Consider the following 60,948-nt stretch of genomic DNA (forward strand, 5'->3'; position numbering starts at 1 on the left):
AGAGGTCAAGGCAGGGAAGATAGACTCGCTAAGCCAATTGATGCTTATCACTGGGACGATAATAGGGGAAGGTTTTGTTCATTTGATTTTTCCTTGTAGGATTACAGATTGAACCTAGGACCTTGTACATGCTAGCTAAGAGCTGTGTCACTCAAAAGGGAAGAAGGAAAATAGATATGATCTCCTGTGGCTCATGACGTAGCCCTTTCTAGCCTGGACCTCTGGATGTAGACCATGCTGGCCTCCAGCTCAGAATCCGCAGAGATCTACCTGCCTGTTTCCTGTTGCTGGAATCAAAGGTAGGCGTCCCTTTATCCAGCCTGGCCTTGACTCTTCAACCTGACTCTCGTGCCTCTTGGGAGCTAATATTATAAGTAATGCCTCACTATGTCCAGGTAAGTTTTTACTTTTTTATGTGTTGAGACATGATGTCCCATAAGCCAGGCTGGCCCCAAATTGACTATGTCACCGAGGATGACTTTGAGTTTCTGGTCTTCTTGGGGCTACCTCAGCTGCTACCATGATGACTAAAGTTATGTTCTAAATTTAAGTGACTGTGCTTAAGAGATCTGTAAAACAGAAATGCCTCTAATCTGGAAGCCCCACTTGTCCAAGGACAGAAAACGTCCTGGACTGCCGGGGGTAGAGGATGGGGGGTTGTTGTTCATGTGAGACACAAAGCCTCCTCCCTGTGTCCTCACTTCCATAAACGAGCTTGGTTGCCCCAACTGCACAGCACGGGCTTGGTCACACTTCGGGGAAGGTACCTAGGCAGGAAGTACCACATCGAGACGTACGCTTGTCCCTGATTGGACAAAAACAGAAAGTATGTAACACCTTGTGGGTTTTGCCTTTATGAGCCTCTGACTAAGGTAATTTGCGGCCATGCTCTTGGAATCTTAGGTATGGATCTGCCAGAATCCATCTTCCTGGCCAGTATTTAATAAATCTTACCTCAGATTTGGCTCAACAATAAAATTGTGGTAGTGGTCTTACTCTTCACTGGTGGGATTAACGCGACCTCCTTGGTGCTGAGACCACAGGTGTGAGCCCCCGTGCTTGGTTTGTGTGGAGGAATGGACTTTAGGACTCCATGCCACCAAGTACTCAACCAACTCATCTTATTTGTACGCCCATTTTTCCTGCATGTATGTAAGTGTATTGGATCAGATTTGGTGCCCTGAGTAACGCCTGAGCCGTCCTGCTGGCCTGATGTGTTTTTTTTTTTTTTTTTGAGGGGAAATACCTTATGGTGGAAATGCCTTATTTGTCTCATGGGTCTTGTTTAATAGGTGGGCAGATTCCTTGGTGTCACGAAGGTGCTGTGAGTATGGGGGAGGGGCTGCTCTGTGATAAGTGTTGTTCTGCGTGCGTTGTCTCCTGACTCAGCCGGAATAGGCACCTGTGCAAGGTCTCATTCAGCTCCCTGGAACCCCAACTTGTGCAGCCACTTCACCTGCAACCAATTCTGGTTGTCCAGCCTCTCAGGACCCATGTATGTGCCCACAGCAGGATCAGCGTTGCCATGGTAACAGTGCCCCTGACAGGTCTCCTCAAATTCCCTTTTAAGCCATTTTGTAAGGGAAAAGCGGGGGTGGGTTTTATCAGGTGCTGCTGGGCCCTGCAAACCAGTAAGCCAGGAACAGCCCCACATCCTTTATCCTTCATTCAAGCCTCAGTAGAGCAAGGCAACATCCCTCAGTTCAAATCCCAGCGCCGACAGTCTCTGTCTTCACAAGTCTCTAAACTCAAATGAGACTGTGGGTGTTCGGCGTGCTTATAAATGGGCAGCTCTAGCTTATTCCTGGCCTGTGGTAAAGGTTAGACCATGTCAAATCACCATTGAGGAAGGTTTGATGCAAAGATCCAGAGAGGTCCCCACACAACAGAGAGGCCTGGAAGCTTTGTGGAACATTCTAAAGACCTGGGCCTACAATCGCAGCACTTAGCAGATGGAGGCACCAGGATAAGGAGGTGGAGATCATCCTCAGCTGTACAATTATTTCCACGCTGACCTGGGCTCCATGAAACCAAAAATTCACAGCCCGAGACTGTAACCTTCTTGGCAGGAACGAAGATATTCTAAAGAGACACTCTGGCTATTAGATTGTTAAAGCGGTAGGCCCCGGGGGATTGGAATTTCCCCAGAGAAGGGCAAGGACGAAGCCTGGGGCCAACTACAGGAACCTGTCCCCCAGGAAGGGACTTAACACAGTTCTGACACTTGCTAGGCAGTTTAGAGTAGAAGCTAGAGCTGAGACAAGAACGGGTCGGCAATGGGTGGGACCACACCTTGACCAGGACTGCTTAGTTCTTCAGACCTGTTGCCTTCTGTACAAATCCATACCCTGTATCAGGTGGCCGAGAATCTCTTTAATCTGCCTCCCAGAGTGGCCTCATAGAATGAATCAGCTTTCTCTTTTGAATTGGTCTGCTGAGGACAGGTGACTAAGCCCAGCTTGTTAGGGCTCCTGGAGCCTGGCCTCTGAAACCACACAAAGGTTGTGAGGGACGGAAATGTTTTCTTGGAAAAGGGGTCTTGTTCTGTAGCCCAGGTTCTGTGCTACCTTTGGGGTGACCTCAAACTCTCAGCAACTCTCCTGCCTCAGCCTCCGAAGTAACTGGAATTATGTGTGTGTAATTTATCAAATCACCAAAAGGCAGAACTTTTTAAAAAAATATTTCCAAAGAAATGCAAGAAAATGTCCTTACAATTATTTTTAATATTTTTTAATTTTTATTTATTACTTTATGAGTACACTGCTGCTGTCTTCAGACACACCAGAAGAGGGCATCAATCCCATTACACATGGTTGTGAGCCACCACAGGGTTGCTGGGAATTGAACTCTGAAAGAGCAGTCAGTGCATTTAACTGTTAAGCCATTTCTCCAGCCCCAGAATTCTCATATTCTCTCTCTCTGTGTCTCTGTCTCTGTGTTTGTCTCTGTGTCTGTCTCTGTCTCTCTCTGTCTCTCTGTCTCTTCTCTCTGTCTCCTCTCTCTCTCTCTCTCTCTCTCTCTCTCTCTCTCTCTCTCTCTTTCTCTCTCTCCAGGGTCTCATGTAAAACAGGCTCTCCTCAAACTTAACTGAAATCTGTTTGCTTGTGTGGTACCATGCTTGACAAAGATGAAACCTAGGCCAGCCTGAACTCTCCATTCATGATCTTCCTGCCCCTGCCTCTTCAGTTTATCCAACACCCACCCCCGACTTTCAAAAAGATTGATTTAGCCAGGCAGTGGTGACACACGCCTTTAATCCCAGCACTCAGGAGGCAGAGGCAGGCAACTTTCTGTCAATCTGAGGTCAGCCTGGTGCACAGACCTTTCTTGGTGTAAGGGTTTTGTTTGCAGGAATCTACGTGCATCATGTGCATGCTCCTTGCCTGGAGAGGCTGGGGAAGGGGTCAGTTACAGAGCCACGCCTTGAGTGCTGAGAACAGAACTCAGGTCTCCTGAAGAAGCAGCGAGTGTCTTTCACTAACGAAGCATCTCTCAGGCTCCTCCTCTCAAACTGAACCCACTGAGCTCAGTTACCACTGCCAACTAGAATGCTGACTGATCTCCATGGCTCAATTTTTGTTTGTTTGTTTTGGGTTTTGGTCTTTTGGGACCGGGTTTCTCCGTGTAACTGAGCCCCGGCTGTCCTGGCCTTGCTTTGTAGACCAGGCTGGCATCAAAATCACAGAGATCCGCCTGTCTCTGCCCCCAAGTGCTAAGATGAAGGCGTGTGTCACTCCTCCCGGCCTTGGATGGTTTGCTCTTATACGGGTAACCGTGCAAGGGTGAGTTCGTGAGTTCAACTACCATGTCATGTCCAAAAGAGAGCTTTTCACTACACTCCTCTCCATCCTCTGGGTCCTACACTTTTCTCCTCTTCCAGGATGCAGCCTTAGCTGAGGTAGTGGCGGCAGGGTCGGAGGTGTTGATCAACTGTTACTTATTCTCAGTGCCTTGATCAGTAACTGCTGCCCATCCCCCCCACTTTTTTTTTTTTTTTTTTTGTCCTTAGAACAGATTCTCACAAATTCATTATCCTCCTGCCTCAGCCTCCCATTTGCTGGGAGTTGTTGCTGCATATTTGAAGCCCAAGTTGGCACTAAGAAAAAAAAAAAAAAGACTCCATTGTGGCCCAGGGCCACTTGGTGAGGGCCAGACTTTGACATGAGCTATCATTCTCTATAGCTCTCCACCTTGTTTTTTGAGACAGAGTCGCTCACCTATTCAGCCATATTACCTGACCAGTGAATGACAGAATCTTCTTGCCTCTGGGCTGTGGTTGGGGATCCAACCTTTTCAAGCTTGAACAAATGCTGCCTTATCAAAGGAGCCATTTCCCCAGCCACCTCCACACTTTTTGTTGTTGTTTTCTTTGAAACAGGGTTTCTCTGTGTAGCCCTGGCTGTGCTGGAACTCACTCTGTAGACCAGGCTGGACTTGAACTCAGAGATCTGCGTGTCTCTGCCTCTCAAATGCTGGGATCAAAGGTATTCGCCATCGCTGGCTCTATTACGTTTTTTGTTTTGTTTTCTGTGGGTTTTGTTTGTTTGTTTGTTTTAAGTTTTATTTATTTATTTTATGTATGTGTACTCACTGTTGTTCTCTTCAGACACACCAGAGGATGGCATCAGATCCCAGTACAGATTGTTGTGGACCGCCATGTGGCTGCTGGGACTTGAACTCAGGATTCCTGGAAAAGCAGTCAGTGCTCTTTTTTTTTTTTTTTTTTTTTCTTTTTTCTTTTTTTTTTTTTTTCGGAGCTGGGGACCGAACCCAGGGCCTTGCACTTGCTAGGCAAGCGCTCTACTACTGAGCTAAATCCCCAACCCCGCAGTCAGTGCTCTTAACCGCCGAGCCATCTCTCCAGTACTTCTACTAAGTTATTTTTAAAGATGGAATTTGTATATGCAGGGAATCAGAAGAGTGCTGATCTGGGGACAAATAGTGATCCCTAAAAGTACCTGAGGTTACTCACGGGTGGTGAAGAGCAGGAATTGGAGCATGGCTAAGTTGATGGGCCATCAACTGCTAGAATGTCAGCCCAGACTTCTGTGTGAAGAGTGTTGGAAATATGAGGACACTGGCCCACCACCATTTCTTTTTATATTCATGAATGTATGTGCACGTGCATGCATGTGCGAGTGTGTGCGTGTGTGTGTGTTTCAAAGGTCAACTTCTACCCTGTTTGAAACAAAGTCTCATCCTTAACAGAGGACCCAGGCTGGCTGGTCCTGGAGCTTGGAGGGATTCTCTGACCTCGCCTTGGGAACACCAGAACTGCAGACCTGTGTTGCAAAGTCCACTTTTACTTAGGCTCTGGGGTCCAAATCCTGTCCTTGCCCGTGATGTATGCACTGGGCCACAGCCCTAACCCTCACCCGCCATACTTTTTGTTTTATGTGCCTGGGTGTTTTACCTGCATGTGTATCTGTGCCATGTGCCTGGGTGTCTTTGGAGGCCCAAAGAGGGCACCAGACTCCTCGGACTGCAGTTACAAGTAGTTGTGAGCTGCCATGTGGTTGCTATGAATCGAACCCTGGTCCTCAGGAAGAGAAGCACATACTCTTAACTGCTGGGCCATCTCTCTAGCACCCCTCACGTAGATTTTAAGAGCTTAACAGAGCAGGTTTACAAACCTGTTGTCAATGCCATAATCAGCCTGGAGTTAGTTTTATCCTCCAGTCTGTCCTCTTACTGAAAGTTGTTTGTTTCTTTGGCTTTGTGTGTGGGGAGCCTTCAGGAGCAGACAACAAAATTTCCACCATACATTCACTGACTGGACAGAAAGTCTTCTTCCCTCTGTATAGCTGGGGGAGGAGGGTGGTGGGAGTCATGGACAGAACCTGTGAAGCCTTTAATACTATTTAAATCACTCAAGTTATTTATTGAGATCGTCTTCTTAGGTAGACATGATTGTCCTAGAACTGCCTCTGATTTGCATAGATCTCTTTCCTCTGCCTTCTAAGAGACAGGATTACAAGAAACAGGATACATGAACCCCCATGTCTGCCTTACTTATTGATCCTTGAGGCAGGGTCTTGCCATGGAGTCTTGGCAACCTAAGGTTGAAATTCCCCTGTCATAGTTCCCTGCAGGCTGGTTACAGGTGATCTGTTCTTTTGTTTGTTTGTTTTGCTTTGCTTTATGTGATCTGTCTTTACACTTTATCAAGAAACCTGGTGTGGTGGCACAGGCCTTTAACCTCAGCACCTGAGACAGAGAGGCAGACAGATCCCTGTGAATCTGAGGGCTCCATGGTGACTTCCAGGCAGGCCAGGTCTACACAGTCATACCCTGTCTCAAAAAACAACAATTCTGTAAGCATGAATGAGGGCTCTAGGTTTGATCTTTGGTGCCACAGTGAAGTTAGGGAACAAAACTTCGTACAGAGAAGTGGCTAGAGATCATGGGGTCTGGGCCTGCCAGATGGCTCAGAGGGTAAAGGCATTTGTCTCTAAGCCTGAAGAATTAAATTCAATCCCTGATTTCCACTTGTGAAAGGGGTGAATTCATTCTCATATATTGTCTTCTGATCGCTACGAGATCTACATGATCCCACACCCGTGAACATACCTAAAACAAATAAATAATTAAAATTTACTTGTAAGGAGGTTCTAGTCAGGCAGTGCTGTCACATTCCTGCACACTCAGGATGCAGAGGCAGGTGGATCTCTGTGAGTTCAAGGCCAGCCTGTTCTACAGAGTGAGTGAGTTCTAGGACAGCAAGCAATGTTCAGAGAAACCCTGTCCTGGAGGGGGAGGGGAGAGAAAGGGAGGGAAGGAGAGAGGAGAGAGGGAGGGGGAGGGAGAGAGGGAGGGGAAAGGGAGAATGGGAGAGGGAGAAAATGATTTTCTGGACTCTGACCCACAAGGGGCCTGGACAGGCTGGTTTTTGGCATCTTCCAGCACCCACTTGAGTAGTGTCGTGACTACTGCTCCCAGGGAGGTCAACTCAGGCAGGTGTGGTACCAGAAGTCTCAATTACGTGGGGAAAAAAAAAAAAGAATTAACCGTCTAGATTGAATGGCTTGAAACTATGTCGACGTCTATTACAGCATGCTCACTGTGCCTGTTTTGTTCATTTCCTTCAGAAGCAGGCAGCCCAAGGACTAGGATTTTTTCTGCTGAAGCATTGCAGGTGCCAAGCCCAAGGCTCTATTTAAAAGTGCCACTCCCATTACACGGAACAGGAAACCCAAGCTTCTGGAGGTTACAAGTTGAGGGGCATCAGCCCGGGCGTCCCATAAAGCTAATCACTGAAGCTGGGGGTTGTAAGGGTTGGGAGGAGGGGAACTCTGGAGCCTGGGTTTGGCGGGAGGAATGACTCAACCGCCCCGCCCCATGCGCCCGGGGGTGCTGCAACAGCCATCCTCATCTTCGCTTGAGTACCCCATGTTTTTGCGTCCAGGACCCTGATCTGCAACTGGGTGAGAGGTTAGGGGTTCAGAGCCTGGAACAGCCCCACCCCAAGCCAGCTCACTTAAGCTCCCGGTGCTTTTGCAGTTGGAGCCAATACCTATACCTGTGTCCGGCTAGTGGTTTGGCCTGAGTCGGGACACAGACGCCATTGCTGGAGGCGGCGCATAAAGGGAACGTAGACTCCCGGTGGCTGGGTCCGCGTCTTTGTTGGTGGGTTTTTGTTTTCTTTTTCGTTTGGTTCGGCTGAGTCTTATTCTTAACCATGTTGGTCCGGAACTCATTAATGAAACCCAGGCTGGCCTCGAACTCTAGGCAATCCTCCTGCCTCAGTAAGCGCTGGGATTATAAAGGCTTGAGCCACTACGTTCAGTAACGCACCGAGTTTTAAATGAAAAAGAAAAAATACTTTTGTGTGTTCGTGTGTGTGTGTGTGTGTGTGTGTGTGTGTGTGTGTGTGTGTGTACTCTAAGGGCTTTTACCCCGCCCAAGGCGGGAGCCATAGGGCAGTGCAGCACTCGAGTGTAGGAGCAGCTTGTTAGAAGTAGTAAGGGAGAGAGAGTATCTGACCATCAAGAAAAGACACAAAGGTAAACTAGGACCCAGGAATTTTTATCTATACAGGGGTGACAAACACAAAGGCAGTGGCTCGGGCTACTTCCGCAGAGGAGGGCCATCACCCCGGGGCGCGGGCTAGGTCTAGCCACACCCAAATACCTGGGCAAGCGCCGGTCCTGCCAGGGTAGCGCTGGGGGACCCAGACTCGCCCTTCCTGGCTTGCCAGGGGTGGGTGAGTGGGCAACCATCTCTCACCCTGACCTCTCACAACTGTCTAGGTCCCCCTGCGGCGCACCCAAGTCAGAGAGCTCAGCTCGAACCTGGCGTGCGCGCCGCAGCTCTGATATGAGCCATTGAGCGCACTCGCTCCCTCCAGGGACGCTGGTCACGTGCCCCGGGTGGGGGTTGGGAGGACCGGCAGCGAGAGCCCCGGGGCTGCACGTGCCGGGCTAGATGAGGGCGGAGCTCTAGCGTCAGGAGCTGCGTTCTAACCCCTAGGTTCCCAGCAAGGTGGCCAGGCCGCCTGCCCCCAGCCTGCCGCCGGCTGCTGGGCAACTCTCTGTCCCTACTTGGGACTTAGAAAGGTTTAGCGCTCGGGTCGCACTCCAAAAGAACAGCATGCCCTCTCTAAATTGTTCCTTTTGTACCGAAACCTTATAGTCCGATACAAAGAGTTCCTGTCGGCGGGGAGGGTTGCGACAGAACAGTGGTTCATCTGCGGCTTTCTGTTGACTTGGATTAGGAAGAATTTCGAACATGAACCAAAGTCACGGTCCTAATGCGCCACCACCACCCCACCACCCCACCACCCCCCTGCACATCTCCTAGATAAACAGTCCGCTCCTGACAATCTGGTTTTGTCCACCTCCCGCCCACCCCCACCGCTCCCTTCCCCGGGATTGTGAAACAAATCCCTGACTGTATATTTCAGTTTACGTCCGGAACGATTGCTGTGTTCTGATGAAAGTCTCATTGTTTCTTTAGGAACCTTTCTTTAAAAGCCCGGTAGATTAAACAGCAAAAAAAGTTGAAATAAAGATGGAGGAATAGATTTTTTTAACTCTTTGTCTTGTATATGAACATCGCCGACAGGAATCAAGAAAGACTCAAGGACTATCAGCAAGAGATGTTTTCTGAGCCATGGAATGGCCGGCCGGGTGCTGGAGCCGGTTGTGGACTTCAGAGCTGGTAGAAATGGGCTTAATTAAGACTAGTAGCTGGAGGCTGAAAGTGACCATATTAGGCGAGGGACTGGACTGGGGTCTGGAGAAAATGAGAGCTTTAAGGATGAAAAATTGAGCGGTCGTTTGAATTCTAAAGTGAGATGAGGACACCTGGGAGTGAGCTGCGGGAGAATGTATTTTTTTCTTTTTTTTTCCCTCGGAACTTAAAATAAAAAAAAAAAAATTATCCTCGCGCGCCGGTGTGTGTGTGTGTGTGTGTGTGTGTGTGTGTGTGTGTGTGTGTGTGTGTGTGTGTGTGTGTTTGTGTCTCCGCGCTCGCCATTTGCTTATAGCTGTCTGAAGAAGTCAGAAAAGGGCTTCAGATCCCCTGGAGTTACAGGAGGTTGAATTGCCCAACATGGGTGCTGGGAACTCAGATTCTCTGCAAGGGCAGTAAATGTTTTTAGACACTGAGCCATCTCTCTGGCCTCCGCTTTTTAAGTGCTGTTCTGGAATGTTTATTACATGTCTTTGTGTATGTGTGTGCTCCCCTACAATCCCTCTGAGGTCAGAGGATATCTTTGTCTTTGAGACTGACTGGCCGGCCTGGAAGTCACTACTATGGAGATTCAATGTCTTTCTCTGCTTCCCAAGTACTGGGATTAAAGGAACTGGCCACCGGGCCTGGCTTTTTGTTTTGTTTTGTTAGTTTTTGAGACTTCTTTCAGGAGCTGGTCCTCTCCTATGAAGTCTGTCCCAGAGATCCAACTCTGGTGCATTTTGGAAGCACAGTCAGTCACCTGCTGAGCCAACTCCCCGAGCTTTGGCCATTTTACATATCTTTGTATTTATTTATTGAGAGGGGATCCCAGGTAACAGGCCTTGACCTCTTAATCTTCCTACCACCTTCCTAGTACTGAGATTACAGACTTACCCACTGTCCCTCAGTCAGTCCCTCTGTCTGTCTGCAGGGTCTCCTGTAGCCAGGTTGACCTGGAATTAGAATTTTAAATTTATAAATGTTTCCCTACATGTATGCCTGTGAACCATGTGTATGCATTGCCCTTGGAGACCCGAAAAATGACACTGGATCTCCTAGACTGGAGTTAGAGATGTTGTGAGGCACCTTGTGGGTGCTGAGAAATGAACCTGGGTCTTTTGCAAGGGTAGCCAGTGCTCTTAAACCATTTAGACATCTCTCCAGCCTACACACATTCACACAGACATGGAGCACATGTGTGTACATGCGTGCATGCGTGTGTGTGTGTGTGTGTGTGTGTGTGTGTGTGTGTATTCCTTCTAGGCTCTGCCCCACAGTTACCTGGTAACAGACCGGTATGCCTGACTTACTCTAAAATGGGTTGTTTGCCCCCTCCTCACTCTAGCATTCTCTTACTGTCCTACGCTCTCTGCCTCTTCTCCCTCTCTCTTCAATCTCCCCCCCATGTGTTCCTGTTCAGCCCCTCCCCTGTCCCCCTCTGCCTTTCTCTATCTCTACTCCCTCCTCAATTCCTGAATAAACTCTATTCCATAGTATACCTGTCATGTGACTGGTACCTCAGGGGGAAGGGATGCCTCAGCAGGGGCCCACAGAGGCACCCCATTCCACCTCGCCTCTGCAGAACAAATCCTGGTTCTTTCTCTTTTGTGGTAAAACACAACTGTGTGTGTGTGTGTGTGTGTGTGTGTGTGTGTGTGTGTGTTCTCTCATGTAGCCAGACAGGCCTTGTATTTGCTATGTAGCCAGATTTGCATTGAACTGATCTTCCGGCGCCACCTCCTAGATATTGGGATTTAAGTGTTCGACACTGTCTCGCTAAGATCCTGTGTCCAAAGTAACACCACTAACCAAATCAAGTGGGCAGAACCATGTGGATTCCATCAGTCTCCTTCCCCAGTAGAGTAGAGGCTCTATATGGACCAAACAACAGTAACGAGCCCTGAGGGACTTACACGCTGTCATCCCTAACTATAAAGCTTCCCAACAGCACAGACCAAGACTGGCTTCTCTTACCACCAATATGCCACCATACCACCAACAGCTGTCCCTCTGTTGGTAAACTGGTGACACTGGACCCCTTCCAGCATGGAGGAGGCAGCTAGAATAAACGTGCATCCTGGGTAGCATTTGCCCTCCTGTCTTCTGCTTCTTCTCTGTCCTCTCAGAAAAGCTTGTGCCCTCTCCACTGACTTTTTGGAAACCAGCACAGCAATACATATAGTAAATAAATAAATAAATAAAACCAAACAAACAACCCCCTTCCAAAAAAAACAACATTTTCACAGCAAAAGACTAGCAGCAGGAAAATATATGATATATGCACATAACTCACTATTCCCCTGTGCTGATCACCCAGAAGCAGCTGGCCTGGGAAGGGAAGAATGGAGATTTTGTGCTGCTGTCAGGTTTTAGGAGTTGGGGTGGGAGGCATTGAAAAGGATATCCCGATATATACAACACAGTATAGACTATGACCCAGCCGTCAATATAGCATGCTAGCCCTGGGGATGAAGCTCAGTGGTAGAACGTTTGTTTAGCACCCGCAAGGCCATCGGTTCAGTCTCCCATATTTCCAAGCAAAGCAGTGTACCACCGTGAGGCCGTAGACAGCTTTGGACAGAGGGGCAGCTCCCACGGCGGATAAAGGTTTTAGTTCCCTGCTTCTACAACTTTGAGCTCTGACTAGAATGGGGAAGTGTCGAGTAATATTAAGTGGCAGGAAATGGTTCCATTGGATTGGGATCTGAAGATTTGGTACTCTTCAGTTAGTAAGGACTGGGACAATTTGCACCACTTACCAACTTGAATTGTTACACCACAGGGGCAGAAATCACGGTGGCAATACAGAGAGCTCCGTGTGGCACCTCCTAGAACATTCATGTCCAGCAGAGAATGAGCTGAGCCTCACATGGGGCTGAGGAATGTGGAAGAATGCTCCCCTAACTTGCATGGAGCCCCGGGTTCCATCCTTAGCGTCCTATGACGTGGCCATATTAACCTAGGCTGTAATCCCAGGGCTTAGGAGGTGGAGGCCTGAGTTGAAACAAAACAAAACAAAATGGTGGGAAATCAAAGCAACCGCCACAAGGCAGGACCATTGTGAATTCAGAAACTTTAGAAGTTTCTGAAGAGTGGTAGCACAGGCCTTGGGCCTCTGAGTTCCAGGCCAGCCTGGCTTACAGAGTGAGTTCCAGGACAGCCAGGGATACACAGAGAAACCCTGTCTTGAAAAACAAACAAACAAAAAGGACAGGAAGTTTGATTGACTCGCCTACGTAAAGAACCCTAACTTCTTAAATCACAGCAGATGGTGGATATCCAAAACAGGGATAGAATAGCAGACAAAGATATTTATGAATATTAGCTGATTCCTTGTAAACGTTAACAGACCTGGTACAGGGGACTGTAGTGTGGTACACCTTCACTGAGCCTTTACACTTTCATTCATTCATTCATTCATTCATTCATTCATTCATTCATTATCATTATTATTTTGGTTGGTTGGTTGGTTGGTTGGTTTTTTCCAGACAGGGTTTTCTACGTAGCCTTAGCTGTCCTGAACTGTAGACCAGGCTGGCTTAGAACTCACAGAGAGACCTTCCTACCTCTGCCTCCCAAATGCTGGGATTAAAGTTGTGCCCCACCGTGGTCCAGCTGTATTTAATCATTATGCGTGTAAGCGTGAGCTAAAGAGTGTGGGTAGTCAGGTGCATCCCATTCCATTCAGCCCATGGAAGTTGGAGGACAACTTTCAGGACTCCATTCTTTTCCCACCACCTGGGTTCCAGGTATTGAACGCCCACCACACCTGGCTGGACTCCGGCCTGCACCCTTGGCAGCAGGGCCCTGTATCTGCTGAGTCATTCTATCAGCGTGGAGTCTCACGTTCTGTTAGACACACAGCTTCAAGGGAATGTATGCTTTAGGGTAGACTCAACGTCAAATTAGTTGGACTATATTTATTACTTTGCTAGAGATCAAACTTCCTTGTGCACACTCAAGGGACGCTTGCTATAGCAAAATGACACCCCCACCCATGAGATACATTGTTTTTATGTTTTGCTTTTTTTTTCTTTTTTTAAGAAAGGCTCTCACCACACATCTGACCCTTGCCCAGCCTTGTTGGAAATCTTAAGTAAGCTAAGCAGAACATGAAGCTGCTTGCACACTGTGTCAGAGACTCTGGGAGTCTGGTCATTGAGTTTAGCATTACCTACTTCAGAAGAGGGCCAGCAGGGCCTCAGGAGTAGTATGCTAACATTGTATCTGTTCCACCTGGTGATTAAGTACTTTACACAAATAAAAGATCTTTGGCGGGGGTTGGGGATTTAGCTCAGCGGTAGTGCGCTTGCTTAGCAAGCGCAAGGTCCTGGGTTTGGTCCTCGGCTCCGAAAAAAAAAAAATGCAAAAGAAAAAAAAAAAAGATCTTTGGCTACAAAAAAAAAAAAAAAAAAGAAAGAAAGAAAGAAAGGCTCTCACTTTTGCAGCCCTGGTTAGCTGGAATTTACTATGTAGCCCAGGCTAGGTTCTAACTCATCGAGATCCACCTATATCTGCTTCCCAGTGATGGGCTCAAAAGCAGGTGCTACCAGGTCTAGCTAGGGCGTGTATTACAATAGAAAGCAAGAAAGCCAGTCTTGAGATGAGAATGTGGCCTGCCATGTGTCACAGATGAAAGTAAATTGCTCCAAGTCACCTTGGTAGCTAGATCCAAGTCAGATACCAAGTAGCGGAGGCTATGCTGTTGTGCGAAACACTCCATCTGGCATAGCTGCTGTGACTACAGGAACCACTTGGATACATTATGGCCTACCTGGGTTATACACCAGTCTACCGGTCTCTGCTGGTTTATCTGTGTGTATGATTGATGCTCCCCCACTTCCTCTTCTCATTTGTAATGCTGGGTATGGAACACCCCACACAGGGACCCCCTTTCCTCACAAGCGAGGTGAGAGCTCCACCCTGATCTTCATCTCTAAGTATTGTTAAGTTGCTTCTGATTGACTATGAAGCCGACGAGGGCGCCAACAGCTTGAGAAACTTGGTTTGAGTGTTTGGGGCGAGTTTTGTTTGGAGAAGACGTCTTATAGTCATTGTGATCCTCATGCCTTAGTTTCTCGAGTCCTGAGTTTACACCCATTTGTCAAATTTCCCAACCGTTCTGTTCTGATCACTCAGTCAGAGGTTTGAGAAATGATCAAAGGTCCCCAACTCTATGTTCTGTCCTCACCAGTTTCTACCATGTCCGTTTCCCCAAGGGGGCTGTGAGGGCTGCTGACTTTCCTTGAACTGATATCAATTCAGACTTGCATCCGACAGCAAGGAGTCAGAAATTCTTCCGTCTTGGAGTGAAAAGTAAAGGAGAAATTTAATTAAGGACAAAGAGACCTTTTGGAGAGGTCAGACAATTTCTCTTGTTTTACGTGGTGTGACACTGGTCCTTCTTCTCCAAGAGAACCCAGGCTTTCTTTCGTTCAGTAGGTTTTAGGTATAAGAACTAGCTCATGTCTGCCTAGGAGGTGACATTTTCCCATCAATGACTGACATCAGCCATCAGTTGAGGCTGTCCAAAGATTTGCACAAAGACCACTCTTCCAATTTGCTCCCCCTCACAGTAATTGTGACTACATCCTACATTGCCTCAGGTATCTCAGATATATATATATATATATATATATATATATATATTATATATATATATATAAAATTGGCACTGAGTAGCCCAGATGTGTAGCAGCATTTACCCCCCACCTCCACCCCCTGCATCTGTACCCCGGTGGTGCTCCAGGTTAAACCTAGGGACTCACCTATGCTAGGTGCACTGTATGACTGAGCTATACTCCCAGGGTTGTGTCCTGTGTATGCACGCTGGCCTCTATTAATTGCTTTCAGCAGTGTCATCTAAACTAGCGCATCCTGTGTTGCTGCAGTAGAGGGTTTTTCCAGAGGGCATGGCCAAGTGGCAGGTTTTCCTGATCTACAGAATAATCCATTTGAATATGCTGGGATATCTCAGGTTCATGACTGCCTCCTACCACACTGCCAGAGTAAGTACTCGTGCTGTGCCCTAGGTTTTCAGAGACAGTTCCAACAGGCTGAAAAGTGACTTCTAGAGTCTCTTTCTTTTTCTATCCCTCTCTCTCTCTCTCTCTGATCATTCATTTAATTTTTTAATTTCTAAAATTACACTTATTTGTTTGTTAACATTGTGTGTGTGTGCATGTGTTCCACGGTATGTGCCTACAAGAAGCTGACCTGTGTAACTTTAATTTTTTTTTCAAATGCCTGTTTTTAATGATGGTTCTTACAGATTTTAACCTCCCTGTAGTTCGCCACCCACCAGAGAGAGTGGGAAAAAAAGGATACTGGGGAACTGGACCTGTTTAGAAAGGTTCTTTGCAGCAACTCCTGTGAGCGTTGTCTGGAAATCGGCAGTTCAGTTTCACAGCTCAGCAGCAGCAGCTCAATCCACTCGAAAACACTTCACAGGGCTGGGGAGATGGCTCAGCAGTTAAGAGCACTGACTGCTCTTCCAGAGGTCCTGAGTTCAAATCCCAGCAACCATATGGTGGCTCACAACCATCTGTAATGAGACCTGATGCCCTCTTCTGGTGTGTCTGAAGACAGTGACAGCGTATATAATAAATAAATCTTTTAAAAGAAAGAAAGAAAGAAAGAAAGAAAGAAAGAAAGAAAGAAAGAAAGAAAGAAAACGCTTCACAGATAGACCAGCAGTCCAGTTCAGTAGAGTCAGGATAGCAAACAGGACTCAGAAGTGGTAGTACTATCTAGCAGAGACAGCCATTCCTCTCATTGCTTTAGCAGAACATCCTCTCTCCTGTGTCTGCTTCATCGAACATTCCTTCTTGAATCTGCCTTAGACTTTCACATGTGTCCACTTCAGCTAAACATTCCTTTGAGTGTTTGCCCCAGCAAAGCATCATCCAAATGATTTCCCAAAGAATCCTTAAGCTTCCACTTTAGACCTGTGAGATGTCCTTTTCTCCTTCCCCACGTAGGGTGGGTTTTATCAGGCTTCATGGCATGTGCCTTCACCCACTGAGGAGCCCCAATAACCTTCTAACCTGTCCCCCATCCACTGTTCCAAATATTTAACCCCAGGTATGCCGGATCATACCAGTCAAACGCTAAATCTCTTTTACCATGAATTGGCCTTTGTGTTCGGTTGAGAAGCCTTGAGGTTCAAGCAAAGGCCTTGAGGAAGATGTCTGTTTCTCCTGAGTCCTTTGCACAGTCTACAGGCAATGCCAGCCTGCTGCCCTGGTGCACAGAAATGGTGTGGGTGAATCTGGGCATTAAGGTTTTCAGCTAACATCTACCCACAAGTCATACCCAGCCCAGCTCAGGGCAACCTGCTTGTAATCCCAGAACCTGTAAGGTAGAGGGGCAACATAGCACAGCAAGTTACTGAGTATTTTTAAAAAAAGGAGTTCAGTGAGAGAGTTTGGTAGATAAAGGTATCCACCACCAAACCGAAGCTCACTCAGAGTTCAGTCACTAAGGCCAGCAAGGTAGAAGGGAAGACCCAATTCCCACAGCTTGCCCGCTGATTTGCACATTCACACATGCACACATACATACAGTGCACACATAAAACAAATGACAGGCTGTAATAGTGCCTCTCAGTCCCAGCCTGTGGGCTACTCTACTTGAGGCTTCCTGGGCCTTTCACCTCACACACTTCTGCCTCCCTTCCCAAAGGTGGCAGCTCCTTCCTGCTTCACAGCTGTGCTGGCGTGGATAGCCTTGGATCAGGCTCCCTCCTTTACCCTCCTCTGTCAATGTTATTCAGCAAACATCCTGCTGACTGGACATTGCTCTCCTAATGTTGAGACTGGCTCGAATGTTCCTAGATAGACATCTTAAAAATGTCTGCACATCGAGGCTGGAGAGACGGCACAGTGGTTAGGAACCCACACTGCGGGGTTGGGGATTTAGCTCAGTGGTAGAGCGCTTGCCTAGGAAGCGCAAGGCCCTGGGTTTGGTCCCCAGCTCCGGAAAAAAAGAACCAAAAAAAAAAGAACCCACACTGCTAGAGGACCTAATTTCAATTCCCAGCACCCACACCGTGCGTCTAACAACTGCTGTAATGCCAGCTCCAGAAGATTTAATGCCTTTGGCTTCTGTAGACACATGCACTCACATGCACATACTCCCACACAGGTATTATTAACGATAATAAAAAGAAGGCTGGGCGGTGGCGGTGCCCATCTTTAATCCCAGCACTCAGGAGGCAGAAGCAGGTAGATCTCTGAATTTGAGGTCAGCCTGGTCTGCAGAGCAAGTTCCAGGACAGCCAGGGGTACATAGAGAAATTCTGTCTTGAAAAACCAAAAAATTCAATCCTCCTCCTCCTCCTCTTCATCATCACCCTCATCATCATCATCATCGTCGTCGTCGTCGTCGTCATCATCACCATCTCTGCCTATACTCTCTGCTCCATTCATCTTCCTACTCACAACCTCCATCCCTCAACCTTTGCCTGGGATGTCCTTTTTTTTAATATATATCATTTTTCTTTTCTTTTTTTCTTTTGAGACTACTAATGTAGTCCTAGCTGACTTGGAACTCACTGCATAGACCAGGCTGCCCTTGACCTCAGATCCACCAGTCTATGCTTCCCAACCCCTGAGAGTAAAGGCCTACGCCCCTTTTGCAGTTTCCTTCAAAATTTTGGAGGGAAGTGCTTTAAGAAAGGAAGTAAACAACTTAAAATAGCTTCAGGAAGTCCCTAAAACTGACCGACGGCCTTACCTCCTAAGAGTACATAAGCAGTAAAGACTGTTCATATGCCTCCTCAGACAACCTGAGCTGCTTCAGAGAGGTACATCTGGGCAACCCGGAAGAAATGGGCAGCTGAGACGCCCCCAGCACTGGATCTTAACCTGAGGGTTGAGACTCCTTTGGGGGATGTTAAATGACCCTTTCAGACATATTTAAGATTCCTAACAGTTGAAAAATTACAGGTATGAAGTAACGATTAAATAATTTTATGGTTGGGGGTCACCACAACATGAGGAACCGTATTAAAGGATTGCAGCATTAGGAAGGGTTGCAAACACTGACTTCTAAGAAATAGAGATCTGCCTCAGACCCCTGAGCCACCGGGAAAGGATATCCCCCAAGCTGTAGAGCTGCGTGCAGATTGTCCAGTGTGCTCCAGCTTCCATGAGCTGTCACCTGTGCTGAGGAAGGATTTGGTGCAGCTGTCTGAGTCATTTCTCCTTCTGGAAGGAACACCCCCAAAAACACAAAAACAAAACCTCACCAGGTTGGACCACGGTAGTGTGAGCGCTTTATTCTGCTGGTGGTTTCATATCTTGAGTAGATGTTTGTTCGTGTTCCCAGAAGCAGTGTTTCACAACAGCCACCACACCCACCTGGCTCCTTCTTCTAAGACGAGGCACCCTGTAACCAAAGCTGGCCTTGAACTCTTGATCCTCCTGCCTCCATCCCCGCTGGGTGCTAACGGGCACGGATCATCAAAATCAGCAGCTGCTGTGGATTCTAATTCTCTTTCTTATTTTTTGATTTATTTATTTATTTAATGTATAAGTGCTCTGCTGCATATGCATCTGCCTGCCTGAAAAGGGCACCAGATTCCCCTATAGATGGGTGTGAGCCACCATGTGGTTGCTGGGAATTGAACTCAGGACTTCTGGAAGAGCAGCCAGTGCTCTTAACCCCTGAGCCATCTCTCCAGCCCCCTCTAATTCTCTTTCTTCTGGTTCTTTTTCTCCCTTCTTCCTCCTCTTCTTCCTCCTCCCCTCCTCCATTCCCTCTTCCTCCTCCTCTTCCTTCTCCTCCTCTTCCTCTTCCTCCTCTTCTTCCTCCTCTTTTCCTTATTCTCCTTCTCTTCTTCTTCTTTTTCCACCCCCTCCATCCACACACACATTTTTGTCATGTATCCCTGGCTGTCCTGGAATTCTATAGACCATGGTGGGCTCCAGCACACAGACATCTGCCTGCCTTTGCCTCCCCAGTGCTGGTATTAAAGGCATGTGGCACTAGCACCTGCCTCTTCTCCTTTTTGAGAGAGTCTGTGTGTGTAGTTTGTGCCAGCTTCGAAATTGCTGTGCAGGGCTTCTGAGATTGCTCAGCAGGTAAGGGTATTTGCTATGCAAGTTTGGGGATCTAAGTACGATCCCAAGAAAAAGCTAAGAGAAACTGAGTCCACAAAGTTGTTCTTTGCACTAGATGTCCTCCCCCCCCCCCGCAACATACATATACTAATTTATTTTTAAAATTTCGATTTTTATTTTTAGTTATGTGAATATATGTTTGGGGGGCTGGGTATGTGCATTTCGGTGCCAGAAGCCAAAGGTATTGGATTCTCTGGAGTTGGAGGAAGAAGCAGTTGGGAGATACCAGACACGGGTGCTGGAACCTGAACATGAGTACTCTGGAAGACGACTCATAAATAAATAAATAAATAAATAAATAAATAAATAAATAAATAGTTCTCCCAAACATCAGTTAATTTTCTTTTCCTTTTTGTGAGGAGGGAGGGAAGAGGTGTTTGATACGTGGTGGCTGTCCTGAAACTTGCAATGCTATGCACAGCCTGGGACTCTAATTTCTGGCCTCAGCATCCTGATTGCTAGAATCGCAGGTATTCAAACAAACACTATACAAACAATTTGCTGGCTTTGAACTGACTCTCTTCCTGTTTCAGCCTCCTGAGTGTCGGGGTTACGGGCCGGGCCGTGTCACCATGCCTGTCCTAGCTGTATCCTGTTTCTTCCCCGTGGTAGCAAAACTCTTGATTTTCTGTCAAGACCTTCCTGAACTAATAACTCCCCTCTCTTTTGCCTGACTGGTTTTCCCAAGCGGAGTGACTTCCGCTTTTCAATTTACATATGCATACACGCAGCTATTGTGTGCCTAGTCTTAAGCTCCTTTGTGTGTTCTGCTCTGCCTTCCTTTGGGGTCTCATTCATCCCTGTTACCTTCGCGCCTTCATTCATCCGACAGTTCTATTTCTGAGTGCCTGTCTATCCCAAGCGTGGGAGCAACTCAGTCAGCGACTGCCTGAGGAGACATGAATGGAGTGGTGAGAGGTTGTTACCCCAGTGGATGCTGGGTTGCTAGGTTACAAACTCTAGAAGAGGGGGCGTGACTCCGGGTGTGTGTGTGAGTGTGTGTGTGCGCGTGTGTACAAGTACCAGCACACATTTTCATGCAGGATCAGGGAAAACAAGTGGATGGAAATTCCGTGTTTCGTTTTGGCCATTTAATTGCTCTCCTTTTGGTTTCGGCTTCAATTTTTCACTATGTAACTCATGGCTATCCTCCTGCCTCCGTCTGACTTACCACACCTGGTTTTTCCTTTCGAGTTTCTTTGAGACTGGGTCTTGGACTGTGACTGGGAACTGATATGGAATCCAAATCTGACTTCGAACTCATGGCAGTGCTCCTGCCTCAGCTGCATGGGTGCTGGACCGGCCTGTGTGAGCAACTATTCCAGGCCTCTGATTTTTCAGTGTCAAACACTAACGCAGGGGAGGCATCAGTCTCTGGTGTTCTCCAGGCCCAGTGTTCTTCCTGGATGTTCTAACTCGCTTCTTCAAAGAGAGAAAACCTTTTATCATGGAGGTCTTCCCAGTCCCAAACAGCCCCTGGTTGCAGGGTGATTGAAGGCAGACCCACTCCTGCTGGCTCCCACCCTGTGTCTGTAGGCTGCAGTGTCATTGAACTTGCTTCCTTAGTGTGACAGCTTCTGGGTCAATAACTGATAACAGGCTTCTCCTGTAGCGTGTGAGCATCCGGGGGACTGACTATTCAGGTCCCCCTCAAGAACTGGAACTCACAGGATATCTGGACATGGATGTCTAAGAGGGTTCTGTTTCGGTTTGGTTGGATTGGATTTTTTCCCCCCTCTCTCTTTGTGGATGCAGGGGGCTGGCTCCAGGGTGTTGAGAGTACTAGCCCTAAGCTTTGCCATCGGGTCATGCTCCAAGCTGATAAGATGGACTTGCTTAGAGGACGTGAGTTTTCCATTACGGAGGCCTAGAAGTCTTGTGAAAAGCTGCACGAATGCTGAAGAGCCTGTGAGACCCGTTGGGTGGTTCTGTCACGGTCCAAAAGCCTCAGGTGGAACCAGGAAGACCAGGAAGGTAATTCCCACTCTAGAGTTGAAGGTCTGAGAACCCCAGGGAGGAGGTCCTAGATTAAGCTTCTGAAGTGAGATTTTAGGGTTCTGAGGTCCAAAGGCAAGAAGGGGATTGTGTCTCAGTTCTAGGGAAGGGAACAGGGTCCTTGTCTTCTTGTATTTGTCTTGTTTTTCTTACTATGTCTGTTCTCCTTGGCTCCAGCTGATTGGATGCTGCCACCGACTCAGAGGGTAGCCTTTTCAGACCCACCCAGAAAGCAGGCTTGATCATTTCTTTAGGTTTTGCTAATTTCTTCAACTTGGCGTGAAGAAGCAACCGTTTCAGGGGCGGTTAATAGTGAAGTTTAGTTTTTTAACTTTTAAATCGTGTTTACTAATCTGAATGTGTGGGTTTTTTGAAACAGCCTGTCCTGTAGCCTCGGCTCTTGGCAATGCCCCTGCCCCAATGCCATAAGTGTGCCTCTGGCATGTTCCTTCAGACACATGCAGAAGGAGACAACTTGGCAATGAGGTGGGCGGCCTGGAAGGAGAAAATGAGCTCAGAATCCAAGAGATGTCCGGAGAAGAGGGTCTGACTGCCACTGTGAGGGAAGGAGGCTGTGCTGCATGAGTTCTGTGGAAGATGGCCACCAGCGATACCCTACAAACATGGCAGCCGTGTCTAGCCTTTACCCTAAAGTGCTTTTTGGATGACAGCATCAGCAAACTCACAGAGTCCTTCTGGAGTGTTAGTTCCTTTTCTGTGGCTGTGATTAAACCCCAAGACCAAGGCAACTTATGGAAGAAAGGGTTCCAGTTCCACAGGGTTAGAATCCCTCTTTTTTTTGGGGGGGGGGGGAGCTGGGGACCGAACCCAGGGCCTTGCACTTGCTAGGCAAGCGCTCTACCACTGAGCTAAATCCCCAACCCGGGTTAGAATCCACTATGGAGGAATCCACACATGTCAGAAGGACCAGGAAACTGAGGGCTCGTGTTTTGGATTGTGATGACAAAGCAGAGCTAACGTGAAATGCTATGACTCTAAATTCCCAGTGCCTGCTCCCAGAGACATACTTCCTCCATTAAAGCCACACGACCTAAACGGCTCTTGGCAATGCCCCTGCCCCAATGCAGTAGCCTACCTCCCCAGTAGCCACCAACTGAGGACAAGACTAATAGGGATATCTCAGACCACCAGAGCCACCATGCCTCCTCCATATGGTCTTTCCTCTGGTGGTCTGTACTCATCTGAGAGGATAGAGGAATAACAGAAAGAACTGAGTCAGTCCCAGCCTCCGAAACAACTGTGTGGCCATCTTTGTGTTTGTGATTGAACTCAGTGCTTCTCATGTGCTGGACAAGAAGTTTGTCATTGAGCTTCAGGTGTAACCCCCACCTTTACCCTTCTTTTAAAAAAAAAAAGAAGAAAAGAAAAGAAAAAGAAAGAAAACTGAAGAGGTGGGGGCTCATGCCTTTAATCCCAGCTCTCTGGAGGCAAAGGCAGGTGGGGTCTCTGTGAATTTGAGGCCAGCCTGGTCTACAAAGCAAGTTACAGGACAGTCAAGTCTACACAGAGAAACCCTGTCTTAAAAACAAAACAAGGGGTTGGGGATTTAGCTCAGCGGCAGAGCACTTGCCTAGCAAGCGCAAGGCCCTGGGTTCGGTCCCTAGCTCCGAAAAAAAGAAAAAAAAAAGATATGAAAAACAAAACAAAACAAAAAAATAAACAAAAAACAAGCCGACCCAAACCCAAAACAATAATAATAATAAAAAACAAAAAAGATGTACAGCATGAGTGTTTGCCTGCGTGGTGTGTGTGTGTGTGTGTGTGTGTGTGTGTGTGTGTGTGTGTGTGTGTGTACACATATATATGCACTGCCCTGTGTGGTGTATGTGTATATGTGTATACATATATGTGTGCACCATGTGCATACAGTGCCCATGGAGGTCAGAAAAGAGCATCTTTGCTGCCTAGACTTATGTCAACTTGAAATAAGCTAGAGTCATCAGAGAGGAGGGAGCCTCACTTGAGAAAATGCCTATAAGACTGGGCTATGGGCATTTTCTTAGTGATTGATGTGGGATGGTTTGGCCCATTAGGGGTGGTGCCATCCCTGGGCTAGTAGAACTGGGTGTTATAAGAAAGCAGGCTGAGGGGTTGGGGATTTAGCTCAGTGGTAGAGCGCTTGCCTAGCAAGTGCAAGGCCCTGGGTTAAATCCCCAGCTCCGAAAAAAAGAAAAAAAGAAGAAGAAAAAAAAAAAAGAAGAAGAAAGCAGGCTGAGCAAGCCATGGAGGGGAAGCCAGGAAGCATCACCCCTCCTTGGCCTCTGCATCAGCTCCTGCCTACAGGTTCTTGCCCTGACGTGGAAGTGTAAGCCCTTTTGTCCCCAACTTGCTTTTTGGTCACGATGTTTTAGCACAGCAGTAGAAACCCTAAGACAGCATCAAAATTCCATGGAAATGAAATTTAAGATGCTGGGAACAAATTCTGTTTCCTCAACCACTGAACCATCTTTCCAGTCTCCTCTCAACCCTTCTCTACCCTTTTTTTTTGAGACAGGAGGATCTCACTATGTAGCTATAGCTGGCTTGTAACTCACTTTGTAGACCAGGCTGGATTTGAACTCACAGAGACCTGCCTGTGTCTGCCTCCCAAGTGCTGGGATTAAAAGTAAAGCTATGTCTGGCTCTTTTTTTTTTTCTTTTTCTTATTCATTTATTTACTTACTTGTTTTTTCAGGACAGGGTTTCTCCGTGCAGCCAGATGTCATAGACCAGGCTGGCCTCGAACTCACAGGGAGCTGCCTACCTCTGCTTCTCAAGTGCTAGCATTAAAGGCCTGTACCACTACCTCCTCCAGGCTCTTGTTCATTTTTGTTTGTTTGTTTGTTTTGCTTGTTTTGCTTTTTTAAGAAAGAGGATTCAGTGGCACAGAATTTTCAAAAACACCAAGCAGCACCCTCAGACTCCTTGTCACTGAGGCAGATTAGATGGGTGGTTGCTTGGCAACCACATTTGTTAGAGACAAAACCTCAGAACCACAACAAAGGAGAAGCAGAAACCTGTGCCCTGTTAGGGGTTTACCTAGTAAAATAAAGCCCTGGGTCTGTCTCTGAGAGGACACCGCCAGCGACCTCCGAGAGGAGGACGCAACTGGCACAGCCTCTGCTCAGAACAGGGCGTGGGGTACCTACAGATTTTGTCTGCACTTGACTTAGAAGCATAAGCCAGAGGTAGGACCACCTTATGCTGAAGTGAGTCAGAATGCTATGTGGGCCCGAACTGTCACAATAACCAGGACTCATAGCTTACCCTAGTTTCAAATCCAAGGTATATTACATTCTTGTTGTTATTGTTGTTGTTTGTTTTTTCAAGACTGGACTTTCTCTGGGTATCCCTGGCTGTCCTGGAACTCAGAGAGCCACCTGCCTCTGCCTCCTGGAATGCTGGATCTAAAGGTGCACACAGTACAAGCATGAACTTCCTGTGCTCAGAAACGCAGGGAAGGAGGGGTCTCATGTCATATTCTGGGAGAATCTGCCAGACACCTTGGATTCATTTTGAGTTTGACTTTGAATTACTTTCGGGTGATTTGGTTGTGGGTTCAGACACCTTTTGCATTGGGCATATCCTTCACCCAAAATGAGTTACATGATCCCATGCAGGGTCACAGTCCACAGTTTAAGAAGCTGGTCTGACGGGGTTGGGGATTTAGCTCAGTGGTAGAGCACTTGCCTAGCAAGCGCAAGGCCCTGGGTTCGGTCCCCAGCTCCGAAAAAAAAGAATAAAAAAAAAAGAAGCTGGTCTGAGCCATGTGGTGGTGACCTGAACCTTTCATCCCAGAACAGGGGAGGCAGAGGCAGGTGGATCTCTGTGAGTTAGAGGCCAGCCTGTCTACAAATCAAGTTTAGGACATTCAGGGCTTATTACACAATGAAACTCTGTCTGGAAAACAAACAAACAAGCACACACACACACAAAAAGAAAGTTTGTAGAGGACCTAAGTTTGGTTCCAAACACCCATGTTGGGACTATTCACAGCCAGCCTCTCTAACTCCAGCTTCAGAGGGGAATTCTCCACCTCTTCATAGCTTCTCTGGGCACCATGTGGAGGAATAATAAAAATAAAAGGCCTCGTCTTCTCTCTATCAGCACAGGCCTGGCCTCCGACATTACATTTCCTGGAGCCCCTTTGTCTTCTCGAACTGTACATTTTAGATTGTCTTTGCCCCACTTGCTCTTTCTCATTGCAGACCTGCAGAAGAGTGATCACTAATAACCACACCACAGAGTCAATAGTATGCTGTCTTGAAATCTCCTCTGCCAAGGAAAATAGTCTGGTACTTCTCACGTTAGCCTGAGAGAGATTCCTAACACAAAGGGAGAAAGCAGCCACATTCTTTACCAAAACAACACACAGATTTAGTTCAGTTGTGACCGTTGTTCCCCTCTGAAACATCTTTTTTTAAAAAAAAAGATTATATTTATGAGCACACTGTAGCTATCTTCAGACACACATGAAGAGGGCATAGGATCCCATTAAGGATGGTTGTGAGCCACCATGTGGTTGCTGGGATTTGAACTCAGGACCTTTGGAAGAGCAGTCAGTGCTCTTAAACACTGATCCATGACCATTGCAGCTGCGAGCAAAGCAGCAGTCAGGCATTCACAGAACTGAAGCAGTAGTTAAGCTCCCATCTTAACCTACGATCAAGAGGCATGGGAATGGCATGTGTTTTGGAAACTTCAAAGTCCACCCCCAGTGACGCAGCTCCTGTAACAAGGACACACCTCCTAATCCTTCCCAAAGAGTTCCACTGAGGACCACATATTCAAATACATGAGCCTAAGGAGGCCATTCTTTTTTTTTTTTTTTTTTTTTTTAAAGATTTATTTATTTATTATATATAAGTACACTGTAGCTGTCTTCAGATACACCAGAAGAGGGCATCGGATCTCTTTACAGATGGTTGTGAGCCACCATGTGGTTGCTGGGAATTGAACTCATGACCTCTGGAAGAGCAGTCGGGTGCTCTTAACTGCTGAGCCATCTCTCCAGCCCCAAGGAGGCCATTCTTATTCAAAGAACCACAAACCTCAAATCCAACACCCCCAATGACATATTTTCTCCACTAAGACCACATCTAAAAAGCTTCTCCCAAACACTGCCACCCAATGGGGACAACGTTCCCGGAGCCTTTGGGGGACATTCCCATCCAAAGTACCACAAAAGCCCAACATACATGCACTAAATGACCAGCGAGTTCTCTTATGTCTCTCATAGTGTATTTATCAAAGAGATATCCTGCTGTGCCAGGCTCAGGCACTCCCATCTCATAGGAGTTGCTTACATAGGCACCCAATCCTTTGATGGATTTTTATCTGTGCATTTAGGTAGCAAATCTCTATGATGTCATACAGTCAATGTTCCCTTTGCCAGTGGTCAGTTTGCAATTACAGTAGAGGCAAATTGTCACTTTCCCCCTAGTTTACTCTACACTCGTTGCACGTAGCAGACCTCCCAGGGGACATAATCTTGTTCTTGATTCTGCCACCACAACGGTCTGAAGCGTCATCAGTTTCTCTGCATGTTCCTTTTCCTCCAGACTGGTAAAGAAAGTATTTGATAGCTGGGTGGTGTTGGTGTACAACTTTAATCCCAGCACTGGGGAAGCAGAAGCAAGTAGATTTCTGAATTCAAGGCCAGCCTGGTCTACAGAGCAAGTTCCAGGACAGCCGGTGCTACACTGTCTTGAATAAACCCAAAGAAGAAGGATGAGGAGGAGAAAAAGAAGGGGAAGAAGAAGGAAAAGAAGAGGAAGAGGAAAGGGAGGAAGAAGAACAAGTAGTAGTAGTCGTAGTTGTAGACAAAGTAGTATTTGGCAACCCCCAAAGCCATGTTGTTGGGCTCTAAACAGTAAGACACAGAGAGAGGTAACTGCAGTGACCTAACAATTGATGGTGACATCTCAGTCTTGAGGACAGTTCTGGTATGCTGGTAGAGGGGACTCTGTTGTCATGGCCACAGCTAGGTAAAATGTGATGGTTAGTGTTGACAGGGCCTAGATTCACTAGGGAGATGGGCCTCTGTGTGTGCCTGTCCCTGATTGCATTAATTCATGTGTGAAGACCCATTTTGACTCTAGGTGTGACTACGACCTGGGCATTGTGGACTGCATAAATGAAGATAGGTAAGGAAGTAGCCGCATGCATTGATCTCTGACTGATCTTCTGACTGACTATGAAACATGGTGAGCTGCTTCCAGGACCTGCTGCCTTACCTTCTCTGCCATGACAGACTGCAACCTGAACTGTGAGCTAAAAAAGGCCCTTTTCCCTTGGGTTGCTATGGTAAGAGTATTTTATCACAACAACAGTAAGAGAGACTAAGAGGCATGGTGGTAGACTATTCACCCTATGGGGTAGTCCCAAGATGCTTTGACCTGTCAGCTGGAATGTTTGAGTATTTTCTGTTCAAGCAGTATTGGAACAGGACGCCATGGTAAGTGAAGGTTTCTGATTTTATTTCTGGGATGAGGGTCTTGTTATATAACTCAGGGTGGCCCTGGGGCTATGATTCTCCATCTCTGGCCTCTCAAGGGCTGAGATGACTGGCCTTTGCCACACATCACATCTCTCTATGTGTAGTACTAGCTAGCCTGAAGCTGGTAGACCAGGATGGTCTTGAATAACCCTCCTTCTTTTTCTGTCTGAGATCAGGGAATACAATCTTGGCCCACCGCTTTCAACAGTACTTTCTTATCTCCCCACCAACGCCTCCTTACATGCGTGTGTGTATGTGTATATATGTTCACGTGTGTGTGTGCATTCATGTGTGTGCATGCATTTGGAGGCTACAGGTTCATGTTGGGTGTCTTCCTCAATCACTTTCCACTTTATTTACTGGTGAAGAAAGTATTTGGCAAACTTTTTTGAAGCCACTTATTGGGATCCAGATAGTAAGACACATCATGGCTCCTGCTTGATAAAGCAATTGATGCCAGTATCTCAGTGGCTGGTTGCTGTCTGTCTGTCTGTTTGTCTGTCTGTCTGCCTGCCTGCCTGCTTGCCTACCTACCTATCTACCTATTATCTATATATCTAGTAAGAATCAGGCAGGGTCTCTCACTGAAACAGGAGCTCACCTAGTCAGCCTGCCCCCAACTTTGTCTCTGCCACTTGATATCTAAGATTGATGTTATCCACCATACCTGGGACCCCAGTCCTCACACTTGCCTGTACTTGTCTGTGTAGCCGTGTCCTCAGCCTCAACACTGGCGGCTTATAGTGATACTGATAAGTACGTTACACTAAGAAGTGCCTCTTGGCTTAGTGATGCTTAGTTTTTTTTTTTGGAGGTTGTGGGGGTTGAGGGAAGGAACAAGAATGTAGAGGGCATGTTCTGCCATTGAACTCTGTCCCCAAGCCCAAATGAAACTCTTCTTCTGCAGGAAATCCAGTCATATGGTTCTCTGTACTGAGAATTGTGGTTTCTTTAAAAAAAAAAACACAGAAATATTATAGGAATATATTTTCATTTTAATCCCAGGTGTGGGATACGGGACCGCTTCAGTTGTCCACAGTAGCTGACTCTGATTTGTTACCTGCAGGTGTGTGATTTTTGCCAGATGCAGATAGTTTCTGCAAATATGTGATGTTTGGAATTCTCGAGACTTTTCAGAGGGTGTAAAAATGCTAGGGTTCCAAGATGAAGGGTGGGTCATTGGTTGTTTTTGGTTGCTGTTGGTCAGTTGGTTGTAGTTCATGAAGCGGTCATGCACCAAGGAGACAGAAGAAGAAATTAAGAAGTCTAGGCCCCCAATCAGCAGGAGATACACTAAGAATAACATCACTTCTTTCCCCTCTATCCTTCCTATCTCCTATCTAGTGTTAGGAGGTTTAAAGAATAGAAAGGGGTGGAGAGGGTGGGAGAAAGAACCCAGGAAGAAGCCAAAGACCAGCTACAGTTCTCCATCCCTAATTCTAAATCATGGATGGATGGGAAGGAAGTGGGGCAGGTGACTGTGGAATGCTGTCAGGGCACAGCCCAGCCTTGACCGTCTCCGTAAATGACCTGTGTGAGATTTAACAAGAGGAGACCTGCTGACATTTCGTCATTGAATGAACTGGTAGACCCTCACCTAAGAGTCCAACTGCCCTCCTGAGTTTGATGAGCAGCTGTGTGTAATGCTGTCAGAGCTGTCACATGAGCTCAGGGGTGCCAGGGAAACTTTGGGAAATAGATCAGCAGCTGAGGATGTTTGCCACCAAGTTTGATAACCTAGGTTTGACCCCCAGAATCCACATTTTGTATGGCTGCAGTGGTTGTGTTCTGAGATGGTTCCTCAGAGACTTAAACCGGGGAATACCTCTCACTATCGATAGGTCTTTCCTGTCAATATTACATAATCTAATGATTCCTAGACATTAGCCTACCCTATTGGGCAGATCTCCTGCAGAATTAATATGAATATGTATAGTGTAGTTGGATTGATGGTTTCATAATTCCCTGATAATGATTTTATAGAATTCCTAAATTGATATAAGTAATCTCAAGCCCCCTATAGAATAAAAGCTGCAAATAGAACTCTGTAAACTTATGTGTCACAGGTTAATTCCACTAAGAGAAGAAAGCAGGTTTGGGACAAATTACAATTGAGGAAAACATTCCTTGTAGGGTAGGAATGAGGCCACTATCTGGTAACTAAAGGTCATAAACTGGGAATGGGAAATTTATCGAAGGTGCAAGGTCAGAAAATAAATGATGGACTACTTTATTTATACAAGACTTTGAAATAATAAGGCACAAGGCAGACGATTTGTCTCTTGACACACTGTGCTAACTTACGATATAAAAATTATTGCTGGGGTTGGGGATTTAGCTCAGTGGTAGAGCGCTTGCCTAGGAAGTGCAAGGCCCTGGGTTCGGTCCCCAGCTCCGGAAAAACAAAATTATTGTTTTAAACTTATAATAAACTTGTGGAGCTTGTAACTGATAATGGATGTTGAGTTGGGTACTAGTCTTAATGGAAAGACATGTAAACAGTTCTGCTGTAACTCCTTAAGGCTCGTCAATCTATGACATGAGCTATTGCCTTAAACTTACTATGAACTTATGGATGTAAAAGTGCTCAGAGACCCATGTGATCAATTATCCTGAGAAGGCATAGAAACTAAGAACAACAGTAGATTGGTAGTGCAGACTTCCTCAGCTTCGTCCAGTGTGCATGTTGTCTAAGTCTGTCTTCCTTCCTTCTGTTTCTTTTCTCTCTGGCTGGTGAAGAGTTAAGGAATTCCAGCCTCTCACCAGAGGCTTGGGTCAAAGAGAAAAGCAGCCAGGTAACTAAGTTTCTTTCTCCTGCTGCTATCAGCTTTTGGCTCCACATAGCAATAAAGAGCTAACTTGCCAGAAGCCAGTAGTTCTTTAGCCCTGGAATAACAAGGGAGAGAGAGAGTTAAATGGCCAAAAGCAAGTAGCTTTTGGCCCTGATCGACAGACTTCTTGTCCTGCCTCAGTTTACCCTGTGATGTCAAGCTGGTTTTTGACAGTTGACCACAGGGAGAATTCCACCTGTGCAGCTTTTGGAGCGTTCATGTCTTGCATGCTGGAGGGGGACTTTGCATCTGTTTCAGGGTCACCCACACTCCTGTAAGTTCTCACTCATGCAAATATAGTAAGCTCAATAAAGTCACCAGCCCACTAAGCTTGGCTTCCACGGAGTCACTAATTTCAGCCGTCATTGTTGCCCTATCTAGCATGATTAGATGTTTGCTTACTGCCCGATAGAAAGTTTTCTCCATAGTGGTCTATTATGACATGTGTGTAGGTAACACATGTTCCCTTCAGAGGGTAATAGCATATGCCATAAGGAAAAAAGACTTTTAACTACAATGACTGAACATTTATACATATTTCAAAGTTGTTTTTTGATATTAAGGTACATAATGTCTGAGTAAGCATGCATCTGTCTGTATGTCTGTCTGTCTGTCTATCTATCTATCTATCTATCTATCTATCTATCTATCTTTGAGGTAATATGTTACTATGCAGTCCTGGCTAGCCTGAAGCTAGGATAAGAAGACCAAGCTGGGCCAGAACTCACAGAGATCTGCCCTTCTCTGCCTCCCAAGTACTAAGATTAAAGGCACAGGCCACTATGCCCTAAGTATTTAAGATAGCCATGGTTTGTTGGGACAGTATACACATGCTATAATCCCAGCATTTTAGAGATGAAAGCACGAGGATCAGGCTTAAAAAACCATGTTTGGCTGGGCCAGAGAGAGATGGTTTAACTCAGTGTTAAGGCAATTGCCACCAAGCCTGATAGCCTGAATTCAACTTGAAGCTCATGTTGTGAAAGGGAAGAACTTCCACCTTTCAAAAAAAGGAACCCATCCTTGGCTATATTGCAAGTTCAAAGCAAGCATGAGCTGCATAGTAAGAATCAAATGAAAAGCCAGCATTGTGACACGTACCTTTAATCACAGGACTCTGAAGACAGAGACAGGTGGATCTCTGAGTTCAAGGCCAGCCTGGTCTAGGTAGAGTTCTAGGACAGCCAAAACTATCTAGGGAGATCCCGGTACAAAACAAAACAAGAAAAATAAAGTTAATCCAATTAGAAACAATAACAACAAAGTAATTATAGGAGAGAGAACTAATAGTTTATGTCTATACCCTGCCCTCTAGTGTGGAGGCCGAAGCAAGAGAATCATAGGTTCAAGGCCAGCCTGGGCACAATAAAAAGCAAATTGCCCTGGGGATGAAGCATTTGTCCAGTATGTGTAAAGCATGAGGTTCAAACCTCATTATACATGCACATAAATTGAAGAGTTTTCTAATCAAAATGATACAGCAATAGTAGATGAAAGCTACTAATTAGAGGTGGCTAATTATACCTCGTCAGAATGGTAAGCAGCTGTTGCGGATGAGACTGAGACAATGTTGCAGCGTGAATTGCTACTCCTTAGGATGCTGTGTGAGAGGGCAGATCTGAAGACTCCGGCCTTTCCTGTGATTATTACACCCAATGTGCAGTACCCAGGAGGTAAGAGATGGTAGGTACTATCTTTTATTAATTGTATAGAACATGTTATAAAGCATATATATGTATATCTATATTTCTATAGTCTACTTATTTTTTAAGTATTTATTTATTTATTATGTATGAGTACACTGTAGCTGTCTTCAGACACAACAGATGGCATCAGTTCTCATTACAGATGGTTGTGAGCCACCATGTATGTGGTTGCTGGGATTTGAACTCAGGACCTCTGAAAGAGCAGTCAGTACTTTTAACCACTGAGCCATCTCTCCAGTCCCTATATCCCTTATATTTGGTTTCTAAGAGAGGACCTTATATACCCCAAGCTGGCTTTGAATTTCTACCATCCAGCCTTTCACTTATTTATTTACTACTTATTTATTTATTTTATCATTTTTCAAGGCAGGGTTTCTTTGTGTAGCCCTGGCCCTAGAATTTACTCTACAGACCAGGCTGGCCTTGAACTCACAGAGATCCACTTGCCTCTACCTCTTCAGTGCCAGGATTAAGAAATGTGCCAGGGGGGCTGGGGATTTAGCTCAGTGGTAGAGCGCTTACCTAGGAAGCGCAAGGCCCTGGGTTCTGTCCCCAGCTCCGAAAAAAAGAACCAAAAAAAAAAAAAAAAAAAAAAAAGAAATGTGCCAGGACTCCTGCCTAATTAAAAATTATATATGTATTCATTTCATGTATGGTTTTGCCTTCATGTATGTCTGTGTACTACATGCCTGCCTGGTTCCCAATGCGGGTGCTGGGACCTGAACTTTGAAATCTTGATAGAGTAGGAACCACTGCCCCACCTCTCCAGCCCCTATTTTTTTTTTTAAATTAAAAATTTGAGGACTAAGCCAAATGGTTAGTGGCACAAGTCTTTGATCCTAGCACTTGGGAGGCAGAGGCAGGTGGATCTCTGAGTTTGAGGCAAGCCCAGTCTACAGCGTGAGCTCTAGGACAGCCAGGGCTACACTGAGAAACCCTGTCTGAAGGAGTCAAAAAAAAAAATTTTTTTTTTTCCGGAGCTGGGGACCGAACCCAGGGCCTTGCGCATGCTAGGCAAGCGCTCTACCACTGAGCTAAATCCCCAACCCCCCAAAAAAAATTTTTTAAAGAAATAAAAATTATAAAACAGTAAAAATTTTAAGCGACTCAGCTTATAATCTCAGTAGAATCAGGAATTCAAGGTTATCCAGTTATTAGTGAATTCAAGGCCAGACAGAACACATGAAAACCTGTCCACAAAAAACAAACCAACAAAAACAGCCTACTATGGTAGTGTTTGCCTGGACTCCCAGCACTGGACACGGAAATAGGATCACCCTAAGAACCTCATCTATATAGTACTTTCTAGGCCACCCAGGGCTACAGAACAAGACTCACAAAAACAAGGGGCCAGCAAGATGGCTCAGCTGGTAAAGGCACTTGACCTCAATGCAGGCAATCTGAATACCCTGAGGTCCACGTGGTAGCGAGCTGAACCATACAGTCGTCCTCTGGCCTCCACACACATACAAATAAAATGAATAACATAATAAAAAACCCCAAACCTGAGTGTTGGGGATTGGTTCTAATGCTTTGATTTAATCTGGAATCTGCATGTCCAAATGCTGAAGGTCCTTGTCCCCAGTTGTTTTTGATTGATCAATAAAGATGACAGCAGTTAGTAGTTGGGCAGAGGCAGACAGGGTGGGACCCTTAGATTTTCGAGGGCTAGCATGCAGGAGAGAGGAGAGAGAAAAGCGAATCGCCAGGTTTCAGAGGGCGATGGATCAGATTTCGAGCTGCAGAAGGAAAACCATCCGAAATACAGGTGAGAAGGAATGTGCCCCGGGAAGGGCTGCCCAGAAGCATCTTGGGCAGCAAAGACTAGGGGCTGCCCAGAAGGAACAGGGCAGTAAAGATAGATAGCAGATTTAGAGGGTGTTGAGTAAGGAGTACCAGAGGGAAATCTATACTAGCTGGGCAGAGGATTAGAACTGCCCAGCCTTTGAGTTAGCCAGGCATGTCAAAAATAAGCTAACGCATGTCTGTCTTTCGTTCACAAATCCAAAGACTTTCTGGCGGGTGACTGGAAGTTCTTGACCCACCAGGAGCACAAAGCAGTGTAGCCAAAACTACCACTACATCTGGGAGCCATACTTGAGGCCCATTATCCCACCGTACCTGGGAGGTAGAGGCAGGAAAGTCTACAATTCTGGGTCATCTTTGGCGATATATAGCTAGCCTGGGCTAAGTCAGTGTAGGGTTTCCTCCCACACCCTTATTCCTGAAATAACAACAGAGACTTATTTATGAATAAATGCTTATGACTTATATAACCTGTTTTAAACTATTCTGTGTCTGCCACATGGCTAGTCACCTCTCCTCAGTTCCATTCAACAACCTCTCCAAGTCCAGGGCAAAAATCTCCTGCTCTTGGCTCTTTCCCAGAATTCCATCTGTCTCCTGGAGCTCCCACCTCTTAATTCCCGCTTTTTACTAATAGGCCTTCAGCTTTTCATTAACAGCTGATGCTTTCATTCCGTACACAAGAGATTCTCTCTACATCTCTGCCTTTTTAGAGGTGAGATCCTGATTTTTAAGAAGCAGGGCATAGGGGTTGGGGATTTGGCTCAGTGGTAGAGCGCTTGCCTAGCAAGTGCAAGGTCCTGGGTTCGGTCCCCAGCTCCAAAAAAAAAAAAAAAAAAAAAAAAAAAAAAAAAAAGAAGCAGGGCATAGTAGTGAACTGTCTTAGTTACTACTGCTGTCATGATGACCAAGAGCAATTTGGAGAGGAAAGCGTTTCGTTGGCTTACATTTCCACATCATAGTCCATAGTCCATCCACCATTGAAGGATGGCAGGTCAGGAATTCACACAAGAGCAGCAACCTAGAGGGAAGGGTGTTGCTTACTGGCTTGCTCCCCATGGCTTGCTCAGCCTGCTTTAGTAAGGAACCCAGGACCACTAGCCCAGGGACGGCCCCGCCCACAGTGGGCTGGGCTTTCCCCTATCAATCACTCATTCAGGAAACGCCCTACATGCTTCCCCTTAGTGCATTCTTTTTCAGTTGAGGTTCCTTCCTCTCTGATGACTCTAGTTTGTGTCAAGTTGACATAAAACTAGCCAGCCCATATAGCAAGACTTTGTCTCAATCATAAATAAATAATAACAAACCAGGATGGAAAGTCGGAAAGATACATGATGTGTGCGTGTACCAAAATATGACTTTGTACACTGTGAATACTCAAGCATATACATTTTGGTTTTCTTCTTAATTATTTATTATTTGTGTATTTATGCACGTATGTACTTATCTATTTAATGGGTATTGGTGCTTGCCTGCATGCATGTCTGTGTGAAGGTACTGGATCCTCTGAAACCGTAGTTACAGATGGTTGTGAGCTGCTAGCGGGGTGCCGGGAATTGAACCCAGGTCATTTGGAAGAGCAGTCAGTGCTCTTGTCTACTGAGTCATTTCTCTAGCCCACATATTTTGGTTTTATATGCTTTAAAAAAATAAATTTAGGGACTGAAGAGATAGCTTTGCATTTAAGTGTACTCATGACTTTTCAAGGGTCCTAATTCTGTTCGCAGCATCTGTGAAACACCATTTTCAGGGATCCTATGCTTTCTTCTGGCCTCTATGAACACAGACAGACAGACAGACAGACAGACAGACAACACATTAATGCACAAAAGATAAATCTAAAAATATATATTTTTTTTAATGAAAACAACTTTTAATTATTTTGTTTATCTGTTTGAGTGCTCTGCCTGTCTGTAGTCTGTCCAGCATACGTGCCTGGTCCCTTCAGAGACTGGGAGAGGGTACAGAGTGGAGATATGATGGTTCCAGGTTGGTGTTGGCCCTGTAATCAGGGCCTCTGGAAGACCAGCCATTGCTCTTAGCCATTCTGCCTTCTTTCTGCCCTCTGACCTCCACATGTGTACTCCACATGCCTGCACAGAGACATACGTGTATAAACCCGGTATAATTAAGGTGTCATACAACTTAAAAAATGTTTTAATTGTTGAAAAAGAAAGTAAAGCCTATAATTCTAGCGCTAGGGAGCCTGAAGGAGGAGGAGTGTTTGAGTTAGGGTCCAGTCTGGACTATAAACCAAAACCAAGTATCTGAAGACTAGACCTTGAGACCTTGTGCCTTTCTTGGAGCTCAGGCTGGCCTCAACCCACTCCATAGCCAAGAATGCCTTTGGATTCTGGGTTCTCCTGCCTTCCCCTTCCAAGGGCTGGGGATCATAGGCACACACAGTCTGAGTGTGAACCAGTACCTTTGTTTTCTATCTATTCTCTCCTGCTTTATTTACCTTTATGAATCTACTGGTTAAAAAAAAAAAAAAAAAAAAAAAAACACTGATACTATAAATATCTTTTTCTTTCTTCTGCCCATTTTCCATATTAAAAAAAACAAAACAAAAAAACCCCCAATGCTGTCATTACCAATCTTTCTGTATGAATCAAACAGGAGTAAAATAAATAGCCTGGAACCCACTCTCTTCAGATGAAAGAAAAATCCAGCCTCCTAGTGTCCTGCAGGGAATGTACCCTAGGGCTGCATTTACAATTCATCCTGGCTCCGGTTTCCCTGGTGGCTGAAGAGGGCTGGCTTCAGCTGGCCAGTGTGCTGGCCTGGGCTCTGGGCTCCCAGCTCAAAGCACGTATTTTGCACATTATCGGAGGCTTTCTGATTAGTTGCCTCTGGTTCACTCTAGCTTTCTCAAGGAGGGCGTTAGGCAGATGGACAAGGCGAGGACTTGCTGTCCCCATAGTATAACAAGAAATGACACTGTCGAAGACGGCCCCCACCCCTCCGCCCCCTTCTAACCCCCTCCCCCGCGCCATCTTTTAACCCAACCCTATGATGCTTTGTTCTGTGGGCTAAAGACCCTTGGTTGTTGAAGGAAACATTTTAACAGCAAAGATTCAAAGCCCAAAGCAAAGCCACTCCTGGCTTGAACGCAATGGGTAATACTGACAGGGGAGATTCCCCGGGTCCAAAGCCTAGGTTTGTTCCCTGCCCCCACCCCTAAGGAGCAGAGCAGAGTGGATCCTGCCTCTGTCATTAGTGATTTATGACCCAGCTGTTGGCCTTGAATCACAGCTGCTCGAGGTTCAGCAGGTCCTGTGTAAGGGACTGGACGAGGAAAGTCCCTGTGCAGTTGTCCCCCTCTGGGCCATGAGGACGATTACATCGCCAGTACTACGTTCCTCCTTTCTTCACTCCAGACAGTATCTCTGCACAGCCATGGCTGGGCCGGAACTCGATTTGTACACCAGACTGACCTCAAACTCATGTAAATCTGCTTGCCTCTGCCCCTTTTGTGCTGGAACTAAAGGTGTGCACCACCACACTTGGCCAGCCAGTGCCATCTTAAGAAATTCAGTGTACCACCGCAGTCCCACCCCCATCCCCAAGGGAAGACCCAAAGCTCTGCTCTCCCTCAGAATTCCCTGGCTGAGGGGCTGTTCAGAAGACATAGTCTAGGGGTTGGGGATTTAGCTCAGTGGTAGAGCGCTTGCCTAGCAAACGCAAGGCCCTGGGTTCAGTCCCCAGCTCCGGAAAAAAAAAAAGAAAGAAAAAAGAGAAGAAGAAAAAAAAAGATACAAGAAGACATAGTCTAGCCGGGCTGAAGCATGTGGGTTATAAAGTTGCTCCCTAACCTGGATGTGGTGGTTCATAGCCTGAAACCGCAGCAATGGGAATGCAGAAACAAGATCAGGAGTTCAAAGCCATCCTCAACTACGTAAAGAGTTGGATAAAAAAACAGAGAGAGAGAGAGAGAGAGAGAGAGAGAGAGAGAGAGAGAGAGAGAGAGAGAGAGAGAGAAAACCAACATGGTGAGTTGAAGGCCAGCCTGGTTTACAGTTCAAGTTCTCAGACAGCCAGGGCTGCACAGAGAAACCGTCTCAGGAACAAAACAAAAGAAAAAGTAAAGGAAAAAAAAATTCTGGCTCCCTCCAACCCTGTTCAGTGCTATTACCTGTTTATTCAGAAGTGGCAGGCAGAGGCGTCTAAGCACAGCTGAGAAAGACAGGAAAGGGCCACAGAGCAAGACTGAGAAAGACAGGAAAGGGCCACAGAGCAAGACTGAGAAAGACAGGAAAGGGCCACAGAGCAAGACTGAGAAAGACAGGAAAGGGCCACAGAGCAAGACTGAGAAAGACACCAAAGGGCCACAGAGCACGGCTAAGAAAGACAGGAAAGGGCCACAGAGCAAGACTGAGAAAGACACCAAAGGGCCACAGAGCACGGCTGAGAAAGACAGGAAAGGGCCAACCAGGTCTCCTCTTCCTCCTCCTCCTCCTCTTCCTCCTCTTCTTTCTCCTCCTCCTTCTCTTCTTTTCTGACTAGGGCTCAAGTGGTACAGACTGGCCTCAAATTCACTCTAGAAATGATGACCTTGGACCACTGGTCATCTTGTCTCTTACAGACATGTGCTACTCACTCAGGTTAATAGATTGATGAAGAATCGAACCCAGGGCTTTGTGCATACTAGGGAAGCACTCTACTAACTGAGCCACATTTCCTACCCCAGGAACATCTGATGACTGTGACCTTATATGCTCCAGACCCCGTGTAAATGCTGGAGTGGTAGCTTCTCTCCTAATACTTGCCAATAGGCCTGTGAGAGAATCGGACTAGATTTTACCTATATTTCCTTAAATGGAAGCGAGTGACACAGCTAGTTATCTGTCTGAGGAGCCAGAACCTTTTAACAACCACTGTGCCTGTTCTAGGTAGCTCCTGTAAAAAGCTTACAGGGGCTTCAAGACTGGTCCCATTGAGGAGCTGATGAATCAATGCAGGGCCGTTCCTAAAGTCACTGAGGCCAGCAGTAGCAGAGCTGAGACTGTCCCTGGTGGAGGTGACACCAGAAAATTCTCTTTTTCTGTATCCTTTAACTTACATAAACCTGCTTCTGTGAGAGATTTAGGCTGGGCCCACTGCTCATTTTTTCTTAAAGTTGTAGGACAGCCTGAGATAGCCCATGATAGCCTCAGCTCACTTGGTTCTCTTAACACCTGTGACCTGCTCTTCTTCTCCATTTACTCTTGGTTCTAGCATGTCTGCTTTGAAATATTTAATTTGTAGGAGGGCATGGGGGGGGTGCACATGCTATACTGTGTTGTGGATATTCAAATGACAGGGACAGTTGCTGAAGTCACTATGGGGTTCCTGGGGATTAACTCAGGTTGTCAGGTTTGGCTGCAAGCCTCTTTACCCACAGAACCCTTGCCAGCCCCTTATCAACAGGTTCTAGAATTCTTGACTGACCCTGTTGGGCCTCTTCCCTTCCTGAAGCACCCACTCTGTTTCTTTCTAGTGTGGAAGAACCCTAGGACTTGATTTGAAATGTCTTAGATAGCGTTTTACTGCTATAAACAGACACCACGACCAAGGCAAGTCTAATACAGACAACATTTAACTGGGGCCAGTTTACAGGTTCAGAGGTTCAGTCCATTATCATCGAGGCAGGAGCATGGCAGCATCCAGACAGGTATGGTGCAGGAGGAGCTAAGAGTTGGGCATCTTCATCTGAAGGCTGCTAGTGGAAGACTGGCTTCCAGGCAGCTAGGGTGAGGGTCTTAAAGCTCAAACTCACAGTGACTCACTTCCTCCAACAAGACCACACCCACTCTAACAGGACCACACCCACTCTAACAAGGCCACACCTCCAAATAGGGCCACTCCCTGGGCCGAGCATATACAAACCATCACACTGAATTTGTGTGCCCGTCTAGGTGTCTTGGCAGTGACATTTTGCTTATTCCTGCTTCTAACTTATTTCTCCACCAATCCTCCATGATATCTACAGTTCAGTGCTTTGCAGCACAGCCACATACTTGCATGAGTTTTACTACCGTTGTGTTTTGTTTTTACACAGGTTTAGGCCTCTTTTTTTTTTTTTTTTTTTTTTTTTCGGAGCTGGGGACTGAACCCAGGGCCTGGTGCTTGCTAGGCAAGCGCTCTACCGTAGGCCTCTTTTTTCTGAGACAGGGTCTCTCTATGTAGCATATAGGCTAATCACAGTCAGTGCAAAAACATTTCCCTAGCCAGACAGTAGTGTCACATGCTTTTAATCTCAGCATTCAGGAGACAGAAGCAGATGAATCTCTGAGTTCTGAGCCAACCTGGTCGACATAGTGAGCTCCAGGACAGTCAAGGCTACACAGAGAAACCCTGTTTCGGAGGCAGGAGTAAGCATGACCAAAAACGACAACAACAACAAAAATAAATAAATAATACTTTTCCTTAAAAGACATTTTCAACTCCCTGTGAACCCCAAGTTCTACATTCATTAATTTACAATCATTAATCTGCTTTCTGTCTACTCTATGATTCTGGTCGTTCTATATGAATGAGATTATCAACACGTACCCTTTACAGAGACTGCCTCCTCTCCCCTCTCCTTTCCCTTCCCCTTCTCTTCCCTCACACAGGCTTTTGTGCACCAAGGTCTGGCCTAAAATTCAGTTTATAACCCAGTATGACCTTGAACTTCTGATCCTCCTGCCTTTACCCTCCTGCCAAGGGTTGAGATGACTGTCACATACCACAGCTCCTGCTGGAACTCACCTATAGCCATCTGCAGACCGGAAGGGGTGGGAACTGATCTTCTTGCCTTGGCCTGTCCCATGGCTATGATTACAAACCTGTCCCACCAGGCGCAGCCGTATACTTCTGATCCAGCTTCCGTGTGGAACTGCAAACTACTTTCCATAGAAATATGTCATCTCATCTTTCTACCACTCACTGGTGAGGATCCCATCTTTCCTGTCTTTCCAGCACCAATTCTTGTCTCTTTAAAAATATATATTTGTTTCTTATTTGGGTGAGTGGGTAGGTGTGGGTACCTGTGGGAGCCCACGGAAGCTCACCAGGCAGCTTAGCAGGGGAGTTACAGTGGTTGTGAGCAACCCACTGAAGATACAGGGACCCAGACTTGGGTCTCTTAACCATCTCTGCAGTTCCTGTTTGGTTTTTGTTGTTTGTTTGTTTTTCGGAGCTGGGGACTGAACCCAGGGCTTGCGCTTCCTAGGCAAGCGCTCTACTACTGAGCTAAATCCCCAACCCTGTTTGTTTGTTTCTTAATTATCTTTTTTTAAATATTCTATTTATTTATTACATATATGAGTACACTGTAGCTGTCTTCAGACACACCAGAGGGCATCAGATCCCCTTACAGATGGTTGTGAGCCACCATGTGGTTGCTGGGAATTGAACTCAGGACCTCAGGAAGAGCAGTCGGTGCTCTTAACCACTGAGCCATCTCTCCAGCCCCGTTTGTTTGTTTTTTGAGGCAGGGTTTCATCATGTGGCCCTCTGACTTGCCTGGAACTCCCTATTTGACCAGTCTGGCTTTGAATTCACAGAGATGTGTCTGCCTCTGCCTCCCAGGTGCTGATATTAAAGGTGATCACCAGGCCCCTGTTCAGATTTTGCTTGGTGTATATGAGCATTCTCCTGCATGTGTGGCTGTGTACTGTCTGCTTGCCTGGTGTTCTTGCAGGGCAGAAGAAGGCATCTGATATCCTGGGACTAGAGTTACATTGGTTGTCAGTTGCCATGTGGATGCTGAGAATCAAACCTGAGTCTTCCGGAGGAGCAGCCAGGGCTCTTGACTGACAGCCCCCAAATTTAGTCTTTGGATGCAATCTAGTTGGGTACTTCTTCTCTGACCTGGAATTCGGGATTCTTCTTTCCCACCGTTAGTATGAGCCACTCATACCAGGGTTTATTTGTTGGTTTTGGGACAGGGCTTTATGTAGCCCAAGATAGCTTCAGCCTTACTATCTAGTCAAAGATGACTGTGAAAGCCCGAGCCTTGGGCTGAAGAGATAGGTCAGTGGTTAAGAGCACTGACTGGGGGTTGGGGATTTAGCTCAGTGATAGAGCGATTGCCTAGCAAGCTCAAGGCCCTGGGTTCGGTCCCCAGCTCTGGGAAAAAAAAAAAAAAAAAAGAGCACTGACTGCTTTTCCAGAGGTCCTGGGTTCAATTCCCAGCAACCACATGGTGGCTCACAACCATCTGTAATGGGATCCAATGCCCTCTTCTGGTGTGTCTGAAGACAGTGACAGTGTACTCATGTATATTAAATAAATGATATTTTTTAAAAAAAGAAAAAGAAACCCTGATCCTCAGGCTGGGGTTATAGACATGTGCCCCCATAGCTCCTTATGTGTGTGTGTTTACCTATGCATGCTCATGTGGAGGCCAGGGGTGGACTTCAGGTTTCCTCTGTCGCTCTCTGTTTTTTGAGATAGCATCTCTCACTGAATCTATAACAGTGCTTATGACCTCTTTGGTGTTCAATTGACCCTTTCACAGGGGCTGCCTAAGACCATCTGAAAACAGAGACATTTACATTACAATTCCCCAATAGAAGCAAAATTATAGTTATAAAGTAGCAACAAAAATAATTTTATAGTTGGTGGTCACCACAACACAAGGAACTATATGAAAGGGTCGCAGCATTAGGAAGGTTGAGAACCCTGAATACAGAGCTCACAGTTTCAGATACAGTGGCTTCCCAGTAACCCTCAGAATCTGCCTATCTTTGTGTCCCCAATGTTGGGATTCCAGGCACATGCTGTCTTGCCTGGTTCTCATGTGGTCAAGCAGAGTTGAGGTCCTTAACATTTGCACACCCAGCAAGCACATTCACGGTAAGCCATCTCTTAGTTCTGTTAGGATTATTTTCCTTTGAGACAGAATTGCACTTGGGAGCTGAAACTGACCTAGAACGCACTGAAGTGGCTCAACCTGGCCTTAAACTTCCTTCCTCAGCTTCCCAAAGGAATGGTGTGACAGGTGTATGTGTCAGGGTGCCTGGCTTCCAACTGCTCAATTCTCACCCTTGCAGACCATGCCACTGTATCAGAACCACCCAAATAGTGCAACACAATCCCATTCGACATCTTTAATTACGTCTACAAAATACCTTCAGGGGTATATGTATATGAATATGTATGTGTATATGGATATGGATATGTATGTGTATATGTATACACAAAAGGGAGGGGCTGGAAAGAAGGCTCAGGGGTTGAAGTATTTGCTTCAAAAGCTTGATAGGGCTCCCCAGAACACAGAAATGCCACCAGAACCCAAAATGCCACCAAAATGCTGGGTATGGTTAGTGGCTTAACGGTATCTTCACTTAACTGTAAGTTTTTGTTTTTGTTTTTTTGAGGCAGGGTCTTACCACGTAGTGTAGGCTGGCCTTACAGTTACCACAATCTGCCTTCTTCTGTCCTCCAAGTGATGGGGTTAACTGTGCTGTCATGCCTGGCTCTGTTTTCTTCCTTCACACAAGTACCCATAGCCTCAGATTGAGCCCCTCATAATTCCCAAGCTCCACTCTGCCTTCAATGCTCTTCTCCTGCTAAGTTCTCTGTCACTCATGGTTCATCTATTAAGGAAACTGCCCCTGCTTGTTAACCTCCTCTCTATGCTGTGCTTCCTAAGTACCCTGTGCCCAACATACTGGCTTTTCTCGTTTTATCATTATGTATGTGCATGACCTATGTGTGGAGGAAGAGGTATCAGTCATATCATGATATATGCATGTGCGGAGGAGGGGTGTCAGTCATTCCATGATGTATGTATGTGTGATGCATGTATGTCTGTGTGGAGGAGGGGTGTCAGTCATTCCATGATGTATGTATGTGTGAAGGGCAAGGAACAACTCTGTAGAGACAATTCTCTCATTTCATCTTGAAGTGGTTTTAGGGGATTGCGTGGGATCTTAGTTAGGTTTCTATTGCTGTGATAAAAACCATGTCCAAGAACAATCTGGAGAGGAAAGAGTTTATTTTACCTCACAACTTACAGTCCTTCATGAGGGAAGTCAGAGCAGGACCTGGAGACAGGAGCTGAAATGAAGCCCATGAGGCCTGCTTATTGGCTTGATCCTCCTGGTTTACTCTGTTTTCCTTCTTTCTTCTCTCTCTCTCTCTCTCTCTCTCTCTCTCTCTCCCTCTCTCTCTCTCTCTCTTTTCCTCTCTCTCTCTCCCCCTCCCTCCCTCCCTTCCTCTCTCTCTCTGTCTCTGTCTGTCTCTGTCTCTCTGTCTCTGTCTCTCTCATCTCTCTCCCTCCTTCCTTTCCTCCCTCCCTCCCTTCCTTTTAGTTTAGTTTAGTTTTTTTTTTCAGCCAGGGTTCTTCTTTGTAGCTTTGACTTTCCAGTAACACTTTCTGCAAACCAGGCTAGCCTCCAACACAGAAATCCACCTGCCTCTGCCACAAGAGTGCTGGGATTAGAAATTTGAGCCTCTATGCCAGGCCGATGTGCTCTCTTATACAACCCAAGCTCCTCCCACGGAGGGCTGGACCCTCCCACATCAATAATTAATCAAGGGAAAAAATGCTCTGGCAGGCTTGCCTAAGGCCGTTCCCCCCCCCCCCCCCCCCCCGGGGCTGGGGACGGAACCCAGGGCCTTGCGCTTCCTAGGCAAGCGCTCTACCACTGAGCTAAATCCCCCAACCCCGCCTAAGGCCGTTCTTAGGGAAGCTTTTTCTCGCCTAACCTTTCCTCTCCCAGATCACTCTAGCTGGGGTCAAGTAGACAAAACAGTAAGAAGCACATAAGGCTAGTGCTTTACCCACTGAGAAATCTTGCCAGCCCCACCCTGCTTCTCCACAACACTGGCTCACTAGGATCACCCTAATTCCTGGCCACTAAGTCTCATGAGGTCAAGTCTAGGGTCTGGTTTGTCTCTGCTCCTGAGCTTTGACTGTGTCACTTTATAGCTGTGTTGAGATTCCTGACACCCAAAAAGGAACAAAGACTGATTCTGCCTCATGGTGTCATTTCATTGTGGTGGGGAGAGTGGGGTAAAGCTGAAGAGGCCATGTTACTGGGAGGTGGGGACAGGAGGGGAGGAAAGGAGAAAAGAATAAAGTGAGGGAGGGGAGGGGAGTAGGGAAGGGAGAATGGGGGAGAGAGAGGAAGCAGAGGGGGGAGGAGGAGAAGGAAGAGAGGAGAGAAAGAAGAAAGGGGAGGGGGAAGGATATTGCTTCATCTTGTATCATCTGGGGATGGTGTTACTCACATTCTGGGTGAGTCCTCCCCTCCTTAGGTTTACCCTCTCTGGACCTTTGGTCCCAGACACACAAGGTGTGTTGTATTAATCATCTCTTAGCCATGATTCAATCCTTTCAGGCTGAGGATGAAGATTAGCCAGCATGGTAGACCCTGGCACATAATGCTTGGTGATACCTGGCAGACCAGAATGTAAAGATTGGTTTTCTTTCTTTTTCCTCCATCCTCCCTTCCTCCCTTCCTTCCTCCTCCTTTTTTTTCCACAAGAAGTTTATTGGGGGGAAGCGGGGAAGAGGAGGAAAGAAGGGGACGAGGAAGAAGAGGCAAGGAGGTTGCCTTTTATTCAGGCTGTGACGTAATCATGCACACCACCTTGCACAAGTGAGGTACGCAGGTGAGGTGCAAGTTGGAAATGTGTGGCAGTTGCCATGGCAGTGAGGGTCCTTGTTGCCTAGGGGTGGGTGACGTCATTGCTGGGGCAACTGTAGACAGCTTCTGATGCCAACAGAAAGGAAATACGTAGGTTGACCTCTGGCCTCTATATGACTTTGCACATACATCAGCACAATAAAAAAAAATGTTTTATCTTGCTTCACAGTTTCAGAGTTTCCAATCCATAGCAAGTTGCCTCCTTTACTTTGGGGTCTGTGTGAGAGTTAGAACAAAGCTGCTCACCTCCTGGTAGAAATTAAGATTAAAATATCTATGTATCTCAGTCTCACGATTGGACTATTGAAAAAACAGGCCCCGAATAAACGGGGACGTTGCCAGGAATCTAATGCAGCTTCAGAGCTCTTTTTTTGTGTGTTGTCCTCCCTGGAGTCAAAAATACACCGTGCAACTGCGTCTTCCTATTCATTTCTGCTTAAAAGGCAGGGCACATGACACCCTTTTGTCTGTGGGGAGTGAATGGAGCTTAGGGCCTTCCTTGCACATGGAGACAAGCACCCTGCCTTTGAGTTACATTCTCAGTCCCAGAACCTTCCCTTTCCTGAACTCCATGCAACTGTCTCTTACCCTCAGCTCATCCAGGGAGACAATGAGTCCCTTCCTCCACTCTGATCCCTCTCTCCTGACAGAGCGATGTGGCTGTCAGTTAAGTGGTTGATCTGATTGCTACGTGCTCCTTGTTCCCAAGCATGGCAGAGAAGCCCCTCTCCTTCCCTGTGTCTCTTTTTCCTCCTGGGATCCGGAAGTCCCCTTCCGCCTTTTTATATAGGTCTCACTATATGGTCCTGGCCGTCTTGGACACACACACACACACACACACACACACACACACACACACACACACACACACAGACCAGGCTGGCTTCCAATTCATAGAGATCCAGAGATCCCCTTCCCTTTGCCTCAGGAGCCCTGGGGTTAAAGAAATTCAGACATACTCAAGCACTGGGGTTTCTCACCATCTGATTTTCCTAACGAAACTTGCAGATGGTTGTTGGAATTACATTGTCTATGAACAGTAGTGAAAACCACCGGCTTAAAAAACTGTCCAAGGGCCAGACTACTGTGGCGCATGCCTTTAAGCCCAGCACCCTGGAGTCAGAAGCAGGTGGCCCTCTGTGAGTTCTAGGCTAGCCTGGTCTACAGAATGAGTTTCAGAATAGACGAGGCCGTTACTCAAAGAAACCCTGTCTAGAAAAACCAAACCAACAACCAAACTAAACCAAAGCAAAAAAAAAAAAAACAAAAAAAAAAAAAACAAAAAAAAAAAAAAAAAAAAAACAAACAAAAAAAACCCCAACCAAACAACCAAATAGAAACCAAAAGCCAGAAGCCTATCTTAGCTTCACTTTCCTCTTAGGCTCTCAGACTTTGGTTTCATTCTTTGATTTCAGTTAATATGCTAATGATGTGCCCGTCACAGTTCTCAACTCAGAATATTCTCTCCAGCCCCTCTCTCTGTCCCTCTCACGCACCCAGCAGTATTTTATGGTACTTAATCACTTGGACATCTGGTAGAGACTTACATATCAAATGCTCATTTCTCATTTCATACTTTTTTCCTTTCTTGGATTTTTCTCTTGATAAATAACATTTGGATGGGGGGATAGCGCAGCAGGAAACGTGTCTGCCCTGGAAACTTGAGGGCCAGACTTCAGATCCCCAGAACACATGAAAACTCCAAGGCACAGCTCTCTGTAATCCTAGTGCTTGGAAAGTAGAGCTTCCCCAAAGCGAGACGCCCAGGTAGTCTGGCTGCACCCTCATGCTCTGGACTCAACGGAAAGACCTTTCATCCATGAAGACGGTGGAGAATATTCAGTGAAGTCCCCTGATGTCAGTTTTGGGCCACTGCATGGTCCAGAACACATATGTGGCCACACACTATGAACATGCATATAACACATACACCCTGCACACATGACCACACGAAATCTAAGATCATCAAGTGTGAAGTCACTCAGACTTGACACCTGGATGTCACCTAGGACATCTTAGGCAATGTGTTAAAAGCACTTAGACAAATGGCTTTAAATATTATTTCTAAGGCTGGAGAGATGGCTCAGCGGTTAAGAGCACCGACTGCACATCCAGAGGTCCTGAGTTCAAATCCCAGCAACCACATGGTGGCTCACAACCATCTGTAATGAGATCCGATGCCCTCTTCTGATGTGTCTGAGGACAGCTACAGTGTTCTCATACATACTAAACAAATAAATCTTTAAAAAAATATGAAAGTATTACTTCTAAGAAAATAAATATTCTGGGGGTTGGGGATTTAGCTCAGCGGTAGAGCGCTTGCCTAGCAAGCGCAAGGCCCTGGGTTCAGTCCCCAGCTCAGAAAAAAAAAAGAAAAGAAAAAAAAAAGAAAAATATTCTGGGTGTGGTGACACACAACTTTAATTCAACATTTGGGAGGCAGACTTAGAGGCCAGCCTGGTCTATAGAATGAATTCCAGGGTAGCCAGGGCTACTCAGAGAAATCCAGTCTAGAAAAAAACAGCAACAACAAAAGAGAATATCTTCTGCCACATATCACAAGGAAGTTCCGTACTCGCCTTAGCTTTGTTATGTTTTATATCACATTTGTTTGTTGGTTGGGTTGGCTGAGTTTTTTTTGTTTGTTTGTTTGTTTGTTTTTGTTTTGTTTTTTGGCAGGGTCTCATGATGTAGCCTTAGCTGGCCCTGAGCTCATAGAGATCAAGCTGTTTCTCTGCTTTCCCAGTGGTAGGACTAAAAGCATATGCCACCATGCCTGGCTTGCTTACCTGTGGCTCTTTTGTGACAGGGTTTCTTTATGTAGTCCTGGCTGTCCTGAAACTGGCTGTATACACAGGCTGGCCCCAAACTCACAGAGATTGTCTTATCTGTGCCTTCCAAGTGTTGGGATTATGCCCAACTATAGCTTTCTTTTTAATATTTTTAAGTCTATGTGTTTGTTGCACAGTGGTTGACGGTGTGGCAGAAAGGTTAGCTACCAATTCAAGAGAAAAGCTCCTGGAGTTACTACAGAGCCGTTCCAGGTACAAGCATGTGGGTGTGAGCCTGGACATAGCCCTCTGAAGTTGGTGTTGCCGTCAAAGCTTGGCCTTCTGGTGTCTCCCAGGCTTGGGCTTCAATTGTGAGCAGGGTAAAAAGCTGCCCTGAAAAGGCAGCAGCCCAGCGATGATGCTTCTGATGGCCTCACCGTCTGCTCTCTGGCCCTGTGGCATCCACAAACATTTGAAGATGTCTTACAAGCTCCCAGGGGATGCCTGCCTGGTTCAGGCATCACAACAGGGTGCCATTACTTCAGTGATCCAATTGAGAGAGCACCACCTTCCAACTTCTTCTTGAAACCTGAGGGTCTGCTTAGATACACAGCAGGGATCAACTGACAGCACCTAAACTTCTGGAGATGACACTGAGCCGTAAAGACCTGGGCACGGCATCTCCTGTCACTGACTAGTGCCGCTTCCAAAAGGCACCACATTGCTACAGGGGCAAGGCTGCCTGTGGTCAGTCATCTTTGAGTATGGGGTCATACTATGGAGCCCAGGGCTAGCCTGGAACTCAGTCTGGGAACAGGCTGGCATCAAACTCACAGAGATCTACCTGCCTCTGACTCCCCAGTACTGAGGTTAGAATGTGTGATCATGTCTGGAAGGCTTGGTTGGTTTTTTTTGAGACAGGGTTTCTTTGTGTAGCCCTCACTGTCCTGGAACTAGCTTGGTAAACCATGATGGGCAAACCCTCAGAGATCTGCCTGGTTCTGCCTCCCGAGTGCTGGAATAGGCAGTGTGTACTTCACCACTGCCGGACTCCATTTTCTTTTTTTTTTTTTTAAGATTTATTTATTTATTATATATAACTACACTGTAGCTGTCTTCAGACACACCAGAAGAGGGCATCAGATCTCTTTACAGATGGTTGTGAGCCACCATGTGGTTGCTGGGAATTGAACTCATGACCTCTGGAAGAGCAGTCGGGTGCTCTTAACCGCTGAGCCATCTCTCCAGCCCCTGACTCCATTTTCTTTTTAAGATTTATTATATTTGGGGCTAGAAAAATGACCCAGGGGTTGTCTTAGTTCCTGTTCTGCTGCTGCTGTGAAGAGACACCATGACCCCACAACTCTTATAAAGAAAGCATTTAATTGGGACTGACTTACCATTTTAAAGATTTAGTCCCTCCTCATGGCTGGAAGCATGGTGGCCTGTAGGCAGACACAGTGCTAGAGGAATAGCCTGAGAGTTCTCCGCCTGGATCCACAGACAGCAGGAAGAGACCTGGACCTACCGTAAGTAAGAAACTCCAAAGCTCACCCTCAATGACATATTACTTACTCCAGTAAGGCCGTACCTCCTCCAACAAGGTCACAGCAAGGTCATACCTAACATTGTCAAGTAGTGTCACTCCCTAATGACCAAGCATTCGAATACATGAGCCAGTGGAGGCCATTCCTGTTCGAAGGACCAGTTGAGGTTAACAACAATCGCTGCTTTTTCAGAAGACCTGACTTCAGTGCCCAGCATCACATGGTAACTCACAACTGTCTGTAACTCATGTTCTAGGGGTTCTTTTTTTTTTTTTTTTCGGAGCTGGGGACCGAACCCAGGGCCTTGCGCTTCCTAGGTAAGCGCTCTACCACTGAGCTAAATCCCCAGCCCCCGTTCTAGGGGTTCTGTTGCTTTCTTCTGGCCACTGTTCACCCTAGTCATTCAAGGATACATTTTATGTATATGCAATATATATATATATATATATGGTGAAGTATTAATATACATAAAAAATCTCTTAACAAAATATTTTATTTTGCTTATGTGTGTATAGGTATGTGTGTGTGCCAGCTCCCAGAGGTCAGAAAGCATATAAGTGAGTCACAGGTGCATGGAAGCTGCCTGCCACATGTGAGTTCTGGAGTCTGGTCCACTGGTAGATCAGTAATTCCCTTAACTACCGTGCCATCTTTCTAGTCATCTCCATGTTAAAAATCATTTATGTATGTATGTATGTATGTATGTATGTGTCTGCCTGTCTGTCTGTATATGTATGTGTGTATGTATGTGTGTATGTGTATGTCTGTCTGTCTGTATATGCATGTGTGTATGTATGTGTGTATGTATGTATGCATGTATGTATGCATGTGTGTATGTATGTTGTATGTATGCATGTGTGTATGTATGTGTGTGTATGTATGTATGCATGTGTGTGTGCATGTGTGTGTATGTGTGTATGTCTGTCTGTCTGTATATGTATGTGTGTATGCATGTGTGTATGTGTATGTGTCTGTCTGTCTGTCTGTGTGTATGTATGTATATATGTATGTATGCATGTGTGTATGTATGTGTGTATGTATGTATGTATGTATGCATGTGTGTATGTATGTGTGAATGTCTGTCTGTCTGTATATGTATGTGTGTATGCATGTATGTATGTGTATGTGTGTGTGTGTCTGTCTGTGTATATGTATGTATATATGTATGTATGAGCAGTCCTGAGCCTGTTCCCCCTCCCATCCTGGGTCCTAAGGCTTGATTCCAGGTCCTAGCGTCAGGCACCTTCATCCACTGAGCTATCTCATTGGTCCTCTTTTGAAAAGGGTTTTCTACATTTCTCTTCCTCCAACAAGGCCGCACCTCCTAATCAATGACCAAGTAGTAACGACCAAGCAGTCAAATATGGAGGCCACTCCTATTCAAACCATCATAGAGACTGAACATAGAGGTTGCAAAGGTTTTTTTGTTTTCTGTTTTTGTTTTTTAACAGCCTGTGATGCACACTCGGGAGGCAGAGGCAGGCAGATCTGTGAGTTTGAAGCCAGCATGGCCTACAGAGCAAGTTCCAGGACAGCCAGGACTAGGCGGAAAAATCCTGTCTCGGCAAACAAGCAAAACAAAACAAAACAAAACAAAACAAAACAAAAACAAGACAAACTGAAAACCCCTTTCTCACATTTATTCATTGGGGGAAGGGCAGCCATGCCCCAGTGGGAATGTCAGAGGACTCTGAAGAGTCAGTTCTCTCCCTTTATCGTGTGCATCCCGGTTACTGACCAGTTAAACCGAATCCTCAGACTTGGTGTGCACAGTCTCGCTTGCTGTTCTTTATGGTAAAGCTGTGCTACTCCTCCTCTCCTTCTCCTCTTCTTCCTTTTTTCTTCCTTCTTGTTTAGTTTTTGTTTTTTGGGACAGAGACAGAGTTTATCTGTGTACTCCTGTCTGTCCTAGAACTCTGTAGACCAGGCTGGTCTCAAATTCATGAAATCTCCCTGCCTCTACCTCCTGAGTGCTGAGATTGAAGGCATGGCCACCACTGCCTGCTATGCAGGAGCTTTTCAACTGATTTCCCCCCCTAGAGACAGAGTCTCACTCCACAGTACAAGCTGCCCTAGAACTCACTATAAAGTACAGACTCCTTTCAAATTTACCACAGTCCTGCTGGGGCTGCCTCGCACTGACTGGAATCACAGGCATGCAGCACCACGCCCAGCTAGTCTTGTCCCTTTCGGTTTTTGTCTCCACATTATACCTGGTTTCTTCCTCTGCTTCTTCTAAACAGGCTCATGTCTACTTCCGGCTCACAGAACTTCTTTCAGTTCCTCAAATGGACTTTGGTCAGTTCCCTCCAAAAATGTTGTTTCCTCTACTGGAGCTTCGGAGCTTCTCTCCCTTTAAAACCACTTCCACTGATTGATTCTCTCCTCTCTCTCTCTCTCTCTCTCTCTCTCTCTCTCTCTCTCTCTGGTCTCTCTCTCTCTCTCCTTCTCCCTCTTTCTCTCCCTCTCCCCCTCCCCTCTTCCTCCCTCTTTGTTCCTCTCCCTCTCTGTCTTTCCCTCCCCCTCCTCCTCTCCCTGTCCCTCTCTCCTCTCTCCCTCCCCTCTGCTCCCAAGACCACTCCAAGTAAATCTTAGGCCTCCTGCCCACCTATAAGACCACTGGCCATCCCTGCTACCTGTGTCTTTGTGTGTCTAGTCATAGAGCTTATTACACGTAGCCACTTTGCTGGGTTCAGTGTGTGGTGCCGTACATACATGATTTCGGTTTAGTTCAGCACTGCACCTTCAGACCTTAGCCCTGGCCTGGCCTATAACAAGAATTCAACCAGGTGGTGGTGGTGGCGCATGCCTTCAAACCCAGCAACTGAGAGGCACAAGCAGGCTGATCTAGGCCAGCCTGGTCTACAGAGCAAGTTCCAGGACAGTCAGAAGGACACCGAGGGACCCTGTCTTCAACCCCCGCCTCCAAAATAAAAAAATAAAAATAAAGAATTCAATAATTCGGGGTTGAGGATTTAGCTCAGTGGTAGAGCGACCGCTTGCCTAGCAAGCGCAAGGCCCTGGGTTCGGTCCCCAGCTCCAAAAAAAAGAAAAGAAAAAAAAAGAATTCAATAATTCATTTTATTTTCTGTGTATGAATATTTTGCCTATGTGGTGGCTGTGCAGCCTATGTGTATCTGGTGCCTAAGGAAGTTAAGACGAGGGTGTTGGGGCTCACTGGCACTGGTGGTAGTAGGCACGGCTGTGAGCAATGTGGGTGCTGGTATCTGAGCCTGGGTCCTCTGCAAAAGCACCCAGTGTACCTAACTGCTGAGCCATCTCTCCAGCCCCAGGATTCTTCTTCTGCCGGTGTGTTTTCTCTTTTTGTGGTGCTGGGGATTGAACCTAAGATCTTGTACATACTGGCCAACACCGCCCAGTTGTATTACCAGTACAGTTCTTTCCCATATCATATATCTTGGGAGTCTTTTCTTTCTTTCTTTTTTTTTTTTTTTGGTTCTTTTTTTCGGAGTTGGGAATCGAACCCAGGGCCTTGCGCTTCCTAGGCAAGCGCTCTACCACTGAGCTAAATCCCCAACCCCAAGTCTTTTCTTATGTAGTTCATTTGTATGTCACAATAAAGCTACTAGTGGGGACAGGTGGACCTTTGTGTTACCTAGCCGACCAGTCTGACCAATCAGTGTGTTCCAGGCCAGGAAGACTCCCTGTCTGCTACAAGAAGGCAGAGGAAGACACCTGACGTAGTCCTCTGGCTTTCAGCGTGAGCAAGCATAAGCAAGCATTCTTGCACGCATTCGTGCACATAAACACGTTCACTGTGACCGCCCTGCAAGCCAAGCAACTGCCATTTTGGAGAAGTCAGCTTCACCCACTGGGAAAAGATCCAGCTGGGCCTGGTAGTGGTTTACACCCCCGGGGAGGGAGAGGAGGTTGTGAGACCCTCACCGGAGTGTCCAGCTCCTTCTTACCACGTGGTGCCTTAACTGAACTGGGCATCAGGGTAGGGCTAGAGTATGTGGTCCAGGGAAGACTAAAGAAAATTTCATCTACTAGGTTAAGAAAAAACCCTCGTCCTTGCTAGGTAATGACTTTTCAGGTACAGCCTGTTGGGAGAAAGGCAATGATGCTCCTGGAAGTAATCTCTCTGTCAGGGAGCCCAATAAACTCACTGGCTTTCCAGAATGAACTTTGGTTGAATTGTGCCTTGGTTTTTCATTTGGGCCAAAGGAGAAGGGGTAGTTGTTAGTTGTTTCTTCATTGCTATGTCTCCCCATGAGAAGGAATGTCAGTAACGCACGCACGCGCGCGCGCGCGCGCACACACACACACACACACACACACACACACACAAAAGCAATAATAAACTAATCTATTGGTTTTGTTTCTGTAAGTTTTTGTTTTGGGTTTTGTTTTTCAAGCCCTGGCTGTCCTAGAACTCACTCTGGAGACCAGAATAGCCTTGAACTCGGAGATCTGCCTCTGCCTGATACCACCACTGCCAGGCAGATTTTTTTTTTTAAATGTGTTTGGATGTTTTACTTGTATGTCCATTTGCACACCATGCGCATGTGGGATGTTCATGGAGACCAAAAGAAGGCATCAAATCCCCCCAAACTACGGCTGTGAACAATTATGAGCCACCATATAGGTGCTGGGAATGGAACCTGAGTCCTCTGGAAGAGCAGCTAGTACTTTTAAATGCAAGTCTGATGAACTGATTTCAAGCCCCGTAGACCCCTGTGGGGAGAGAGGACCAACTCTTGTTCGTTCCGTCTGTGTAGTCTTGGCTGTTCTGCAGCACCATGCCTGGTGTGGGGAGCCAACTCTTAAACGTTGTCTTCCGACCCCCACACACATGTTGTAGTATGTGCTGTCCCACACTCAGACATATCAATAACTTTTTTTTTTTTCAGAGCTGAGGACCGAACCCAGGGCCTTGCACTTGCTAGGCAAGCGCTCTACCACTGAGCTAAATCCCCAACCCCAATAACATTTTTTTTAAACAAATAATTTGTTGTTGTTGCTGTTTTGTTGTATTTGTCTGTTTTTATTTCTTTTTCTGTGTAGCCCTGACAATCCTGGAGCTCTTATAGACCCAGTTGGTCTTGAACTTAGAAATCCACCAACCTTTCCTGTCTAAGTGCTGGTATTCAACAAGTGGGCTATCACTTCCCAGTTACAAATGATTTTTAAAGGGATGAGTAAAAACCTTCTCCTTGGTACTCCAAAGAACACTAAACTTAGCCATGTGTGATGCATGGCTTTAGTCACAGCACTAAGGAGACAGTCATGTGTATCTCCACAGGTTCAAAACCAACCTAGTCTACATAACAAGTTCCAGGCCAGTCAGGGCTACATGGTAAGAACTTCATAAAACACACAAACAAACAAACAAAAAGAATATTAATCTGCATTTAACCAGTACTTGGTCATTGAACACTTAAATTGTTATTCAGTCCTTGCTGGCCTGGCTGGTCTGGAACTTACTATATGTGTCATTTTGGCCTTGAATTCAGAGATCCCCCTTCCTCTGCCTCCCAGATTCTTGGTTTAAAAGCATGTGCGACCACACCAAGGACACGGTCCCTTGGATCATTCCTAAACCTGTCCTCTTATGCTGCAACAGTTTGGATAAGAAACACATTCATTAAGCACTTGTTTTTCTAATGCCAGGTTTCGAGAACTCATAATTAGATATTACATATTGGGAGATAATGAAAGGTGGGTGGCTAGAGGAAGTCAATTCCTTAGAGAATGCTTTTGAAGCTTCCAATTTATTAAAATTCTCCCTTTTCTCTCCGATTCCTGGCTGGGCAGCGGCGCTCAGGATGCAGAGGTAGGCAGAGCTCTTGGAGTTTGATTGACAAACCGGTCTACAGAGTGAGTTCCAGGCTAGCCAGGGCCACACAGAGAAACCCTGTCTCAAACAAAAACAACAAACAAGAAACCCCCCCTTCAAAAAAAAAGAAACAAGGGGCTGGAGAGATGGCTCAGTGGTTAAGAGCACCGACTGCTCTTCCTGAGGTCCTGAGTTCAAATCCCAGCAACCACATGGTGGCTCACAACCATCTGTAATGAGATCTGATGCCCTCTTCTGGTGTGTCTGAAGGCAGCTACAGTGTACTCATACAATAAAATAAAAATCTTAAAAAATAAATTAAAAAAAAAAAAGAAACAGAACAAAACAAATGCTGGGACTGAGGCTGGGACCAGCCACAGAGCACTTGCCCGGAACTTCAAGATCCCAGGTTGTTTGGGAAGCGCTAACACCTACAATCCCAGGAGAGAGAGATTCAGGAAGGAGGTTTGGAAGTTCAAGGTCATCCTTGGTATATATCAAGTTAGAGGCTAAAATTAAGAAATTTGACAACACCAGGCTGGGCACAGGATATCACCTGCTTTTATTTCCAGCCCTGGGAGAAAGAGGCAGATCATCTCTGTGAGTTTGTGGCCAGTCTGGCCTATATGGTGAGTTCTAGGACAGCCAGGGCTACATATTGCAGTCAGGGATCAAGGGATCTTCTGTTAAACAAACAAACAAACAAACACACACATAAAATAAAAACCCTAGACAAACTAGTAACAACAATGAAAACTAAAAACTCTGGAGTGGTTAAAATTAAGGAATTTGGCAATACCAGGCTGAATGCGATGTCATGCATCTTTGATCCCAGCACTCCCAAGAAAGAGGCAAATCGATCTGAGTTTGAGGACAGCCTATATAGTCTATAAGTGAGGTCCAGGATAGCCCATAATGGAGACCCTATCTCAAGAGAAAAAAAAAAAGGAAAGAAAGGAAGAAAGGAAGAAAAAACTTGACATTAGCAACTCATGGGCCATTTTCTGTGGCTTAAATTCATAAATACTCAGAAGTTTGATATTATCTAGAGAAACAAAAGATAGTGGTTATCCTGTAGCTGACCAATTCCGCCCCTAACATGCATGATCCTTAAGTCACGCAAATGTGTATTCAAAGTTATACGATCTCGGGGCTGGGGATTTAGCTCAGTGGTAGAGCGCTTACCTAGGAAGCGCAAGGCCCTGGGTTCGGTCCCCAGCTCCGAAAAAAAAAAAAAGAACCAAAGTTATACGATCTCTAACTCAACAGAAAAGGGAAGACATTTTGTTAACTTTTTTTTTTTTTTTTTTTTTGATACTGGGGATGGAACCTTGGGCCAGGGTATCATGCATGCCAAGTCTTTGCTGTCCAGCTGCTTGGCTTCCCCTAGAGTTATAAGGAAGGTGTCAGCTGGCTCTGTTTGTGTGTGCATGGGTGGGAACAACTGAGCCTGTACTGCACTGGGGTGTATGAGTAACAGTGCTTGCGTAGCTTAGCCTAGAGTGGAAAGATTGGAGGATAGCCTCAGCTATCTGTCTTCCTTTCTACTTGCTTGAGGCAGAATCTCTTCGTTGTTTCCAGCTATGTAGCCCTTGCTCCCAGTTTTTTGTTTGTTGTTGTCTTAGAGATTTATTTATTTAACGTATAGGTGTTCCATCTGGATGTTTGTCTGCACGCCGGAAGAAGGAACCGCATCCCATGGGATATATAAGTTCATCTACAACTACAGTTGGAGATGATTGTCAGCTGGTGTGTGGTTGCTGGGAATTGAACTCAGGACCTCTAGAAGAGCAACCAGTGCTCTTAACCGCTGAGCCATCTCTTCAGTCCATTTGTTGTTGTTGCTGTTGTTTTTTAAGATTTGTTTTATTTCTATTTATGTATGGCTGTCTATCTTGTCTGTCTGTGTGAGTATAATGTGGGGGGGGGCTTGGGGGGTGGTCCATGCAGAGGCTAGAAGAGGGCTGTAATTTTGTCCAAGGCCTAATATGGCTCCTGGGAAAGTCAAGTCTTAATCACTGAGCCAACTCTCCAGCTACCTGTATGGTGTTTTTTTGAGACAGGCCCTTGTGAATTAATTCCAAGGTGGACTGTATTTAGTAGGGAGGTCATGGTGCCACTATGACACAGTTACTGTCCTGTTCGGTAAGTACAAACTGAGCTCAATTCAGAGCCCTAAGACAGGATAGGATCCTGTTTTGTATCCCAGGCTAACCCAGGTCTACCTGGTCTGGGCTAGCCTCAAACTTACATTAAACCTCCAAGCTCAGCCTCATCTATAATTTCAAAGTGTTGGAGTTACAGATGTGTACCCTATGCCTGACCCATCCGATTGTCTAAAGCTGAACTGGAACAAAACACGGTTGAACCGAGGATCAATAGTGGGTGGCACACTCATGCCTTTAAAGCCAGCACTCTGGAGGCAGAGGCAGGCACAGTCCACCCATGCTCTACACAGTGGGTTTCATCTACCAAAGATGCATCATGAGACCCTGTCTTAAAAGTAAATTGGGGGGTTGGGGATTTAGCTCAGTGGTAGAGCGCTTGCCTAGGAAGCGCAAGGCCCTGGGTTCAATCCCCAGCTCCGAAAAAAAGAACCAAAAAAAAAAAAAAAAAAAAAAGAATCAGTGTGTTCTTCCAGAGAGCTGGTGTTCCTTTCCTAGCAACCATATTTGGCGACTCATAAAGGCTATAACTCCAGCTCCAGGAGATCTGATACTTCTGGCCTTTGTCTTTTTTTTTTTTTTCTGGAGCTGAAGACCGAACCCAGGGCCTTGCCCTTGCTAGGAAAGCGCTCTACCACTGAGCTAAATCCCCAGCCCCTACTTCTGGCCTTTGTGTGTACCTGTATTCATAAGCACACACAAAAATAGGAACACACACTCACCTAAAAAGAAATCTTCCTGAAGCCTGGTCATAGTAGTGTACACCATACCTTTAATCCTAGCCCTCAGGAGGCAGAGGCAGGTGGATCTTTTGAGTTCCAGGCCAGCCTGGTTTACAGAGTGATCTCCAGGACAGCCAGGGTCATATAGAGAAACCCTAAGCCGAAAACCAAACCAAACCAAACCAAACCAACCAAACAAAAAAGGATGGGAATGTTGATCCATACTTGATTTGAAATCGCTTTCTGTTTTAAATATGTTACATTCAGTCATTTATGTTTGTGTGTCTGTCTATGTGTGCGCCTAGTGGGTGTGCATTTGTGTAAGTCAGCAGACGACTTGTAGGAGTCAGTTCTCTCCTCCCATCTGGGTCATAGGAACTAAGATGATAAGGCTTGAGCCATCTCAACACTCTCTCTCTCTCTCTCTCTCTCTCTCTCTCTCTCTCTCTCTCTCTCTCTGTCTATCTCTGTCTCTGTCTCTGTCTCTCTCCAGACTTTTGCTCAGTGGCCCAGGCTGGTCTAGAACTGTGTACCCCAGGCTTGACTGGAACTAATATTCCTGCCTTGGCCTCCTGATATATGCTGAGATGAGTCAAGAAAGTAGTTTAAAGGATAAACCTGGGCTGGAGAGATGGCTCAGTGGTTAAGGGTTAAGAACACTGACTGTTCTTCCAGAGGTTCTGAGTTCAATTCCCAGCAGCCACATGGTGGCTCACACCCATCTGTAATGTGATCCCATGCACTCTTCTGGTGTAGCTGGAGACAGCTACAGTGTACTCATATAAATAAAAATAAATACATCTTTAAAAAAAACTAAAAAGGATAAACCTTCAGTGAAGTGAGCCTTGTGATTAGGAGAATAAGTAGAGAGGTTCCTTTTGTGTCACCTAGACTTGTACCTGATGTCACATGGCCTGGGGTGTTTGTCACATTGAAAGAGTGGATCCAGGCAGCCTTGTTGTCCTGCTTGCCTCTAGTGACTCTTAGGCCATACATTTAGCCCCCTAATCACAGCACCAATGCCCTTGGTTCAGACTAAACACCTTTGCCTACATGGATACAAAGAGATATCGGATTATATCACATGAGTTTTTCCCAGTTTTAAATCAAATTTAATTTAAAAACTATTTATTTAGTTTTGTCTTATTTTTCAGGACAGGGTTTCTCTGTGTAGCCTTGGTTGTTCTGGAACTCCCTGTGTAGACCAGGCCAGCCTTGAACTCACAGGGGTCCACTTTACCTCTGCCTCTCAAGTGCTGGGATTAAAGGTCTGTGCCTCCACCAACACCTGGCAAAACTGTATTTATTTTAAATTACATGTATGTGTGTCTGTGTGAGTATGTGCACATAACTGCAGGTCCCTGGGGAGTTCAGAGGCATAAAATCCCCCTGGAGTTGGTGTTATATGTCGTCCAATACCAGAATTTCCAGGCCAGTGGCCTCAGTATATTGTCTTATCGTTTGCTTCGGTTGTAGCTGGTATATTGTGCTCAGACTTCTGTCCCGTGGTTGAATTATATTGGATATCCAGGAATTATGTCGCCATGTCCAACTCGGAGCTCCTCTGAACTGAGGGAGCACATTGTTTCCACAATGGACCCAATAAAGCCAGTATTCTATCAACCATCCTATGGTATCACTCCTCATTTGTGACTGTGTCTCTCTCTAAATAACCAGCAGAGGAAGACAGAAAACATATGATCTTTATTAACTTTGAATCTGGAGCCCAAATTAAAGTTCACAAAGGTCCACTGAACTACGCTAGGTGTTTGTTTTGTTTTGTTTTTTTTTTTTTTTAAAGATTTATTTATTTATTACATATCAGTACACTGTAGCTGTCTTCAGATACACCAGAAGAGGGCATCAATCTGTTTACAGATGGTTGTGAGCCACCATGTGGTTGCTGGGAATTGAACTCAGGACCTCTGGAAGAGCAGTCGGGTGCTCTTAACCGCTGAGCCATCTCTCCAGCCCCGTTTTTTTTTTTTCTAGACAACTTTTCTGTGTAGCTCTGGCTGTCTGTCCTGGAATCCAGTAGACCTGGCTGGCCTCTGCCTGTGAATTTCTGGGATTAAAAGGACTGGACCACCACTGCCCAGCTAAAACTAGGTTTTTATTTGTTTGATATTTTTATCTCCAAGGTCATGTGCCCAAGGGTCCTTCTGAAGCTACACACGAGATGCC

General features: G+C 46.1%; 1 long non-coding RNA gene across 1 annotated transcript; it reads left to right on the plus strand.

Annotated features, from left to right (window-relative positions):
* The first annotated feature begins 26,882 nt into the window (after positions 1 to 26,882).
* On the plus strand, positions 26,883 to 60,738 carry LOC120093697 (uncharacterized). The gene is made up of 3 exons (XR_010053891.1): positions 26,883 to 27,439; positions 32,156 to 32,306; positions 47,829 to 60,738. It is a non-coding gene; the product is annotated as an uncharacterized LOC120093697 (long non-coding RNA).
* Positions 60,739 to 60,948: the final 210 nt, after the last annotated feature.

This window comes from Rattus norvegicus, chromosome 7 (genome assembly GCF_036323735.1).
Source record: "Rattus norvegicus strain BN/NHsdMcwi chromosome 7, GRCr8, whole genome shotgun sequence".
In the NCBI taxonomy this organism is placed as follows: Eukaryota; Metazoa; Chordata; class Mammalia; order Rodentia; family Muridae; genus Rattus; species Rattus norvegicus.